This window comes from Arachis hypogaea, chromosome 5, assembly GCF_003086295.3.
Source record: "Arachis hypogaea cultivar Tifrunner chromosome 5, arahy.Tifrunner.gnm2.J5K5, whole genome shotgun sequence".
Lineage (NCBI taxonomy): Eukaryota > Viridiplantae > Streptophyta > Magnoliopsida > Fabales > Fabaceae > Arachis > Arachis hypogaea.
The window spans coordinates 45,738,485-45,810,371 of NC_092040.1; the positions used below are offsets into that span (position 1 = coordinate 45,738,485).

General features: G+C 35.6%; 3 protein-coding genes and 1 pseudogene across 6 annotated transcripts; 3 read left to right on the plus strand and 1 right to left on the minus strand.

Moving 5' to 3' along the window:
• The first annotated feature begins 5,884 nt into the window (after window positions 1-5,884).
• Window positions 5,885-12,164, plus strand: LOC112801539 (replication protein A 70 kDa DNA-binding subunit C). 3 transcript variants are annotated; one of them, XM_025844331.3, is made up of 13 exons: window positions 5,885-6,016; window positions 6,195-7,584; window positions 7,746-7,823; window positions 8,460-8,530; window positions 9,468-9,564; window positions 9,663-9,784; window positions 9,879-9,963; window positions 10,065-10,197; window positions 10,332-10,486; window positions 10,607-10,736; window positions 10,832-11,032; window positions 11,166-11,471; window positions 11,578-12,164. In XM_025844331.3, the coding sequence occupies exons 4-13, from the start codon at window positions 8,503-8,505 to the stop codon at window positions 11,746-11,748; spliced, it is 1,428 nt and encodes a 475-aa protein (XP_025700116.1). In that variant the 5' UTR covers window positions 5,885-6,016; window positions 6,195-7,584; window positions 7,746-7,823; window positions 8,460-8,502; the 3' UTR covers window positions 11,749-12,164. The 3 variants fall into 3 exon arrangements, with proteins under 3 accessions (XP_025700116.1, XP_029154190.1, XP_025700113.1); XM_029298357.2 differs by lacking the exons at window positions 5,885-6,016; window positions 7,746-7,823 and having other exon boundaries at window positions 7,511-7,584; XM_025844328.3 differs by lacking the exons at window positions 5,885-6,016; window positions 6,195-7,584; window positions 7,746-7,823; window positions 8,460-8,530 and adding an exon at window positions 9,143-9,381.
• A 1,942-nt stretch (window positions 12,165-14,106) lies between these two features.
• Window positions 14,107-19,202, plus strand: LOC112803526 (uncharacterized). Its single transcript, XM_025847012.1, has 5 exons — window positions 14,107-14,212; window positions 14,513-14,951; window positions 15,197-16,116; window positions 16,211-17,428; window positions 17,542-19,202. The coding sequence occupies exons 1-5, from the start codon at window positions 14,107-14,109 to the stop codon at window positions 19,200-19,202; spliced, it is 4,344 nt and encodes a 1,447-aa protein (XP_025702797.1).
• A 4,489-nt stretch (window positions 19,203-23,691) lies between these two features.
• On the plus strand, window positions 23,692-28,482 carry LOC112801541 (uncharacterized). 2 transcript variants are annotated; one of them, XM_025844335.3, is made up of 15 exons: window positions 23,693-24,779; window positions 25,084-25,150; window positions 25,227-25,351; window positions 25,455-25,551; window positions 25,691-25,812; window positions 25,925-26,009; window positions 26,119-26,251; window positions 26,351-26,505; window positions 26,657-26,807; window positions 26,897-27,064; window positions 27,159-27,332; window positions 27,483-27,637; window positions 27,728-27,857; window positions 27,989-28,177; window positions 28,261-28,482. In XM_025844335.3, the coding sequence occupies exons 3-15, from the start codon at window positions 25,324-25,326 to the stop codon at window positions 28,354-28,356; spliced, it is 1,683 nt and encodes a 560-aa protein (XP_025700120.1). In that variant the 5' UTR covers window positions 23,693-24,779; window positions 25,084-25,150; window positions 25,227-25,323; the 3' UTR covers window positions 28,357-28,482. The 2 variants fall into 2 exon arrangements, with proteins under 2 accessions (XP_025700118.1, XP_025700120.1); XM_025844333.3 differs by having other exon boundaries at window positions 23,692-24,779; window positions 25,084-25,351.
• Window positions 28,483-44,648: 16,166 nt separating this feature from the next.
• On the minus strand, window positions 44,649-49,082 carry LOC112801543 (uncharacterized; annotated as a pseudogene).
• Between the last annotated feature and the right edge of the window lie 22,805 nt (window positions 49,083-71,887).

Sequence of the window (71,887 nt, forward strand, 5' to 3'; positions counted from 1 at the left end):
AGGAGTGGGATTGTAGTGGCCATTAAGAGTCTTAAGCCAGAAAGCTTCCAACGTCACAAGGAATGGCTTGTATGTACAATAAAGACCTTAAATTATAGCTTATATTTTCCTTTTAACTCATTGATCTTGCTTAGGATTCGATTTCATTGATTTGCATCCTTTTGTTGACAGGTAGAAGTCAATTATCTCTAGCAACTTCACCATGAAAATCTGGTGAAACTTATTGGTTATTGCTTGGAGGGTAAAAACAGACTTCTTGTTTATACATTGATAGAATAGCTATTAGGCATATTAATACGTAGTCTAGTTAAAGTAAATTGTTAAAAATTAGTTATATGTTATTTAATTTGTCTTTCACACCTTATATTAAGGCTTTTAAAATTATTCGAGCATGTGAAATCCACCCATGTAACTATTTTAAATGGAGTAGGTATTTTATTTTACAACTTGGAATGCTGAATTTAATCAATCATTTTGAATAGCAATTTGAGTGAAACTATGGTTGTGACTTTTGTCTTGTCAATTATAGTGAAAACCATAAGACATTACTATTGAGTAGATGTGCTTGCTTACTTAAAGAAATCTTTTAATGGTTCTTGTTTCTATAAATGTAATGTATTTCCCCTCATCAATTTGATAGAAAAACAGGTAGGGAATCATCTTGAAAAGGTTCCATACTATGGTCCACGAAGTGATTTTTCTAGTATCGAGATAAGCAATAGATCAGTGGAAAACAAGAAAAGCAATTTTGATTCTACTTTTATGGGTTCTAAAAAAAACTAGGCATAATGCAGTTATTTTTGAATCAAATGTAGTAGATGATTTAGTATAGAATAAGTTGAGCAAGTTTCCTAAATCAACAAATTGTATTCACTTATGGATGGTATTTTCTCATTTACTATTGTTGGCAGCTAAGAAGTTTGGGATTAATGAATTTGTGAACCCGAAAGATCATAACAAACCTATACAAGAGGTTAGTTCATTCTAAGTTTTTCTGTTTAATTATTTATATTTTCAGGAAAGAAAGACTAAGATGTTAATATTGTTCAATAGATAATTGCTGAAATGACCAATGGAGAAGTGGATCGTTCTATTGAATGTACTGGCAGCATCTAGGCTATGATCTCAGCATTTCTAGTTCTGTTCTAATCCTGCCACTTTCATTCCCTGGATTCCATTCGCAAGGTTGGCGCCATTCCTTCCCTTTCTTTCTTTTTTTTTTTCGTTTCATCTGTTGTTGTTGTTGTTGTTTTTGTTTTCTGAAGTGATTTTAAATTTTTTATATACTTGCTGCTTTGGTTCCAAAGAAAACCGTAGCTATTTTGAGGAGTATTTTTTACTTTGAATATTTAATTAAGTAGATGACAATTTTATTCTATTCTTCGACCTTGTTGTCATAGGATGACAATTTTGAGTCGTTGGCTACTCAATATCGATTAAGTAGATGCTTTTGAAAAATTTTAGTGTTTAAGATCTCATTTTGAATTGGTGCAGATTCTACAAAAAATAGACTATTTGAAGTCTGAAGATGAATTTGTGATCCAAATAAAGTGCCCAATGGTAATGAGACATTTCAGGGATTATCTAAGACTGGTTTAGCACCATTAGAGAGAGTAATGAGAGAAGAATTTGGTGAATAAGAGCTAGCAATGACCTTATCAGAATATTTAGCACTAAAACATGTCTTGAAAGAGAAGTTAGTCTCATCAAATTAAAGAAAATGTATGCTGAGTATCGTTTTTCTAGCTGTAGTAAAACACTTGTATCCCTTGTGTTGAGGCCATAGGCCATAGCCAAGAAACACACAAGATTCACTCCTATCATCTATCTTATATATGAATTATATGGTCTAGTATAAGGGAAGCAAAGGCAACCGAAAGTCTTATTTAATTACTTTACTTTGAATATTTTGTATTTATTATTAGTGGATTGCAATTTAAACGAATATAAGTCTAAGTTTAGTTATTTATCTTATCTTGAGTCTTTATGTTAGAGGATTATTTATTATTTTGATAAGTTTGTAAATTCATTATATAATATTTAATATAAATTTTATTTTTATATTTAAAAGTTTATTTGTCTTGTTATCTAATATTTTGTATAAATTTTATTTATATATTTAAAAGTTTATTTGCATTAATTGTTTACTATTTTTCAAATAAAAAAAATAATTAAAACATATAACTATTAAAATCGACGGAAAAGTTGTCGCTTTTTAAATTTAAAATAGACAAAAAAAACAAAATACAGACAAAGAATTTGTCGGTATCTAAATTAATAAATCGACGGCAACTGTGTCAATTTTATTGAATCACATATCGATGGCAATATTGTCGATTTTATTAAGCATATTACAGACGAAACTGTTGTCGATTTTAATTGAATCAAATATCGACAGAAATGGCGTCGATTTTATATAATAATATTGACGACAACATTGACGATTTTAGAAAGAATGTAGAATTTTCAAACTCATATTATAGACAAAAACGCTGTCGATTTTATTACATTATTATCGATGGTAAGGCAAGCCGTCTATTTTATTAGAATTTTGAAAAATCGACAAGCTTAATAGTGACTACCTCTGCCGTCAAAATTTAATATTATCGATGGCTTAGCCGTCGATTTGGCCATCGATTTTAACGATGTTTCTTGTAGTGTATCCTGGTTCAGCTACTCAGAACAATGTAGCCTACATTTAGTTTCCATCACAACAGTGACAAAATTTCACTATATTTCAACAGAATTACATTCACCAATTCTTCTTAGGATGCTAACCAATCCTATCTAGGACAAATCCAGTTTCTAACCCAAACTAGACTTGACTAGGAACTCACTCTAACTTTTCAACAGCAAAGTGCTAACCCAACTTGTAAGAGAATCCCTTCAAGATCATGACAACAAAACATAAATACTTACAAAGAATTTTTGGAATAATTATTCCTTTTTTTCCAAGTCTAACTCTCTGCTTTTTTACACTCAATGGCTTTTACTTACACATCTCACCATTTTGCATTTTACTATTGAAACACTGAAAGAATAAACTAAAAAAAAGAGATACTCAATGAAAACCATGAAGAAGAAGAAGAAGAATAGACAGCTCAAAGAGCTATGAAAAACCAAACGTTGTACTCTCACTCTTTACCTCAATCATTAGCCGTTCACTCCTTTAATAGAGGAGTGAAGCTTCTAGGGTTTGAAACCTTGTTTCAGCACTTGTTGGTTTTCTTTTCCCAAAAATCAGACATAGCAGTGGTGTGACAGAGGAGAGAAAGGATAGAAGCAGTGACTGAATCAAACATGCAATCATACATTCAATCTTCTCTTTCAACCTTTTTCATCTTGATTCTTAAGTCTGTACCGTGCATTCTTTCTTTGACCCCAAGTCAAATTCTTGAGCGTTGATTCACAATAGAACACCATTATCTTTACTTTCTCCATTTTTTTAGATCGGTACTTGTAATACAGAGGATTTCTTCAACAATCTTCAATGAAATACAAATGTAAAAATCTCTTTTTTTGTGATTTGTCCTTAGATGTGGTTTTGGTTTTTTGCTCTAGCCTTTTTGACCTTCTCTTCTTTGCTTAAAAATTGGAAGTTTTACCTTTTGTTCTTCAATTTGTCCTAATTTCAAAATTTTCTCATTCTTCTTTTTTGTTTCGAAAATTCACATAGGTGATATGAAAGAAAAGAGAAGAGAGAGAAGAGAGAATCTGGCTTTCGATTATATGAAGTTTAGTTCAAATAAAATGGGATTCATTTCTTAGTTAGAAACTAAGTTGAATCCATGGTTTAGGCTTAGATTTGATCTTGAGCCAAATTTCTTGTTTTTCTTCCATATGATTCAGCATCTTAATTTTGGATTAAGAGTAATAATGAGTGTTGTGTTCAACATGAACTAATGTTAGACTTGTACGTATACGTGCTTCTTAGACCAGTTTTATTTCAATTTATTTTTTTCACATTAAATAAAATGAATCATATATACAAATAATTTGATTTTAACTAAATAATATTTAGTCATCATCTTAAATTGTTTTAGTTTTTCAAATTCAATAATAATAATAATAATAATAATAATAATAATAATAATAATAATAATAATAATAATAATAATAATAATACAATATATATTATTTTAATCTTATAAAAAAGATAAATGTATATTTTATGAATAAAAATATTATTTAAATATCTAGTAGAGAAGAGAAGTATCATTTTTCCTAAAATAAAACGTAGAGAAACTACTGGAATATTCAATGTATGGACACAATCATTAAACACTAGATACGCGTGGTTTCGTTTCCGAGTTGGAGAGCTCCCCGCGACTCACGCCGGTTCCACTCCGAGGTGGACGGTCCCTTCCACCGTGGCACCTCCTCCACCTGGCCCCGTTTTTCCGACGGTGCATGTGCTGCTTCCACCGTGGCACCTCCTCCACCTGGCCCCGTTTTTCCGACGGTGCATGTGCTGCTCTGACACCAGTCGTCACGTATCCATTTGTGCTCTTCTCTCACGCAACCTCCCATACTTTTCACCGAATCGCTGAGGCAACCTTCGTTCTTGATGGATCTGTTTCGGTAGGTAATGATTTCTTTCAACCCTAGGAGCTTTGCTCTCATCTCCAAGTTTCGTTTCGTGTTCCGTACCATACGGTTTCTAGGAGCCGTGTTCTCCTGGGAGTTTGTTCCTCGCCATTCATCCGGTTTCCGGATTTCCCAATTTTCCGCTCAGATTCAATATCTCAGATCCCTGTGATGGATTTTGGTATCTGTTCCGCGATTGAACCAGGTTTTATTGTCTATTGTTTCTGAAATCTCTAATTGTGCAAATTTTGATCTTTTCCGGTTTCTGTTCAATGGCTAAGCGAGATTTTATTTTTTAGGGTTTGTGAAATTCCTAATCTTTGAGATTTTGTTCCGCGATTTACACTGATTTTATTGTATATGGTATCTGAAATCCCTAATTTTGCAAATATTGATGATTTTGTGAATGGTTTCTTAAATCCCTAATTTTGCAAATTCTCTTTCAAATTTTGATCCGCGATTTACACTGGTTTTATTGTCTATGGTATCTGAAATCCCTAATTTTGCAAATTCTGATGATTTTGTCTATGGTTTCTGAAATCCCTAATTTTGCAAATTCTGATGATTACTGGTATCTGTTATATGGGTAAGGGACATTTTCTTATCTAGGGTTTGTGAAATTCCTAATGTTCCAATTTGTGATTGGGTATCTGTTCCATGTTTTAGGCACATGTTGTGTGTAGGGTTTGTGAAATTTCTAATTTCAAATTCTGTTTCTGATATTGTTTTCTTTTTGTGGGTTCATGTACTTGGTTACATTTTTTGGGATTTGCTGTTAACTTTCATTTTGAATTCATTATCAGATGTTCTTTTGTTACCTGTTCATTTCTTTGTAGCATGGCTGTTCTGTTTTTATTAATATATTTTTAATTTTTTAGTTTCTGTACATTCAATCTCATAGTTTTCTTGCATGTTGATGTCATTGATAGATTTTAACTCATGTTTCTATATACTTTTTTTTTTCAACCCATCTGCTGTTTTCAATATATCTTTACCTAACATATTTGCCAACTGTTATAGTCATCAGTAGAATGATTGTTTGGGTACTTGATTAATGGGTTCCCTGTGGCGTGTAGATGTATTGTAGTTGGTATGCTCTCATATGTCAGTTTCTGGTCCGTATTTTTTTATTTATTGAAAGTTTCACTTGTTTTCTATGCTTTTGTGTTGGTTCATGTTTTGCTCCTATTATTAGTTGTCTCTATGCCATTGAATAGAGATGATAATGTGGGAGTGCCTATCAAGTTATGGGCTTTCTATTTAACCCATATGGTGACTATTGATGTGATTGATATGAATTGATTTTCTTCATTTATTGAAAGTTTCACTTGTTTTCAGTTTCTTTGTGTTGGTTCTTGTTTTGATCCTATTATTAGTTGTCTGTGTGTCATTTCAAGGATATCAGAATGTGGGAATGCCGCCTATCAAGGTATGGGCTTTCTATTTAACCCATTTGGTGACTATTGATGTGATTGATATGAATTGATTCATAGCATCTTCCTCATTGAAAGAAAGATTATTTATCTCAAGTCAACTGCATTGTCAGTTTTTTTTTTATTATTTATGTAAAAATTCTGTTGATTGTGTTAAATCTGTTTATATTTCAGCTGTTGGATGGATATACACATCCTTGGCCCCAAGTTAAGAGGTTAATTCAGAAAAGAATGCCCTTGTGTCAGTAAAATGGCTTCATGGTGTTCTTTTTCTAACTAGCACATGTGTTTAGCCAAAGAAGAAAGTATCCAGCAGTTCGTCTTCCCATGAAACTGTGTTCTCTACACCTAATAAGGTTCTGTTATATATTTTTTATTGGAAATTGGAAATTTTGGAATCATTATCAAGGTATGAGGTTTCAGTCTCATCCTTTTCATGAATGTTGATGTGATTGACTGATTTTTATTCATGTTGCTCTATGCTTTTGTTCCGTTTTGTCTGCTGCTTTGAATGTATCCCTACCTAATAGATTTACCAACTCTTATTGCTATCGCTAGAATTATTGTTTGGGGTAGTTGGTGAGTGCCTTCCATGTGGTCTAGTGACATGTAGCTGGATTGTAGTACCTGAGGTGTAATATGTCATTTTTTCCCCTATTTTTAGATTTCTCCAAAGGTTTAGTTATTTTTCCTGTTTTTGTGTTGGTTCAGCTTTTGCTCCTATCATTAGTTGTCTATGTGCTATTGAATGTTCATGAGAATGTGGGAAAGGTTAACAGGGTATGGGCTTTCTGTTTGACCTATTTGGTGACACGTGATGTGATTGAATTGAATTGGTTCATAGCTTCTTTCTCATTAAATGAAAGATTTGGTTATTCAATTCTTTTGTGGGTTTATCTTGTTGGTTACAATTTTTGGGAGTTCGTGTTAGGTTTCATTTTTATCTCATTATCAGATCTTTATTTTGTTACCTGTTATATTGTTTGTTGCAGGTGTTTTGTTTTTTTCATGAATATGTTTTTAAATTTTTTAGTTCCTGTTTGTTGAACAAATCCCTTTTGTTTTTAAACTGTTTTTTGTATATAGAAACATGTCCCATTATGTATGTTTGATGTAGTATTCGCGTGAAAATGTGGTATGGATACATAATAAGGTTGTGGTGTATATTCTTCATTTGATAATTCGAAATTTGTGAATCATTATCAAGGTATGAGGTTTCAATTTCATCCCTTGCATGAATGTTTATGTCATTGACCGATTTTTACTCATGTTTCTGTATAGTGTTTTGAAAGTATCCTTATCTAACCAATTTATACCAATTCTGATTGTCATTAGTGGAATCATTGTTTCTGGTATATGATTACTGCCTTCCCTATGGTGTTATGAGCTGTATGTTTACTGTAGTAGTTGTGGTCTCATATCTCAATTTGTCAACCCTATTTCTTGATTTCTTGAAAGGTTGGTTTTTTTTTTACTGTTTTTTTTGTTGGTTCAGGTTTTGCTCCTATGATTAATTGTCTCAATGCCATTGAATGGAGATGATAATGTGGGAGTGCCTATCAAGGTATGGGCTTTCTATCTAACCTATTTGGTGAGTGGTGATGTGATAGATATGAATTGATTAATAGCTTTTTCCTGATTGAATGAAAGATTTGGAACTTCAATTCAAATTCATTGTATATTTTTTTAATTATTTATTTATATAAAAATTGTTTTGTGTTTCAGCTCTTGAAAAGACATGCAATCTTTCTGCTGAATTTGAGATGTGATTCACAGAGGAAGTGGCTTTCTTAGACTAAGATGGTATCACCTTAGTATTTGTGTTACTAGAACTGCCCCAAAGTTTAACTGATTTTCACAATTTTTTTTATGCTTATTTTCTACTGATAATTACAGAAAAAAATATGGGATACTCTGCTATTTGTGTTACTGGTTGCATGTGGATTGTCTCCATGATTATGAAAGAATGGGTTTCGTAACTAATCTATTCTATTAGTGGTGATGTGAATCACAAATATTGATGTTTATCCTGTTGTTTTTTTATTTCTTTTTAAGTTCAAATGAATTTGATTACATTTTTCTGTTGATTGTGTTAAATGTGTTTCATATCTCAGCTGTTGGATACCTCCTTGTGCTGAAGTTAAGAGGTTCATTAAGAAAAGAATGCTCTTGTGCAAGTAGAATTGGTTCATGTTATTGTGGATCTAACTACCGCGTGTCATTACACAGAGAAAAAAGTTGATGTGATTGACAGATTTTTATTCATGTTTGTTTATACTTTTGTTCCCATTTAGCTACTTTTTCCAATGTATCCCTACCTAAGACATTTACCAACTCTAATTGCCATCATTAGAGTCATTGTTGATTGTAGTTGGTGACTGCCTATTTTATTGTTTCTCGAAATTATCACTACTTTTTCCTGTTTTTGTGTTGTTTCAGCTTTTGGTGCTATCATTAGTTGTCTATCTTCCATTAAACGGGGATGAGAATGTGGGAATGCCTACAACATGGTATGTGCTTTCTATGTAACCTATTTGGTTAGTGGTGATGTGATTGATATCAATTCATTCATTTCTTCTTTCTCATTAAATGAAAATTTTGGTTATTCAACTCCACTACCCTGCATTTCCCTCCTCAATTTGATTTGAATTCAAAAAGGTGAGATTGTATCCTGGATTTTTTCTATAAAAGGATGGTTGGTGAAGCACATTGAATGCACAAACATTCTGATTTGTTGTGTTTGCTCCTAACCTGAAATTAATTCAGATTTGAAGTGTTTACATTTACATATATTTCATCAAGTCTCTTTATCTCCTTTCTTTTTACTGCAATGCCTCCACCATTTGATATGATTTCTAAGATGCATCCTCCTAGAGAGGCTTGGAGGCTGAAAGTTAGGGTTCTAAGGCTTTGGGTTGTACCCTCTTTTGGTAACCATGAGGTTCCTAACTCAATGGAGATGATTCTCCTTGATGAACATGTTAGCCCCTATTAGTTTCTCTTTTAAATACGGTCTTACTTGCTGTTTTTTAAGTTTTCAAATTAAAATTATGTGTTTCATTAATCTGATTTGTTGTTTTGTTCCATTTATAGTGTGAAAAAATTCAAGCTACTGTCAAGAAACCACTCCTTAATAGGTTTAGGGATCATATAGTTGAAGGACAAGTTTATAGAATGGCATATTTTAGTGTTGTGTCAAATCATGGTAGTTATAGAGCAACTTCCCATGAATTCAAATTGGTTTTCCTTCACCGAACCACTGTTGTAGCTGTTGATGAAGATGTTATCCCTAAGACTTGTTTCAACATGTTTCCTTTTTCTGAGCTGCTGAACATGACCCAAGATTATGATTTTTTAGTTGGTGTGTATATCTTGCTGCTGTTCTGTTATTTAAGTTTTTTAAACAAATCCTTTTAATAGTTAATAGGTTGTGTTTATTTGGAATAGATGTCATTGGACTTTTAACTTCAGTTGGAGAAGAGAAAGAATATGCAAGAGAGGGAAAAATTGTGAAAATGATTGCATTGGAATTAACTTCAAAAGAGTATGTTTCTTAAGTCATTTCTGCTGCTTTCTCTTTATCTTTTAAATATCTTTTTTGCTTGTTTTCTGTTTGATTCTTTGTGATCTTTTGAGTTTCAGTCTTACAGTGAGATGTGCATTGTTTGGGGATTATGTTAATCAAGTAAATCATTTCCTTGCCTCTGGGTATGTGGAGCAGCCTGTTGTAGTTATTCAACTTGCAAAAGTCAAGTTCTTTCGGGGTATGTTGCTTTTTTTTTTTCTGCACATCTCATGGCTGCTGTAGGTGTTTTCTCCAAGAAAGTTTTGCTATACTCTTTCTTTGTTTCTTTGTAGGTCAAGTTGGTCTTCAAAATGTCATGTATGCGACACAAATGTTATTTAATCCTGATATTCCTGAAGTTGTTGACTTCAGGCAGAGGTTAGCATGCTTTCTTTTGTTGATGTTTATGTTTATTGTATTTTTTTTTTACTAGGAATCTGGAGTAACAATTACAAATATTTGCATTAATTTTCTTTTAGTATGATTGAGCAAGGTGGCAGTGGTACCCAGCCACTGTTTATTGCAAATGAGGGTAAGGTTCTCTCCTTGGAAGATGACTTCATGCGTCTAACTAGAAAGTGCACTATTGAAGAGCTTCAAGATAACAATCAGGTTGTCTTCTTTTGAGTTAGTTGTGTTTTTGTTTGTTTTATACACAAGTGAGCGAAAAAGAAAATGAAACAAGGATTTCCAGATCTGTTTTTCCATTCCTGTTGTTAATTAACTTTGAAATGCCTAAAAAATAGGAGGGTTCTTTTATCATCTTTGGAGCAATCCAAGGTATTGTTGAGGATGGAGGTTGGTGGTATTCTGCTTGTGTGTGTGGAAAGGGTATCCATCCTCAAAATGGTGCCTATTACTGTGATTTTTGTTTGAAGCACATCACTAATGTTACTCCAAGGTCAGAATTTTTATTGAAAAATGTGTTCTCATTTTGTAGAGTGGACTGTTTATAAAAATAAGGTTTCTTGGTATTATGTATTTGAATGATTGTCTTCCCCCTTTGTTCTTCTCTCTCCAGATTTAAAATTAAAGTGACAGTTGAAGATCATACTGGGGAGGGTATTTTCCTTCTCTTTGATCGTGAGGCTTCCTATTTGCTTAAGAAATCATGTGCTGATTTGTTTACTGAAGTTCAAAGAGATGCAAGTGTATGTTGTTAGTTTTTTTCCATGTGTTTTCAATTTATGGGATGGCATGTTCCTTATTCAAACAATATTTCTTATATGTGTTACTTTCAAAATAGGTTATATGTGGGGATACTTATCCTCCCATATTCCAAGGGCTGATTGGAAAGAAGTTGCTGCTCAAGGTTGATACCAAAGGTGTCCCACATGATACATTTTATGGGACTTTCCGAGTTACGAGAATTTGTGATGATTCCACCATCATTGCGATGTTTGAACTTCCCAATTATGATGCTGATGATGAGTCTTCTCCCAAAAAGGTTAGATATACATGCAAATGTTTTTAGATCCTGTTAATTCATCATTAATTTCATATTTTTTGTTTCTTTATTGTGCTGTTGTCAATTTCTGTTATGATCGTTACGTATTTAAACTCTTATTGCATATGAATAGGAGCATGGCTTACACAAATCTGTTCCTGCTGGAAAAGCTGATGTTGGTATTAAGAAGGAGTCTTCTGATAGTTTTATCAAAACTGAGAAAGATGCTGGTGATTGTGCTGGGATGTTGTGTAAATCCCCAGTTCTTATAGATTTTTTGGCTGAAAAACAGCCTGTTATTTCTGTGGGGAGTGAATTTGTTGGGTTAATTGATGGTGAGCATGGAAAGGAAGAGAAAACTCCCAGCAATGATACTCTTAGTGATGATTTTTCTGCTGAAATCGATATATTGCTTAGCTCAACGGAAAAAGAAACTCAGGTGCTGATGTATAATATTTTATTCCTCATTCTTATGTGTGTTGTTTCTAATTGTATTTTGCATTCTTCAGTGAGATTCATATGTTTTTTCAATTTCTTTCTCATAGGAGCTGTTGTCCCATGTTCTTGAAGCACCTTCCCAAAATGGAGAGAAGCTTACCCATGAAAATCATGTTGTCACCTCCAAGAGTAAGAGAAATTTGAATCCTCAGTTTGAAGAGGTTGCTGTTGATGCAGATGGGCGTGGGTTGAAGGTTGCTAAGGTTAATGGAGTTTGATTGAAGGTGTGGAATTGAGCTGCTGTGTGTAGGTGTAGGTGTCTTATATAGTTTATCTATAAGTATTTAGGAAGGCTTGTGGTTCCAAATAGATGGACATGTAATCATGCTGGCTTGATGGTATTTTGATTTGACTTTTTTGGATTGTGTCCAACAAATAGCATTGTTAGATATAGGGGTTTTGCTTTTGTGATTGCTCGTGTAATGTGCCAAGTATGTCTATTCTGAACTCCTCCTTTTTGTAATAGTGACTTTGCTAGGGATTGGACACATTTTCAATGTTGATGACTCTTTAGGTTACATACTATAATATGTAGCCAGATGTTGGAATCCTCCTTATCATAGGGGAGACAGCCATATGTATTTGTTTTGATCACTATCAGTGAAATTTTAATGAAATGCAGCAGTTCTTCTTTTGTATTTGTTTATTTGTTTATCGTTGTACAATTTTTGCTTTTCATGTTAATGTTGATGCCCCTTAGTTATTAGTGTTAGTTATAAAGGTTTATTTTCCTTCATTTTGTCTCTTATCAAAGGTGTGCATGGTTGTATCAGTTTTTTGTTGGTGTGTTTCAAATATTTTGCCCCGATTCATTCCCCTACTCCTTCCCCTTTTTTTTGGTTATTTTTTTTCCATTTGTTGCTTATAGAAACTTAAGTGTGTGCATCTCTCTTTTCAATGAATTAGGTTTACTCCTTGCTTTTCAGATTTCAACCTTTTTTTCTGTTTAGTTTGAGTAACAAAGATGTCTCATAACTCAGTTCGTGCTAGAGAGTATAGGCGAAATTGTTTAAAAAGAAAGCGAACACAAACTCATCATCGAAATGCGAGAGGTTAGTTTTGGATTGAGATTCATGATAATTTTTAGTGGTTTATACTCCAATTTTTACTGATTTGATATATATGCGATTGTTTGTAATTTTTTTGTTTTCTTTTGTAATGCTTTAGAGGTCCTTGATTCCTCGGTGCCTGTTTTCTCTTTGAATGATTATATGGATAATTTTTATTGCTCTCTTTATATTTTTGTATTTAATCTTTTTGTTTCTAATAATCTATTTTTTTATATGTTTTCAATGTCTTTATTTCTTCTTATGTTTTAGAAAATTTATTTGACGTGTCCCAGAATGTTAATCAGAGTTCACATTTGACTTTGTCAGGTATAATAATATATTTAAGTATCTTATCCCATTTTGATTCTTTTATGTTAAATTATGTTTTAAGTTTCTTTGGTTTATATGTAATAGCAAATGTATTTAAGTCATTTATTATTGTTTTTTTATGCTTTTAAACCCAAAAGGGTTATTTTAACTATTAGTAGGCCAGAGAGTTACTAATTAAACATATGTCTAGACTTTTGTACTGAGTCTCTTTTTAATTTGACAACTCAATTAATATTTTGTATAATTAATCGTGATGTAAGGTAATTTTAATAACCGTAAATTGTGATAAGTTTTTATTAAATTAGGTAATGTAATCGTGAAATTGTTTAGTTCTTGTTTACATGGTTGAAAGTTATTGAAGTACCTAATAGTTGATTCAAAGCTCACAGTCATTGAAGGTAATTAGATTAGCTACTGTAAGGCTGACCATCTGTTGTATGTAGTAAATATAATTAATATCATTGTAAAATTCTTTATTGAATTGTTTAGATCAGTAGATATGTTTAATTTATATAGTTCTTTCAAACATACATAAGGACTACTTCCTTTTTGGTTATTGAAGGTTTTAGTTGGTTTTGTTCGCTTTTTGGAAAACTGGCCGGTTTTAAGCGGTTCACATCCTTTTTCGGTTCAAACCTAAACTTGATCTGGTTATACTATCGGTTCGAATGGTTCGTCGGTTTAATAGGCTGAACCGACAGGTCTGGTCTGATTCTTATAGCTATAGTTTTATGTCATAATTAGTAGTTTTACATTAAAAAAAATGTTTAATTAATTTGTCCATTCTTTTAATTTTTGCAAATCTTCTCTCTGTTCCATATAATTATTTTTTTTAGTTCTTTTTGTCAAAATTTGTTTTTTTTTTCAGCTTCTTCAATTATCCCTTTGTTGATAGTGATTTGGTCAATTGTATCGCGATCTATTTACAATAAATACTGTCATGCATGGATTGAAGTCAGAAAAAAAGAAAGGCTTGGTAGCGAATTAAGAGAAAAAATTGTGCAATGACTGAATTCAAGTTAAAAACAATATATGGGAAATTGTTTTGTTCATTTTCATACTTTATTATATTTGTAATGTTTACCTTACATGTTCATTCTTAAATAATTAATTGAATTTTTATTACATGAATATTTTCTTTTCTATATTTGGTTGTTGAATATATCTTTGCATAACTTTGTCTTATTTTAAATCAAAATGGATGATATAGACCAATCAGAAATATATGATCCTTCGATAAATTCATTCAGTCAAGTTGGTTCTGTTATTGATCATCCTCTGTTCTTGCAAAGTGAGATACAAGGTATGCTCTCTTTCTTAAATCATATATTATTGAAGAATAGTAAAATAGACTGTTTATTTATTTATTGTTAAAATATCTGACTGTGATTATGTCGTGAGATGTTATTCAGTAACTGTAAAATAAAAATAGTGTTTTGTGATATATTGTCCTCACAAGATTCAAATGAGTCAAGTATTTAGTCTATATAATATCTTTATACTAATGGTTTATTCATGTTGTGTTGAATCTATTTCGTGTCATATAATTCAGATGAGGTTCTTTTATTGTTGTGTATATTTTTCTCAATTTTATATGTACCAGGTTGCCTTGATGTTGGTGACCCTAACTATGAATGTTCAATTTGTGGCGCGTGTTTCTGGTTATTAGAACGTGTTGAAAGAGAGTCTACAGTTAATCGTCCTGTTTTTACTGTTTGTTGCTCAAAGGGAAAAATCCAGTTACCTTATCTTCAAACGCCCCCAGATCTGTTATATGATTTGATCAATGGACATGATAGGAAGAGTTTGTATTTCCAAAAAAATATTCGATCTTATAACAGTATGTTTGCCTTCACGTCTCTTGGCGGTAAGGTAATGGATTCTGTGAATGATGGGAGGGGTCCACCACAGTTTATAATAAGTGGTCAAAATTATCATCGGATTGGAAGTTTGCTCCCAGTTGCTGGTGAGAAGCCCAAATTTGCACAGTTATACGTATACGACACTCAGCATGAGATAATGCATAGGCAGCGAATTTTTGGGTATGTGTGTTTGAAACTTTGTTGTTTAGTGTTTTTGTTGTGTTTTACTGGTGTTTTATTGTTATCTGTATTGTGAATTAGGTTTATAGCTGTGACTTCATATATATACTGTGTTTTGTTCCTGTTATAATATGCTATTAGTTATTTTTTGCTAATAAAAGATTTTTAATATCAAAGTATGTTACAATGGTATTTCTGTGTGGTTTTTAAATATATTTTTTCTGGTTAATATATTTTTGTTTTAGGCAAACATCTGAGATAGATAAAGAGTTGATAACTGAGTTGTTGCAAATGATCGATACTCATAATGTCATAGCACAGTCTTTTCGAAGAGTTAGAGAATTATATGAGTGTCATCCATCTGAGATTTTCTCATTGAAGTTGTATTCGCAACGGAACGTTGATCGAAGAATGTACAGTGCTCCCTCTTGCGATGAAGTTGCTGCTTTGATTATTGGAGATTTTGATTCGTCGGACCATGGTCGTGACATTATTGTTCGATCTACTGGTGGTCGGTTGCAACGTATATATGAAACTCATGCTCTGTATTGGCCCTTACAGTATCCTCTGTTGTTTCCGTATGGCGAGGATGGTTATCAGCCTAACATTGGTTATCGTGGTCAACCGCTCGAATATGTTCCTGGAAGGAGAACAAGAGTTTCCCTCAGGGAATTCATATGTTTTTGTCTCCAGATTAGGGAGCACGAAGATGGAATTATTCACAAGTCTAGGCGGTTGTTTCAACAATTTGTTGTTGATTGTTTCACGATGATTGAGTCGCAGAGGTTGTATGAGATTAGAATGAAGCAAAGTACAATTAGAGGAGAAGTCCTTCAAGGAATAGAGGAGGCTATGCGTCGTGGCGATGATGAGGCTTCTTCAATTGGGACACGAATCATTTTGCCTTCCTCATTCACTGGTAGTAGACGTTACATGTTTAACCGTTGTCAGGATGCCATGGCGATTTGCAAACATTTTGGGTATCCAGATTTGTTCCTCACTATTACGTGTAATCCAAATTGGCCTGAGTTTCAGCGGTTCACGGAGCGGGAGCGAATTCCGATTGCTGATCGTCCTGATATCTCTTGTCGTGTCTTTCATGCCAAGTTGAAGTGCCTCCTTAATGATCTCAAGGAAGGTGTGTTTTTTGGTCCACTTAATGCAGGTAAGTTCTTTTCTTGGTTAGGATTTCAATTTCTGTTAGTCGTGTTTGGGATGTAGTTGTTTGGCTTATTCAGAATGTTTTTTGTATATTTTAGGTATGTATACTATTGAGTTTCAAAAAAGGGGTCTACCGCATGCACACATGCTACTGTGGCTTAATGCGGAAAGCAACTTACAAAGTGTTGAAATTGTTGATGAATTCATCTGTGCCGAGCTACCCAATCCCCAGAAATTTCCATCTCTTTATAATGTTGTCACCAAGTACATGATCCATGGTCCCTGTGGTCCACTTAGACCGAGTTCTCCTTGCATGAAAGATGGTAAGTGCTCAAAATTTTATCCGAAAAAATTTGTTGACCAAACGAGCTTTGATGAAGATGGGTATCCAATATATAGACGTCGTAATATGGGTGTCACAGTGAAGATCAATGATGTCGATATCGACAATAGATTTGTTGTGCCCTATAATCCACTGTTGTTAATGAAATACCAAGCTCACATAAATCTCGAGTTCTGTAACAAGTCAAACGTTATCAAGTATCTATTTAAATATGTTAACAAGGGTCCAGATCGGGTGACCGCAACTGTTGGAGAGAGATATGATGTTGGTCAATCTTCTCAAGTGGTTGATGAGATCAAACAGTATTATGATTGTCGTTATTTGTCACCGTCTGAATCCATGTGGAGAATTTTTGCTTATGATATTCATCAAAGATGGCCGTCGGTACAGAGGTTGACTTTTCATTTGCCCAACCAGCAACATGTTGTATTCGATGATGCTGACATCACTACTCATGTTTATTTGCGCAACAAAGATTTGTTGACGATGTTTACGGGTTGGATGATGGCCAACAGGCGGTTCTCGGAGGGGCGGTCTCTAACATATGTTGAATATCCAGGCAAATTTGTCTATTGTTTGAGGAGTAGGGAGTGGAAGCCAAGACAAAGGGGATTTTCAATTGGAAGATTGAGTTTTGCTCATCCTTCATCTGGTGAACTTTTCTACATGCGGATGCTTTTGAATGTCCAGAGAGGTTGTACTAGCTTTCGAAGTATAAGAACCGTGAATGGTGTTACATATGATACATTTCAAGAGGCATGTTCCGCCATGGGATTCTTGATAGATGATAATGAGTATGTTTCTGCTATTAAGGAAGTTGCTGAGTTAGCATCGGCTGCGCATCTAAGGAGGCTTTTTGTGATGTTGCTGTTATCTGGTTCCATGGGAAGACCTCTGTTAGTTTGGGAGCAAACTTGGACTTATTTGTCTGATGATATTCTTTACCGTAGAAGACACGAGCTGCGATATCCTGGTAAGATTTTTGTTTGTTGTGAATTTATTACAAGATAGGTAGGCACACACGCATCCACACAGTAGAGAAGTTATATTATGGTGCTAATATTTATTAATTATTGTTGAACGTAGATCTTACTATGAGTCAAGACGAGTTACAGACATTTTGTTTGTTGGAAGTTGAGAGACTATTGCAGAGTAATGGAAAATCATTGAGAAATTATGCTGGCATGCCCGTTCCTAATAACTCTTTAGTCTCTCAATTTAGCAATTTGATGCTGTTGCGTGAGTTGCAGTATGATACTGTTTCTTTGTCTCGTGAGCATGATGCAGATCTCTTAAAGTTAAATGAAGAACAGAGGGTGGTCTACGATAAAATTATTGACTGTGTTTCGAATAAGAAGGATGGGTTCTTTTTTGTGTACGGGTTTGGTGGCACTGGAAAAACTTTTTTATACAGAGTTTTGTCAGCTAGATTGCGATCTGAGAAAAAGATTGTTATCAATGTTGCTTCTAGTGGTATTGCTTCTCTGTTGTTACCTGGTGGTAAGACGGCTCATTCTATGTTCAATATTCCTGTTGATCTGACTGAAGATACTGTTTGCCGGATTAAGAAAGATAGTCCAAAAGCTGAGGTATTTCGGTTGGCCGATTTGATTATTTGGGATGAGGCACCGATGACTAACAAATTAGCATTTGAAGCGCTTGACAGGACGTTGCGTGATATAATGGTTTCAGTCTCTGATAGGAATAAAGATTTACCTTTTGGTGGCAAGGTGGTTGTTCTGGGTGGTGATTTCAGGCAGGTGTTGCCAGTTATTCCAAAAGGTTCGCGTGCTGAGATTGTCATGGCTTCCATAAATTCTTCTATCATTTGGAAATACTGCGAAGTTTTGCGATTGACAACAAATATGAGGTTAGCAACCGGATCGGAACAATCAACTGCTCAGGAGTTAAGGTCGTTTTCAGATTGGATACTTCAAATCGGTGAAGGTCGATGTGGAGCAGTGGTCAATGATAAACTTTTTGTTGATATTCCTTCTGATCTAATCATTCCTGTCTTGGAAAATCCAGTGGAAGATATTGTAAATACAATTTATCCAAATTTGGTTCAGAATTTTTGTGATCCAAGTTTTTTCCAAGATAGGGCAATACTTGCTCCGACTGTCGAAAATGTTGAAGAGATAAACAATTATATAGTTGACCTGTTGCCCGGTAAGGAGAAAAGTTACCTCAGTGCTGATTCGATATGTGGTAGCGATGCTTATTCTGATGTTGATGTTGATTGGATAACTGTTGAATTCTTGAATCAGATTAGGTGTTCTGGTCTACCTAATCATTTGTTGAAGTTGAAAATAGGCGTGCCTATTATTTTGTTGAGGAATATTGATCCGGCTGGGGGTTTGTGTAATGGGACTCGACTTGTCGTGCGAGATCTAGGGACAAATGTGATTGGTGCCGATATTGTTTCTGGTAGCAATGTTGGGGATAAAGTTTTTATCACTAGAATGAATATGATTCCTAGTGATACGGTTATACCGTTTAAATTCCAACGTCGTCAATTTCTGGTTTCTTTGTCGTTTGCAATGACAATCAACAAAAGTCAGGGTCAGACATTATCAACAGTCGGTTTGTTCTTGCGTCGTCCTGTGTTTTCTCACGGTCAGCTTTATGTAGCTCTTTCCCGAGTTAGGAATAGAAATGGTCTTAAGATTTTACTTTGTGATGAGGGATTAGTTGATGCTGCCAAGACTGAAAACGTTGTATTTAAGGAAGTTTTTGATAAGATATAATGTATTTTTTTGTTATATGATTCAGTTTTAACTGTGTAATTTATAGTTTTGATTTTGTGTATATGTTCTTTGTAGAGGGACATCTTCTTTGGGGTATTTTTAAAATTGTCTCAAGCATTTCGTGTGCACTAGATGCATTATTGTTTATGAACCATTAGTTTCTATTAAAAAAAAGTTAAATGATGTTGTGAAGGAAAAGTATTCATACCTTTTATAAATATAGAATATATTAGTTGGAGAAAAAGAAGTATACGTTACCAATAAATATATAAATAAATAAATTGCATAATATATACTGTATTTAAAAGAAAAAAAAAGAAAGAGTACTCTGAATCAATAAATTTCACGCGATTAATCATTAGTATCGGAATAACTGGTTTAAATTGCATAATATATATTGTATTTATAATTATGTGATACTGTATAAGTAGATAATTGTGCTTTTTTGGATAAATTTGATGATTTATATGTTCATATTTCGTTTTTTTTATTTGAAAAAGCTATTTTTTAAATACAGTTATTTTATTTGATATGAAAAAGATATGAAAAATGTATTTCATTATGTGGTTTTGAAAATATTCAATTATAATCTAATTATATATTTTGTTAGGAAAAAATTTCTTTGTGCTTTCTCTCTTCTATTTTTTTTATTATTATTTTCGTTTTAATAATTAGGTCAAATTCTAATTTCATTTTTAATATTTTAAATCTTTTATTTTAGTGCAAAATAATTTTACACCATTTTAGTATTATTTCAATGTTAAAATTGGTACAAATTTTATATATTAGGAAATATTTTGTATTGGAATATTCAGATTTAAAGTATTTAATTATGTAATAAAATGTTATGCATTTATTATGGTTCATCTGTGTTCTTTTTTTATATTATCCTTTGATTTCTATATAATGTAATCAAATGGTCTATATAAATGCGGGATATTGTATAAATAGATAATTGTTCTGCTCATTTAAAATAGGTTTAATTACTCTGTTAGTCCCTATAGTTTTATGAAATTTTCAATTAAGTCCCTATACTTTTTTTTCTTTTAATTGGATCCCTACACAAATATTTTTTTTTCAATTAGGTCCCTACCGTGACCAAACAGTTAGATTTAACGGAATATTCCCTTCCTAAATTAAATATTTTCCAACGTTTTCCTAAATCTCTAATTCTCTCTCACTCTTATTTTTTAAAATACCAAAATACCCCCCCCCAAAAACTTCCAGGGTTAGCATCCCCAAGTGACCTTCGGTCCTGCCTTCTTTGAACGAGGAAGCTCATCTACGGCGGCGGCAGCGGCGCCAGCCACTTCGGTTTTGTCGGCTTCTTTGGCGTCCAAAGACTCCAGCGAGGCCATGACCATGAAACTCCAACGGGACGCGACATTTTCACGATGAGAGAGATTGGTGTCAAGAGCACTGACGGAATCTCTAGGAAGGCGGAGAGGTCGCTTTGACTTCATTTTCTTAGGTGAGGGCTCACTGGAGAGGTGGCCGTTTCCGGCGGAGTTCGCCGCGGAGGTCAGCCGCACGCTAAAACCAGAAGGGTTCGCGGTGTTCCATTTGGTAAACCCTAATGACACTTACAGCTTCAATTCGTTCCTTGATTTGTTTGATTCTTGCTTCGTATTAGTGAAATCGCGTTATATCAAAGGGTTTGATTCTTCAATGCCTCAAATACGGGAAATTGCTTTGAAGAAAGAGTTTTATGATGTTGATGCTGTTCATAAATTAGTAAAAGTTGATTATTTTGGGGGTGGTGAAGATGATTCAAGTGACAAGTATTCTGTTCCAGAGTATAAGCATGATTTAGTTAAAAATGCTGAGCCTTTGATTCCTATGGAGCCACTGAAACCTTGGATAACTTTGAAGATAAAAGGTTTTGATTTTGCTGTTTGGTTGAAAAATACTGTTTCAAAGAATGATTTTGTGGTGGTGAAGATGGATGTGGAGGGCACTGAATTTGATTTGATTCCAAGGCTGTTTGAAACTGGGGCTATATGTTTGGTAGACGAGATTTTCCTAGAATGTCATTATAATAGGAAAACCATATATTTTTTCTGTAACATTCTTGTCTTCCCTTTATCCTGTTTACAATTTTCATCTTCAGAGTTGATTTTACTTTAAAACCCCAGCCAATCGAGATGATTGCATTCCAAATTTATTCCCATGTAACAATTTCAATTGAAACTGAGTTAATTCCCTTAAGTCATCGAAACTTTGTTGGATAAATCTCCTTTACCCCCATATAGATACATATAGATATGAATAGTTGGATACTGTAATCTTAGTTTTATCTCAGAAGAGAATTTGATTCTTTTTTGTTAGTACTAAAAATTTCACTTCATTGTCTAAAAGACTAAAACATAAAATTGTTGGGCTCTTTCATCTAAAGTTATTGAACAAACTTTCATGTTCATGATAGTTCTGTTCACTGACAGAAATAGGATGATAGGGGTTAGCTCTTGACACTATAAGTCAATGTACATTGAAAATATTAACCATGCTGTTGAACCCAGGTATTTTCATTTCAGTAATCTGGAGGTAAACATGATGAATGGCTATCCAAGATTTCTTTTATTTATCATTCTGGGTTTGTAGTTTTGTACCAAGTTAATTAATTTCTTGATCCTTATATTGTTTATGATTTAAAGGTTCAATTTGTATATAAATAAGCAAAAGAATGATAGTGACAAAATAAAAGAGATTATAGGAATATTTTTCATGTCTTAGAATCATTGAATAGGAATACAGGAATATCTTTTATTGAATATTTATAATTTCACCGAATTTTCAATTAAGTCCCTATAGTTTTTTTTTTCAATTAGGTCCCTAAGGGTATAAAAGTAATTTCACAATTGACTAACATTTTTTTGACGTTTAACGTTAATAGGGACCAAATTGAAAAAAAAAATAATGTATAAGGACCCAATTAAAAGGAAAAAAAATATAGGGACCTAATTGAAATTTTCGCGAAACTATAGGGACCAACAGAGTAATTAAACCTTTAAAATGTACTATCTTTTTTAGTGGATAACTTTGATGATTGATATCTTCATATTTTATTTTGATTTTTTTTTAGTTTAAAAAGCGATTTTTTCAAATGGTGTTATTTTTTTCATATGAAAAAGTTATTTTATTTCATGCTTTTGAAAATATTCAATTTTATTAAAAAAATTACTTAATTACTTTTTTTATTTTGATATTTTTTTTCGGAAGAGAAGGATAAGCAAAGTGTATTCTTAATATATTAATAAGAATAAGATATGAGCGTTTTATTAATAAAAATAATTATTTATCTTTTCTTATAGGGAAAAGTCAAATCATATCAATATAAATTTGATTTTAAATTTGTCAATAAAATTTGATTTTAATGTAGATTATATCTTTTGTTAGAATAAAAATTCTTTGGTGGTTTCTCTCTTCTATTTTTTTTATTATTTTGTTTCTAATATTTAGGTCAAGTTGTATTTTGATGTTTGATATTTTAAATCTTTTATTTTAGTGCAGAATAATTTTTCTTGCGTTTAATATTATTTCACTGTTAAATTTGATACAAATTATTTATATTAGGAAATATTTTGTATTAGGCTATCGAAATTTAAAGTAGTAAGTCTTGCACTAAAATGTTATAAATTTATTAGAGTTTATGAATGTTCTTCTTTTATATTAAAGTTTGATTTCTATACAATATAATAAAATGGTCTATATAAATATGAGATATTCTATTAGCACATAATTGTCGTGCTGATTTAAAAAATATCCTCATCTCAATTTATTACGTGGATTTGATGGTATTAAAATTTATTGAAAAATTTGATTATTTATTTTTTTAAATCTAATATTGTCTTTTCCAAATAAATTGAAAGAAACTATATTGTTAATATATCAATTATTTTACTTAATCATTTTTGTTGAAAAAAAAATATTTTATAATAGTTAATACCAGATTTGAAATGTGAAAAGAAAGCAAAAAAAAATTTCTTTAAAATAAATATAAAAAAAATAACTTCATGAAGTAAATTGATCATAACATTTATGTGACAATGGGATCTAACCAAACAAAATTGTTTTATGATGAGAATGGTGTATATTCTCTAACACTAAACAATTTTGATGGACTATATGACTACTTAGACATAAGAACATTAGATAAAATTTAATCAATTTATTTTTTATCAAGATCTAAAAATCAATAATTTTTTTATATTTCTAACATATATATTTAAGTAATAAATATATTATTTTAATTTTGATGTTTCTAACAAATATATTTAAGTAATAAATATATTATTAGTAATGAAATTTTTATAATGTCATATGTGAATTTTTTCTTAGTGCCTCTTAACATACTTGGTTTGAGGATTATGTTTTTATTAATACAATCCTCTCAATTTAGCCATAACCCTAAGTAAAGTTAGATAATGTGACTTTGGTTAATTTTTTTTTTCCCCAAATTCATCACTTTCTCGCTAAAAGGCCTTGGAGCTCAACGCATTGTCTTCATCCCTAAGCTGAGTGCATCCGTGGGATCATTTCACTGTGGGTTCCGTCGCTTAGGTTTCTTCTTCTCTCGTGGGTTTTGGCGACATGCAGGGAAGGTATGGATATCTCTGCGATTCCATTCGATTCTACCATGAAGGTGTTCTTGTGTCGGTTGCGTGTCTTCTCTCTCCCCAAGGTTCCTCTTTCTGTCTCTGTCTTGGTCATACGGCATTTCTCCTTCTCCATTTCTGTGATTTACATAGCAGATGTCGGCACCGGGATTCAAGAGGTATATGTTGTCTAGATTCTATTCTCCTCCTTTTGAAGCGTTAGGGTTTCCTTCTCCAGTTTCAATTCCTTTTTTCCTGATAATTGTTACTGTTTTTCTTATGCATCGTTTAGTTTTTTAGTTGTTTGGTTTCTGATCTAATCATGGTGATTGTTACTTTTTTTTTTCAAATCAACGGTTCTGTCATATGTTTGTGGGTTTCGTGTTTCGGGAAAATAAATTTTTTCTTGGGGGTTTTGCTGAGTATAATTTATATGATGTTCTTACTTCTATTGGACTGAAGTTTACTGTAGTGTTAGGTATACTTGACTCCTGAAATTCTGTTCTTGCTTTATTGTGAATTGTCAAATCAGCAATATGTGGTAGGTACTTGCTAATTTGTAACATGTCTCTTCCCACATTGTTTTTGCTCTTTTCCTATCAGTATTTGGTTACTTGTGATATCGTCCTAAATGATGTGTGTAGGGATATCAATCTATATATGCCTATTAGTCTATCTCTGTCCCATATGTGAAGCTTTCATTGTAAGCTTTAGTGTTTGTTAACTTTGGGAGTTTATAACTCCAACTCCTGTGTTTATCTTCTCTTATTGGTTCTGAAAACCTCTCTTTATATTTTCTTCTTTTGGTGTTGTTGTTCTATATATGTTGGGAATGAATAATCCTGTTGATTTGGTGGAGAAAATCACTCCTTGGAGGGAATCATGGAAGGTGCATGTTAAAGTTGTGAAGTTGTGGTACCAGAAGAATACTGCTTTGGATCCTTCTCAAAATCTGTTGCATATGGTCTTAATGGATGAGAAGGTCAGTTTTATTTTATTTTAGGGTTTTCTTAAGTTGTTGCCAGTTTTCATTTTTTTTAAATATGCTGAAGGGAATTTTTATTCTTTGTTGCAAACTGATATGTTTTTGTTGTTTTAAATTTTTTATGAATTGTTACTATGCTCTTTTCATTTTTTTTTTAGTTATGTTGAAGGGAATTTTTATTCTTTGTTGCAAACTGATATGTTTTTCTTGTTTTAATTTTTTTATGAATTGTTAGTATGCTGTTCGTATACTGAAATTTGTTAATAAATTCAAAATAATAACCATTTTTTTTTAATTGCAGTTACACAAGATCCAAGCTACCATTAGAGATGAGCTTATATCAAAGTTTGCTGTGTCTCTAAATGAAGGTGATCTGTATTTGATAACCAATTTTACAGTTTTGCCAAACAGTGGTTTGAACAGAGTTACCAAACATCGGTTCAGGCTTTTGTTCCAATACAAGACCTCTGTTGTTTCTGTGGTGTCTCCAAGGATAACTCATTCCGGGTTGTGTTTTACATCAATAGATGAAATTGATCAAATGACAAAGGACCACAATTTCCTTATTGGTTTGTACAAGTTTCTTGCTCTACTCTTTTAGTATCATAGTATTCTGTTTTAGCAAGTGTGCTTTCTGATTCAAAATTGTATATATTTCAATTTAATTATTAGACTTTGTTGGGATCATTACTGGTGTTCGAAAGGAAAGAGATGTAGCATCATATGGGAAGCTCATCAAAGCAGTTGTGCTAGAAGTTTTTAGTCATGGGTAATATGTCTTTGAGTTTCTTCTATATCAGTAGTTATGTTCTATGCATTCAATTTTTTTTTTTGTGTTCCAGGCTTTATGTTTATAACAATAAATATATAGTTACATCCTTTTGATCTTTTGAGAGTTATTTCTCTAGGAAAAAGGTCCAATGCAATGTGTTTGGAAATGCTTGTGATCTCTTGGAATATGAAAACTTACAAAAATATCCAAGATCTCCACTGATTGTCCTTGAGTCCTTTAAAATCAAAGCAATTGAAGGTTAGTTTCAGGCATATTCAGGGAATTTTTACTCTAATATTTACTTTTCTGAAATCTGATGTTTTCAGCTTAATATGGTTTGAGGCTAATAGAGTAGTATTCTTTAATGCAGGTGGAGTAATTCTACAGAATGTGATCAATATCTCTAGATTATTCATTAATCCAGACATTCCTGAGTCTGTTGAGTTCCTAAGCAGGTTAGTTTTGATAAGAGTTTTGTAGATCTACAAGCTGCTTTGGTTATTTAGTTGGTATTCATGTATATGTTTTGTGTTATGAATATTAGTTATTGTGTCTTTTATGTAGATTTAGTGTAGCCAGTTATGGATTCTCAAGACTTGTGACCAATGACCTTGGATACTTAACTTCTAAAGTTGATGGTGATTATTTCAATCCCAAAGAGATCAGTAGTATTCAAGATCTTGATGTAGATAACAGGGTACTGTTTTAGATTGGCAAACTCTGCATTTAATACTTAAACTTCAATTTCTTAAAGATGTGTGTTTGTGTTTATATAATTGTTTTTTTAATTTTACAGGATGCTCATTACTTTGTAATGGGGACAATTAAGGAAGTTATGGATGAACCAGATTGGTGGTACTACTCATGTGTATGTGGTCATCCTGTTGTTGACCATGAGGATCTCTACCTTTGTGATGCTTGTTGTTCATGTGTTGAACATGTTATGCTCAAGTAAGGTTCATATGTAACTCTACTATTCAATGCATTAATTCTGAATCTTTTGGATTTTTGGTTGGTTTTCTCTTATGTGTCATTCTATGTGTTGTTAAGAAGCTTTAATTTATTGGTTTTAGTTATCATTCTTGGTTGTTAATTGTGTTAGGTATAGGATTCGGGTAAAGATTCACCATGCTGGGTGTGATGTTTTGTTTGTTCTGCTTGATAATGCGGCAACAAAACTATTTGGAAAAACCTGTTCTGAAGCATTTCTCAGGATAGACGAAGAATTCCCTCTTGATCCTAGTGTGCTTGCAGTATCAACTCCTTCATATTGAACCTCATTTAATACTTATTATATATTTTTTTTTCAAGTTTATTGACTCTTTTATACTGAACTCTCAAGGTCTGTCGGTCATATTCTCCACAAATGTTTGGTGATGTTGTTGGAGAGCATAAAGTTTTCAAGGTTGAAATTCTTCCTGTGGTTGATCCAGATTACTCCGGGTCCTTTAAAATTGTAAATGTGTTTAGTGATAATTCTGAACCAGCTACAAGTGATGATTATATGAATGTATGATTTCTCACTCTATGTTACAACATGTTCATTCATTTTTCTTTTTTCTGAATCAATGGATTCGATGCTTATTCTAACCAAATTATCCCAGGCAAGGCTTCATGATCCGATTTTTCCACCAATCTACGATGCCTGTTTGCAGTATGGAATTGGGGAAGATTACAAGACTCAAGTAGTTTGTGATAATTCTATTCAATCAGAAACTATTGAAGATATTATTACTGATCTTATTTCACCTAATCGCTGTTATTCTGATGTTGAGAATGTATGTTTTTTTTGCCTCATTTCTTATAAAATCTGTTGGTTATTTCTTTTTGTTATTCTTCTTACATTTTTTGCTAAAAAGTCAGTAATTGATAGTTTTGTAAATTATTTGAAATTTGAAATGCTGTATTAATTTTTTCTTTGCTGGCAGGGTGGTTTTGTTTTCATTCTTGGAACTATATCATCTGTTTTCAAGAATCATAAGTGGTGGTTCTCAACTTGTTTATGTGGTTCTCTTGTGTCAACTAATAAACAAATTTTATCATGTGATCTATGTCAGCTTCAATGTATTGATGCTGTTCCAAGGTGTTTTGTTCTTTAGTTTTGTTCTGTTTTGCTAACTGATTATCATTTCATGTTAACTCAAATTTTCCTTGTTTTTTCTTGGTTTTCAAGATTCTGCTTGAAGATTGTAGCTTCTCATGCAAATGGCAACAATATATTTGTTCTCAAAGATCGTGAGGTTGTGCAACTGATAAAGACAAGATGCTCCACCTTTTTGGATAGACACCCAGAGTTGAATCAGGTTGTTATCTAGCTGTGGTTTTAATTAGTATATAGATATAGATATAGATACAGTTAGTTTGTATTTATTGGCATTCTTAAAGAAAGCCTCAATTATTATTATCCTATTTTTTATTTTTTTTTTGTTTTTAGGAATCTTATTGCAAAGTTGTTCCATTGAAACTCATTTCAAGTCTTTTGCACAAAAAAGTTGTGTTCATGGTTGATGCTAGGCCTGTGGGTTATGAGATGAATCGATCTGTGTATATTGTTCAACAAATCTGGGATGATGCCTCTGTTATTAATGTTTTTGAGTCCGCTGCTGAGATGAATGAGCATAAGGTTTGGTTGCATAGTTTTTGTAATTTGTTCAATTATTAGTATTTAAAAATATCAATAACTTAGAGGTTTTCAATTTTTTTCAGATTCATGTTCTGGTTGATTCTATCGCTGAGGTTGAAGATGCTTTTAGCCAATGTGGAAGTGATCATGAGGCTGTTGAAGATCTAGATGCATTTTAGTTTAATATGTTAAGATAGTAGTTTGAGTTGTTGTTATGCATGATCTTGATGCTTTTTAGTGTATTATGCTCAGATACTACTTTAAATTGTTGTTTAATTTGTAATATAATGGTAGTCTTTTCTCAATTCCAATATGGATATATCTGTGATATTTATATATTTAATGAAATTCATTTTTTAATTACAGCAGAAAAAATGTGTTTTTTTTATGAGTTTCAAATAATCTGGTGAAATAATTAATCAATTATTAATCAGTATTAAAAAAGAAATGATAATTGTGAAAAAAAAATAGATAGTTTTTAATACATTGCTTTTCATTACAATTTAAATTTATTCTAGCTAAAGTTGAATTTAATTGTTATTAAAAAATATATCTCTCTTTATTTTTTTTTGTATTCAATCAAATTCCTTTTTAATTTCAAAAAAAATAATATGCGTTTATTTTACCAGTTTCAAATAAACGGATGAAATAATAAAATTATTATTAATCAATATTAAAAGAAATGATAAATAGAAAAATATACTGGTCAATAAAGTTGTTTTCATGACTATTATTAAGTATATATAACCTAACATTCAATTTAATTGTTATTAAAAGATATATATCTTATCAATATTTTTAATTTTCTTTTTTGGCAAAAAAATGTCAATTCAACGGTGCCATACTCCCATTAACACATAACTCATGTTGTCCCTTTTCTTAATTTTGTTCATTTACGGGTTCTTTCTTCTCCTTTTCTTTCTCGCTATGAAACCGGAATTCCTTTCCGTCAGCTGATCAATCGCTCCTCTTGCTCGCCGTTTCCAGAATCAGAAAGCGAACTACCCAGAGCTCGGAACGCTAGTGATTTAGTTCAACCCTAGGATCTTTGCTTTCTTCTCCGAGTTTCGTTTCGTGTTCCCTACCAAACTGTTTCTACGAGCCGTATTCTCCTGGGAGTTTGTTCCTCGCCGTTCATCTTATTTATGGATTTCTCAATTTTCTGCTCAGATTCATCATCTCAGATTCTTGTGATGAATTTTGGCATCTGTTCCGCGATTGAACCAGGTTTTATTGTCTATTGTTTCTGAAATCCTTAATTGAACAAATTCTGAGGTTTTTTGGTTTCTCTTCTGTCGTTAAGCGACATTTTATTCTCTAGGCTTTGTGAAATTCTTAATCTTTCAAATTTTGTTCCACTTTAGGCATGGGTTTTATTGTTTATGGTTTCTGAAATCCCTAATTTTTCAAATTCTGATGATTTTGTCTATGGTTTCTGAAATCCCTAATTTTTCAAATTCTGATGATTTTGTCTATGGTTTCTGAAATCCCTAATTTTTCAAATTCTGATGATTACTGGTATCTGTTATATGGTTAATGCACATTTTATTCTCTAGGGTTTGTGAAATTCCTAATGTTCCAATTAATTATGGTTGTACGTCGGACCTATTAGTTAATTTTGTAGATTCTCTAATTCAGTGCTAATTTGGTGTCATTTTGTAGGTTTAATTATTTGGTTTGGAAAAAATATTTTACTTTTGTTCTTTATCTGAGCTAATCTTCTTAGTTTGTTATTGTGTTCTTCTTGATTTAATGATTCGGCTCAACGGTTGATTATCAATTTTCAGTTTCAATTATGGAATCTATGTTTCTGATGGGAATAAGTATACATGTCTTCTATTTTAGCAGTCATACTTATTGGGAATAGTATTATTATATAGTCAAAGATAGGATCAATCAGTAGGTATGGTTTCTTTATAGATTTATAGATATATAGATAGATAGGTAGATCGATGTATATAGATTCATAGATAAGTTGATATGAGATATCTATCTATATTATATAGAGGTATGGGTAAATCTAATTTAATTACCTATGGACACATTGAATGTCATATGTCAATCAATCAATCAATGTAGCCAAGGAGTGTAAGAGAAACGTATTCTACAAGCTTTGCCTTGGAAACTTGGTCATTCCTCTTGTATAAGTAGTAATGAGGTGATGGAGTATGGTGTTGATTTTTCAAGGGCTATCACTTGTTCCTTACTTGTCTTTTTTCTCTTGCATTCCTTTCTCTTGAGATAAATCTGAGATCCCACACAGTTTTCTGTTGCTGCTATTTTGTTCTTTAATTTCTTTTTTTTCATCCACATTCTTTGATCTTTAGTATTTATTTATTTATTTGATAAGATAAGATGAATCTTCCTATTGATCCTGTTCAGAAAATCTCTCCATGGAAGGAAACTTGGAGTATTGAGGCTAAGATCTTGACCATTTGGGAAGATGCTAGCATTGTTAAGGAAAATATGCAGAAAATGTTACATATGGTGTTGATGGATAAGCAGGTCAGTATTGTATTTTAAATATCCTGTGTATGTGTGTTTGTGTGTCCCGATGTTGTATCAAAAAATCAGTTTTTACTTAAGTAAATCGTGTATCTGATCAGTTTTAGGATGTAACATGTCATGCTATGATATTTAGAAATGGTGATGTGATCTTTTTCCTCTTTTTTAATTTGCAGCACCACAAGGTTCAAGCAACTGTTGACCATGATTTGATCACAACTTTTATTCATCAGTTAAAAGAAGGACATGTATTCATTATTTCTGATTTCAAAGTGATACCTAATAGTGGATTGGTTAGGGTTACAAGACATCGATTCCGGATCCTTTTCAAGTGTAGTACCTCTGTTGTTGCAGCTGAAGATAGAGACATACCTAATCCTGGTTTATGTTTAACCTCTGTGGACGAGATTCTTCAAAAGCGCTCTGATTATGAGTACCTAATAGGTAAGTTTCCCTTTTTGAGATTTGACCTGGAATAAAGGTGTTTTAAAGTGAGATTAATAACAGCTGAATAAAATGTCTTGTGTTATTGTATCCTGTGGTTGAATCCTTTCTGCTATATTATGACTAAACAGATTTTGTTGGTGTTCTGTGCGGATTGAAAAGGAAAAGTGATGTTGAGTTTAATGGAAAGATATTCAGAGTTATTGTCCTTGCAGTTTTTGCAGATGGGTATCGCTTCCCTTTCTTTTTTTTATTCTATTCTATTTTTAAATCATGTTATGCCTGTTTTTCATATCTTTTATTATTGTTGGATTATTCTATTGTTGTTGCTCATTTTTTATAATGATTACACAGGAAGAAAATCCCCTGTATTCTTGTTGGTGAGTGTTCTGCTCTTTTGGATATCAATAGTTTGAAAAAGTATCAGAGAGCACCAGTTCTTATTCTGGAATCTTTCAAGATCCAAGTCAATGGAGGTGAAAAGTTGTCCATGTTGCACATATGTCTGAGTTTGATTTCTTGATATATTTTTGTTTACCAATTAATTGTTTCTTTCTCACTTAGTTTCTTCTTATTGTGTTTCATGATTTTTTAGATAAAGTTAGTCTTCAAAATGTCATCAATGTTTCTCGGGTTTCAATCAACCGTGATATGCAGGAAACAGTGGATTTTCTGAATGGGTTAGTTCCATTCAAACTCGTGAAATTTTGTCCCAATCAACTGACAATTTCTGTCTTTGTCTCTATCCCTCAGTCGCTTACTCTGTCTCTCTATTTCTCAGTTTCTTATTCTCGCTCTTTCTCTGTATTTCTCACTCACTCTGTTCCTCTCTCTCTTTTTCTCTTTCTCTCTGTCTTTCTCACTCTCTCTGTCTCTCTCTCTGTCTCTATATGTGTTTTTCTGAAATTGTTTTACTGTAATATTTTTTTTTCATAGATACCATATCGCAAGCCATGATTTCAGTAGACTGTGTAGTGATGAGAATGGGGATTTAGTATGTGTAATCGATGATGAATCTTTTGACTGGAAGCTAATGCGGACTATTGCTAATCTTAAAGGAAACAATGAGGTGTGTACTATTAGGTTTTTACATGTTCTAGGGCTATGTAAGAAGTACTCATGTTAATTGATTTTTCGATGTTGTAGACAGGGCTTGTGCATTCGATTCTGAAATTTTTTATTTTAATAGGATGGACAATTCTTTGTGGTTGGAAAAATTAAAGAGATTGTTGAAGATCCAGAGTGGTGGGTCTTTTGTTGTGTTTGTGGTCATCCAATTGTTGGTGATGATAATGTGTTTCATTGTCAGCTGTGCGGGAAAGAGGTCCAGCATTTTATGACCAGGTAAATCCAGTTTATGATTTAGAAAACTTTTTTCAATCTGTTATGATTCAATAATATAAGTTAGCTTCACTTATCACCTTCTTGTGACTCTCACAAATAGATTAATCTGATGTTTAGTTTCTTGGTTATAGTTACAGGATTAAGATACTTGTTGAAGATGGTACTTCTTGTGGAATGTTTGTGTTGTTAGACAGTGCGGCGACTAAGCTATTAGGGAGAACCTGTTCTGATGTGTTTTTGTTGTTAGAAGATGAAATGGAGGTATGGTTAATGTTCTTAAGTTTTATTTCTGTATACTTTATCAATAAGTATTTCTTATTCTTCAATTTCATTCATTAATTAGTGATCATTTTTGAATATCTATGTCAGAAAATTGAGCACCCATACTGTCCAAAAATTTTTCATCAACTCATTGGGAAAGAGATTGTTTTCAAAGTTCAGGCAAAGCGGATTAACAGTCCCGGTTATTGTGGTACCTTTAAAATCATCAATGTCATTAGTGATGCACGTTTTTTCAGGAAAGTTCAGTCTGATCATTGCATCAAGGTTAGTGCGGTCTCTTTAAGTTAGATACTAGTGAATTAGAGGAGTTGTTTTTAGATATAGTTTCCTGATCGCCAGTTTCTAATTCTTTGGCTGTTCCTTTGAATGCTATCCTTTACATGCCAATATGATTTTGCCGCATACTTTACAAAGTTGGCTTCCATTTGTGATTCATGTTTTTGTTTCCAAACTTTAAGGATGTTACTTCTGATTCGGGCTTTAGCCCAATACTTGAAGACTTCTCTCAGTGTGGACAGCTTAGAAGTTATCACAACCAAGTTGTTTCTGGTGTTCCAATAGAACTGCATAGTGTTAAAGAGATGCTTGCTGACATTCTTTGTGCTAAAATATATTCTTCTGCATCAAGAAATGTTAGTATTTATGTTTATGTTTTCAACCGTCTCAAATGTATTTCAACATGTGTAGTATGATAGAAACATGTATCATAATATGCCAATTACTGTTTCTCTACAGGATCAGATTTGTATTTTGATCGGTGAAATTATTGATGTGCCAAAACATCAGATGTGGTGGTACTATTGCTGTTTGTGTAATGCACCTGTTTCTCATGTTGGAAATTTATTTTATTGTTATCTGTGTAAAGTTGGGTGTTTTGATGTCATAAGAAGGTATCTATTTTATCCCTTGGAGTTCTTGGTACCAGTTTTTCTTTTTGTTTAATTTCATCTTCTACAACTGTCTCTTAGTGTATATTTTTTCTTTTGTTTACATTATTTAGGTATCGCATCAAAATTATTATTTCCCATTCAAATGGGAGCAATATTTTCATACTTGAAGATGATGAGGTGATGCAAATACTGAAAAAGAGTTGCATAGATTTTTTGATGGACCAAATAAATTCGTCCCAAGTAATCATTTTGTTTTTAATTTAATTTAATTGTCCTTGTTTTCAGTTGACTGTTTATGGTTCAGGTATGTGAATTTTGCTAATGTACCTATTTTTTTTTCCTTTTTCTTAGTCAACGGATGATTACACTATTCCGAATACCATGATTTCTCAGTTGATGAACAAGAAAATTGTCTTCATAGTGGATCCTAGACCCATTGGATATGATTTGAATAAATCTCTTCATGTTGTTCGTGCAATATGTGATGATGTTGATATTGTGAGCTTTTTGGAGGACTCCATCCATGATAATCAACAGCAGGTGGTACCATTGTTATGTCAATCTGATGTTGCGTTAGTCCAGTCTCTTTTTTTTTTTATCAAGTTAGCCTCAATTGCCTATATTGTTATGTGTTTTTTCATGGGCGATGTATTAAGTGTTACTGATGTTATTCCTCTCTTGTTCCATTTAGAAATTTCCTCTGGATCCCTTTGTTCCTCATTTTCCTTTTGAATTTAAGAATCCTGTTGAGTTTCACTCCAATGCAACCGTTCAATGTTCCTCGAGCTCAGGTGCTCCAGTGCATCATGCTTCACCAATTTCTGTTCTGAACTGGAATTGTTGGGTATTTCTTTATCTAATGGGCTTTGATTCTTTATCTATTAGTAAACTATGTTTACACTAATACATATATGGATACATGTATGTTGGTTACCTTTGGTTTCTTTATTTGTTTAATATCTCTGTTATTACTTTCCAAATTTTTATCATACCTGATTTCTTTATTATCTCAATTTGTTTTATTTATTTATTTATTTATTTATTTTTTTATTTTTTTTTTCTTCTGTGTTATTATTGTTCTTATATTTTGCTGTGTTCTCTGTAGACTGTTAACCATGCTTTTCATGCAAGAATCTGCTCCTCACAAGGTTCCAATTTAGTTGGCAATCATCAGCCTCTCACTATTAGGGAGGAGCTTCGGAGGGCGTTTGGAGATTGTGAAAATACTAGCGATGCTGTGGAAAGGATGGATGAGTGTAGTGGCTAATTGTTTCTTACATTACAATATATAATTATATAGATATCTATAATATCATTGCAAGACTCTGAAGAATTGTTAGAATTTTGCTTAGTTGTGTTAAGTACTTGGGAAATTGGTAAACTATATTGTCAATGGATCTATTTTGGTATGTAATTATCAACTCATTCTTTGGAGTTGTGATATTTATAAAAGGTATTGTTCTCTTTCTTGTGCTTAAATTTGTATGTATCGTTATTGTATATAGATGTGGGGTTTGTTTGGTATATATATATATATATATATATATATATATATATATATATATATATATATATATATATATATATGTTGTTACAACTTATTAAAATGTATTCCATAATTTAGATAATGAATTCCAAAATCATTTAAAAATGTATTTTTTTAAATTGTGTTATAATTTTATATTTAGATTTAGATATCTCATGTAAAAGGATATTTTTTAGTGAAATTGGTTATGTGTATTTCTTATTTATTTATCATGTGAAAATATATATTTCAAACAAAATTTTAAAACATAAATTTCAATCATTAAAAAAAAAATCTAATGAATTCTTTAGTAATTTTACTTTTATTATTAAAAATATATCAACTCTACTAAAAAGTAAATAAAAATATGTTATTCATCCTTTTTTATTTTTTCGATTTAGTAGTGATCCAATACTCAAATACTTAGTTGGTTTTATTAATTTTTTATTGATATATCTAAATTATCTATGTTAGTACTTTAATAGTGTATATTTAGATATTTTTTTCATAAAAAAAAAGGATAAAACTTTCTAGGCAGCAAAACGCTGCGGTTCTACTCAATGAGACAAGTAGCAAGCCCTAACTTCATGCTCCCGTCCCAGACCTAGCATTCCAGAGTCCAGGGCGCCGTTTCAATCTCATCGAGCTCCAGAGAGCCCCTCAGCTTCGTTCAGCAACCACCTCCTTCCGCCGCCATTGTTCGTTCGAACAGCTACCGTCTGCGCGCTCACTTCCCCTCGATCGCGAAGCAGCCATCGCAACCTTGGAAGCCTCGATCGCGCGGTAGCCATCGTAAGTTTCGAAGCCATCGTCTACTCGAGCACTCTTGCATGCTCTGTCTCCCTCGGTGTTTCTGTCTCCCTTGGTCACTCGGTGTCTCTGTCTCTGTCTCTCGGTGTCTCTCTCTCTCTCCGCGACCACAGTCTCTTGCATGTTCTCTAGGTAACCTTTTTTTGTTAACTATCAATTTATGATTGAAGTCTGGTATAGTGAAACTCTGTTAACTCTTATATAGTGAAACTGTGTTACTGAAATAGTGAACCTCTGTGAACACTGATTCAACTGATCTGAATCTTTATTTGAAAATTATTTTTTGGTTCTTTGATTTTTAGGGTGCTTGCCACTTCAATTTGAGGAGATTCTGAATTTTGGTTTAAACTGTGATTGAATGTTCTTTGGTTTGGGTTTTTTTCATTTTCCTGAAACCTTATCTTTTAATTCGTTGATATCAAATTATTGTTTTCAGCCTTGGTGATTTTTAGATATTCTTTTTGGTTGTTTTCTTTTTAAATGTTTCAATTGGTGTTATTGTGTTGTTGGTGTGATTTAAATGTTCTTTTTGATTCTTTCTTTTGCTCGAATGCCCAGACAATGCTTGATTGCTTGGATTTAACTGTTCAATGGATAAATTTAATCATGCTGGTTCAGATGCTTTTTGAACTTTGCTTAAATTAAAAGTTTTATATGATGTTGACTAGAAACATAAATTGAGTTTAGTAATTCGCATGTCCTGAGTGTTAGTGTTGCTATTTTCTTATCTTATTTGTTATCAGTTTTAATGTTTTATTGTGGCTTTTGTTTCTATGTGAAAATTCTTAAATATCTTCACTTTCCTACATGATTTAAGGTGCTACAAATGACATGCTTTGTGTTTTGTTCTTTAAGTTTCTTTATTCAATTTTATCGCTTGTTTTTCTTGAATTTGTTGAAATTTTCTGTTAGGGTTTACTTTATTATAATGCTCTCTTTTGTAGTACGAGACAGGGTCCTTTATTTCTTCTTAAATCTTTATATCAAGCCTCTCTATTTGACAAGTCTGAATGGCCATAGATGCTAATAGAGAAGATCCAAACAGGTATGGTGCTGAGCATTAGAGAAGATGTTCTCTTTGCTGCATTTTCAATTCAATTGAACTCTCATTTGTTTTTCCATTAAATATATTTCATATTAAGTTATGAAAATTTTAATGTGAATTCAATATCGATGTAATGCAATCTATAGTGTTTTTTTTTTTAAATTGTTATTCAGATATTTTTCATGTTTTAATTTAATTTTATTGGCCTCTCATTTGTATGTAGGCTAGATTTCAGAAGTTGTTGTAATTTATACAATATCTTTGTTAGTTTTCTAATGTGGTCTCTTGGGTATTTTTCATTATTGTGCTTTTAGTTTGTTACAATTTTTTTCTATACTTAGTTAGTTGTTTTCTTGGTTATAAGTCTCAGTCTTAAATTCTAATCGTGCCTTTATATGTTAATAGGAGGTTTTTAGCAACCCAGGTATATTGGCCTAGCGAAAAAGAACTGGTTTTCAGATTTTGCGATCTCAATCAGCAGGTAATGAGATATAATGGCCAATGTGCAGTTTTGTAGAGTAGTGTCAATCTCAATTAATTAGATTACTGATTTGGCTTTATGTTCTTTAATTTGTTATTTTCTATTATTTTCTTCATTTGTGAGACTGATTGCTTTGCCCCTTTGTCGTTTTTCTATGTATTTTTTTTTAAATTCATTGAGATATTTACTGAACTAGAATTTACTCAATTATTTATTCTAAAGTTTTCTTCTCATTATAATGTTAGTTCATTTACTGAACTAGAATTTGATTTTTTCTGAACCTCAACAGGTTGGTTTTAATTTATTGTTAAAATCATAAACGATAATTAATCAACATTTTCATGTGTCTCTCCAATTTCATGCATTTTTTTTGCTCTTTTGGGTGAGAATTATAGTTTTTAGTACTTTATGCATGTGTGTATATCAATTAAGTGCTTCCCATACTTGCCACTCTTGAAATTCCAAATGCCACTCTTGTGTTGCTCAGTTGGTAATAATAGTAGATTTAAAATACCTCTATTTGCTAAATAATTAGGTAAGATTATGTGAAGCTTTTTTAGCATGTTTAGTTACAAGAGTTAACTTTGTTAACAAATTTGAATATAGGGTGATAGAGCTCTTCCCTCAAATTTTGTTTCAACTCATGGGGAAGGATTCGGGCCAATATTCTATGTGGTTGACGAGTTAGATAATTGTTTGTCCTTGGAGGTGATCAAAAAGAATGATCAGTTGCTGATAACTGAGTACTCATTTGAAATGATTAGAACTTTCTATCTTAGCGATAAACCGGCATGTGTTCAATTTAGGTACGTTGGTTTTGGAATTTTTTTTTATTTCATTGTTTGATAAAGACAACCAACCCATCCAAGTTCACCTTGATCCTGATTGCTATGTTCCTGAGCTAATGGACCCTGAGACACTTGATAATGTGTCAAGAGTCTTCCACATAAAGTATACCAGGATGGAAGAAGACTCATCAGCTGATGTCATTGTTCTGTCTGGGTCTGAACCATCGGATGAACGGTTTTCATCGGATGGTGATGAAGACAATGATCAACATGGGTCACTGGTTGGGGATAATCCAGATAATCCCATAAATTTGTCTAGTGGCAGCAGTTTATCATTGCAAGTTGATGAACACATTAATGTGTCAAACCAATTGCCTGATCCTAGGTAATGGTACATGTAACTATTTTCCTTTCTTTTGTATTTTAATATCATTTGATAGCTTTTTATTTTTTACTCTCATGATTAAGTTCATATTATCTTGAATTAGATATGCTCCAGAGATTTCTTATGAAAAGAAGATCACAGCTTGGGATGTTGGACAGTCTAGATTGGTAAGTTGATCTTAAATAGTGTTTTCTTTTTTTTTTCTACAAACTTATTGGATGTTCTTCCTAAATCTGTTATTCATTGTGTATAAAAATATTATGTTTATGTTAACTATGAATTATTTGTTGCAGTATTTGGCTTCAAAATTTGCTGTGTATCTTAAACCATATGGAGATGGTTCGATTTGGACGATCATTGGTCCAGATTCCAATGTTGAGAAGAATGAGTTTTTTTTCACTTACTGAAGAGTCGAGGAAGACGTACAGAATGAAAATTTGGGGTCGGGTGGAGTGAATGTTGTAGAACATATAATTTAAAGGAGGGTGATACCATTACTTTGAAACTTAGCTCGATAGCTAACCGCCAGATAGAGTTATCGATTCAGCGTTGTTAGGCCTCCTATGTATAAGTCTATTTGATGGATATTGTAAATTATATGTTAAGTTGTCTTGAAGATATTTTATTTTTTGTTTAATGAACAAATTTATATATGTTATATATATTTTGTTTTGGTAATAGTAAGTATCCTAATGTTATTTGTTCTTAAGATAATATGTAATAGTAAACTACATCTCTATTGTACTTTTTTTTTTCTGTTCTGTTTTTTAGTGTTTAGAAATTGTTTGAATATTTTATTAACTTTTATTATCTTACAAAATATGTTATATATTTATTGACATATTGAATAATTGTTGTAATCTATTTTTTATTTTAGTCTAATAATAATTTTGTAATTATTCAAACTTAATACAACATATCTATTTGTATAGAATATATTTTAATTATATTCTTAGTATTTCTTTTTAAAAAAGTTTAAATTTCGTGTATCCCGTGCATTGCACGGGTTATCACGCTAGTAATATATAATAGCAAATCAGGATGGCCGTTATAAATAGTAGACTCTACAGTCATATCACCGTTGGCAGAGTCTTCTCTTTTCTGAATTTCTCTCCCTTTGTATTTCATATTAAAGTCTTAATTAATTAATTAAAATAAAGCTATTTTGTCCTTAATATATTGAAAAAAAAAATCTTCTTCTGTATACTTATCGAAAATCATCATTAAAACATGTATATGCTTCTTAAATGGTTGGCAGCAACCAGTTAGAAAGGGTAACAAATTGTATAATAGTGGAAAATTTTTGAATCATTTATAGAATTTAAATGAAATTTAAAGTTTTAACATGAAGTTGATAGAGAAGCTAGCATGAAAGTTTGCTAAATGTGTAAACGATAAATAGTCTTAATTATAACTTTTTTATACACCCTAACTTTTATGCTGAATAAATCACTCGAGTTTATTTTATTTGTTTGGCATACATGTGATTTTCATTAACAAATAAGTATATGATGCTTTCATTTAAGAATAAGAGAATTTAGGGTTAGAATAAGCTAAGATGCAATAGTAAAATTATATTGTTGTATCAAATAAAACTTCAATATCATGACTATAGTAGATAACACTTGTTTTGGTTTATGATATCCATTATTATTTAAAAAATACTCTTGTATACTTTTAGTTTTTTGGACTGGTCTATCTGTTTAGTTTTGTTTTTTTTTTCGGACGTAAACACTGTTGAGTATCAAAATGAATTATTTTATTGTGTAATTAATAAGCCAATAAAATTTACGTTAAACTTGAATTCGTAGTTAGGTTAGTTTAAAGGGGGACAATAAAACTTTCGATAATCCTATAAATCTTTAACGAAGATCCAAGAGATATAAAAATTAGAATAAAATAATATATTTTATGTGTATATTTTGTCTTTTATTTATAATATTTGGAGAAAAATCTAAAAATAATTTAAATAAAAATATTATTCAAATTATTTTTTTTGAACCAACATATTTTGAGAAAAATTATTTTTGGACCAACCATTATTTTAGACCAAATTTAAAATCTAGACAATAATATTTTTTCATACCTTATTACTTAACCAAATAATCTAAGATTTGACGCGTACTTAGGAAAAATAGAACATGTTTTACGAGTGATCTTTGTGAGGAGAGAATTAGCCACTTACTATAAAAGTGAAAAAATATGATATTAATTGAAATAATTAAATAAAGCCTAAAATAAAAGCTTATTGGTGGCTTTTGGTATTGATATGTTCATTAACAGCGTGGTTAAACCTATGTCAGTGTGGCAGATAACTGATCTAGAAAGATTTGGCAATGATTTGACGTTGATTGCTCACCAATAATTTACGCCTGTTTTCCTTTCTGCATTCTCAAATGTGTGTGAAAACCGTATGTCCTAAGAACACTGCCACATCCCCAAAGCTTTTATTTTTATTTTAAATTAAATAATATATTAGATGGGTCCCACAGACTGCATTATTTTTCAAACTAGTTGCATGACACGTGATTGACTCTTCATGATTTCGTTGTCGTCACATGTGGGGTCCTCAGACCGCCACCTGTACATGATGGGAATGGTCACTCACTAACTTGCATCGTTAGTGGTATATATATATACACATTAAATTTATTTTTTAATATATATTTTAAATTTTAATATATATTTTTGATAATAACTAATTTAATGGATAATTTTTATATATACATAATATAATTATTTTTATATATAATAACTTAATTAAAAATTTTTAAAAATATTTGATAATAATGCTAAAATTAATATATATATATATATATGAAAATATTAAAAAAATCTCTAAAATTTCTCCTTATATACAAGTTTTTTTGTATTTTTTATTAATTTTGTTTCTTAACAAAACAATTAAATTATATGAATTTTTTTAGTGAAGAGTGAAATTATATAGAATTAAAACGTGAAGATTGGCTTAATTTTTTAGGTGAGTATACATTGTGTCTTTATTTTTTTTATTTTTTTTATAAAAAATAATTGTCTCACTTCATCCAACTTTACTCTTCACCGTAGCATTATTCATAAATTTTTAAGAAAATCTTTAAGTATACTTGAAACATCAGTATTTTAATATATATTATATTTTTTATAATTGAAATCAATGATTAAAATTATTGAAATACCGGTATACTTGATATACTTAAAATTCTTCCAAATTTTTATACTACTAATAATATGTAAATATAATTAATTACATATAATACATATTGATGTGTGAGCATCTTTTCTATCTTTTTCTAGTGAATTTGTATCTAATTTGTTGAGTTTAATTAAGAATTAATTATATTTTAGCCACTATAGATGCTATTTTGAGTTTTGCGCAATATTGTTTATTTTAGGTAGCATTCGACTGGATTTGATGGAGTTTTTGCAGCTCAAGAATTAAAGGAGATAGCAGCGAGGAGCGACGCGTACGCGTGATTTGGAGCTTTCCATGGCGACACGTGCGCGTGACTGACGCGTACGCGTTATTTGAAGATTTGCTCCACAACGCGTGCGCGTGACCGACGCGTCCGCGTGACTCCCGAAGAAGACCAGCGAGACGTACGCGTGACATGCGCCCCGTGCAGAAACGCAGAAACGCTAAGGGGTGATTTTTGGGCCCCATTTTAGCACCCAAGTTAGGCGCGGATCCAGTGAAGCCAAGTGGTCCCCACGTTACAAGACGCAGAGTAGTTAGTAAATTCTGATTTAAATTCAAATTTGATTTTTAAATAGGAAAAGATATTATCTTAATTTAAAATATTAGATTTTAAATTAATAAGGATTAGTTATAAAAAGAGGAGACTTCACTTCTATTAGGTAGATTCCATTATGGGGATTCCATTAGGAAATTCTATAGAAATTTACATTCCGCATTCCATGATCAACTAATCCTTCATTGTTAAGGTTAGGAGCTCTGTCTATTTGTATGGATTGATTATATTGCTCTTTCTATTTTAATTTATGCATGGATTTATAATTTAAGAATTGTTTTCGCTCTTTATTTTATGAATTTGGGTGGAATGGAAGTATGACCCTCTTTCTACTTGAGTTCTTGTAAAACTTAGAAAAGCTCTTTACTTGAACAACAGCTTGAAAACAAATTTCTCCTAAATTTTAATTATCTGAATTTAACAGGATACGTGACATATAATCTTTTTTATTTTTTGGGTAATTAGAGTTTTTGTGACATATAAACTAGAAATTGATTATCACCCTCTAATTGAAATTAATTGACCAAGAAATTGGCAGTTAATGAATTTTAGAGGAGACTATGAAGGTCTAAGGAATTAGGGTCTAGTCACATACAGTTTGTCATAAATTAAATCCTACATAATTAAAATAGTTAGTAAGAAAAGTAAATCCAGAAAAATAGATAATTCTAAAGTCTTAACTGTTTCCCCATATTTGGTTCTCAACTTATTTACATACATGTCTTCCAATTTTCTTAATTACTATTGAATGCGATTAAACTCTCAAACATTATTTTCTGCTTGCCTAACTAAGCCTATCAAACACTATTGTTGCTTAATCCATCAATTCTCGTGGAATCGACCCCTTACTCACATAAGGTATTACTTGGTACAACCCAGTGCACTTGTCGATTAATTTGTGGGTTGTAAAATACCGCATCATATATCCCATATAAAATGTACACACTACGTCAATTAGATAAACATTGAGACTTAGGAGCACTTTTTTTTTTTTTCCAGAGAGACTCAAGAGTTAAGGGTGTTTTTTATTTTATCTTTTTTGGTGAAGTGATATTAGATAAGGCTCGATCCCAAAACCTCTAGACAGAGAGGAAACATATGCTATTTTAACTTCGGCTCATTAGCAAGAGTCAAGAGTTCAAACGGATAAAATTTCAATGGAAAAAAGATGGCTGGAAACCAAGACATTATTGGGTTCTAATTGGGCCAGATTTAGGGTCTTTGCCGTGCCTTCATGGGAGGTTTTCAACCCTTCGTTTTATTAAATATAGCTTTCAGTGGAGAAAATGGCACTGAACCTTGCATTTCTATCATTGATCTGCCGTATTTGAGAGAAAGATAGGTACAATGAGTCTACGTTCTATCCATTACAGTGAACATACATGATTGACAAATGGAAGAGACAAACAACGCCTTATACTATGAAAAATAGAAACTGATCATTCACCCAATTATCAGAAGATGGAGGTTAAACACTTGAAATAAGACAAGGTTCAAGTTGAAAATGAAAATCAAAGGCATAGTGTGGTCATTTCACATGCCAATTATTACCCTTGTATTAGATATTGGGGGCTACAAGTACACAATCTTACTATAAGTACACAAATTAACTGATTAAATTTTCTGAATTACCTATTCGTATCAATAACTTCCATTGTGTGCAAATCCAACCAAATAATCTAGATCTAGTTAACATTTCACTTTCTCCCGTTAAATGATATAAAATTTTTTAATGGAAAAAAAAGTACATTTCTAATTATAAGTGACCATACAGCTTTAGACATGATAATTCTTGGCTTTCAATGTCAGTGCCCCCACCAAAATGAATTTATCATATGAGCACTTTATTTTTGTTTGTGTATAACAACTTTGTCAACCAAAACTCAAATAATACAAAACCCTACCATGTTCAAGATGGTGTGACCTTGCCCCTTGGTGCTGCAATCAGAGGAAGCACGTTGCTTCTGTCCCAATATGTTGGCCATAAAGCAGCAAAAAGAAATGCGAACCACCAATCTGAATAATAAAGATGTTAAGTAAACTCATCCTTTGATCAATGGTATCATATTTTGAGCCATTAAAATAAAAATAAAAATAAAATAAAAAATACTACAAGATTGAATTAATTTTAAAATAATAAAATCTAGACGTCCGTGCTCCAATTGCACTAAAAAAAGAGTGAATTATGAACCTTGAGAATTAAAAAAAGAGTACATCAGAATCTATCACATCCAAAAACTGAAAAAGTCACTGACATTTCTAACCAAAATATTATTCTCTCCAGGTACTAGTTACCTGCAATCCATCCCATCAAGTTCATGATAACAAGATAGAATATAACTAAATACCAAAAGAAAAACAACTAAAGTAGTTCTGGCATAATAGAAGCAAACCCTATAAGGAATATACACAATGATCTAAATTGTGAATAGCAACTACTATTTTCAAACTAATGGCTGAAGTCCCACTCCAGATAATACTCCAGATAATAGAGGAGTCTCAACTTGCTGCACCAAAAAGACGCCAGTCATAAACCTTGAAGCTTGTTACAGCTAGTCTGAATACCTCGTCCATGGGGAGACATCCAGCTTGTTCAGCCGAAACAGCCGACCTGGTGCCAACTGTGCCTGCGCTTTCACTAAATGGGCTGCAAGCATAAAATAGAAGTAAATAAGTGTCTTGCATATTCATAGTTTCCACAAAATCTATGCAATACAAAATGCATATGTTAATCATTTTCTAATTTGGATTATAGTCTTAGGTCTAACATTACTAAATTCAAAATGATTAAATTTCAGTTTAACTGGCCTTTAAGTTCTAACCAGATATAGAGCTAAAATCTTAAAATGCAGTAGAATTTTCCTAAGTGATTATTGCTGTCAAAAACATTCTACATACTTTATAACAACGAGCTCATATGCAGTGACTAGTGCATCAGTATCAACTCCTTTAAGACACATATTTGCCAAATAAACCTGGGAAAAAAGAAAAGAAAAGGGATGATCCCAAGACCTATCAATGTAACAACAATGTCAAGCTAGTGCGTGAACAAAGTTAAAAGAGTTTGCCATGCAAACATAACTTACTTTAATGATATTTTGTGCTTCCCTTCCTTCATCCCTTAGAAATTGCCTATCATTAATTTTAGTGAAAGTAAGTAAGCGGTAAAAATGAATGCGATGGAGTACATTGATAGGTACAGGGCCTCTGATCAATGGGCCTTGCATAAGATTAGAGTTGGTCAGTAGAAGAGCATAAAAGCCCATTGTGGAGAGCAAGGTATCTCTTGAATATCCATAACCATTGCGTGATAAGAACAGTTTCAGAATATTATAATACTAAAGAAAACTTCTATTATTCCTAAATATAAGAATACAATGGTTAGGAATATCCAAGAGATCCTTTGCTTTGATCTCCCAAATTCTCATTTTTTTTACATTTCAGCTCTCATATTTTATCTCTCAAATGCTCTCTCTTTTATACTCTACTAACTGACTGACTCTGTAATGTGTATCCGAGGCCCATTAGTTAGAGGTTGAACACTTGGTAGAACCTAATAAGGTATCTAACATTCACGTATAAAAATCAACAAAGACAGAGACCAACCAATCAGCAATTGTCATTCCCACAAAAAGAAGCCCAACGTCTTGACAATACATGAATCCATAAAACAAATTTACAAGCTTAGATTTTAAGAGTATTCGGTAACAACAAAGTGATTAACATAAATTCAAATAACTAAAGCATGCTTCAGCTGTAAATCAGTCCTCATAGGTCATAACATCAACATATAGGACATGATATCACAACTAATTTTAAAGAAATAGGCAGGGAAACATGCTCATAATACCGCAAAACTTTAAAAGTGTGTTTGACTGTTTGCGGGGGTTGAATAATTGAAGGGTTGGATTGCCAGCAAGAAGCCAAAGTTTAAATGGGAGACACAATTTACCTCAAAATGGAAATAGAACAAGGCTTGAGCCAACAACTACTCGGGTAATCAGATAATATCTTGATTACAAAATACTAAACAGGTGGTTAGTTCAATAAAATTTTGCATCTATAACCTATATTTGCTCTTCAATATTTGAGAATGCCTAATACTAGTGTGCATCAGAAGGCACTTATCTGGATTATTGTGTATATATAACGTGGAAGCCAGAGAAGTCTAATAGTAATGCGAATATATAACGTGCATTAATCCTTAGGTAATATGACCAGGAAATGATGGAGTAAACACAATGGTAATGTAAAAACAAGTATAGAAACTTTACCATTTGACCTACTGCAGTTGTTACAACAGCAGGTGTGTTAATGTACATCAAATCTGGCATTTCAAGAACTCCAGACTGTTCAATAACCTGAAATAATTTCAGGAGAAGTATGATCAAAGCATACAACAAACTTCTGCAACAAATATTCCATTTAATGAACTAAAATAAAGGGAAGTCATTTTGTCTGATTGTGTTGAAAGATAATACTTGCCAACACACACAGTGATTGAAGTAGAGGCAGAGTTATAGCTCCATTAAATCATACGAATCACCCATTGAAAGAATAAAAAGAGAATATGCAATGTTATACTAAGTAGAAATAAGCAATAGAATCTGCTAATCAGTGACAGTTAAATCTAGGAGTGTACACGGAAAGTTGGACTGGGTGAAACCATGTTTGTCTTAACCCAAACCCGGCCCTAAATATTTACTGGTCTATTTTTTATACCCTAACCTGGCCCTAGACCCGATGAATCTCATCACTTTTGGGCCACAACTAGGGTCTAAACCGGATGAAAACCAGGTTTCTAATGACTACGTGAAGCCAAATAGATATTTTAATACTTGTGATAGGCATGGTAGCCTTGAGTCCTTGACCCAGTCATCAACCATAACTTTCCAGCCACAACGTTAAACCAATATTTTCATAATTTTCACAATGTTGAATCCCTTTCCTGATTTCATAATTTTCATTAAATGACATTTCATCAAGTATAACAAACTCAGCAACCAATTTCTTACAATCTTCCAAGCTATACCCTTTAAAGACTTTGTCAGCTTCCCCTTCTTCAACATTTTAGGCATATAACCATAAAGTGTCCCTTTTTCCTTACTTTTGTAAATATCCACTTATGATCAGCTTTCAAGTGCTTATTTAGAGAATTTGTACCATGTTTAGTTGGATGACAACTATATATTTTACAACAATGATTACATTTAGTCTTGTGTTGTCCCTTAGTCTCAGCCAATGGAAGCCCAGTAAAATGTTGCCAAATATAAGATTTTTTCCCCTTATGAAGAAACTCTTGACCCTCGTTGTCTTCATCGTTGTTTTCTTCATCAACTTGGGGTGCAGCAGGAGGAGCTGTGGCAGCAACAGTGGCAGGAGATGTGGCAGGGACAGCGACATGTTCAGGGTCCACTTCCATTGCTTTGTTTTCCTCCTTGATTTGTGGAGCAATCCAATTAACTTCTCCTCCTCCCATTAATCTTTATCTAATGGTAAGCAAAACAAAAACAAGGAATAACCAGACCAATTAACTACTGAGAAGTTAACATAATTATGCTAATAACAACAATTAATCAGACCAAATAACAACTGAATAATCCAGCATCAAGCATAATAATGCTAATATCAACAATCAACACTTCAAACAAATAACTCTAAAATTAACATATAAATCAGAATAGACCATATTTTAAAAATTTAACATATTAATCAACGTTTCAAATCAACATTGACATTTTAAAAATTACAACAAATTAAAATTTATAATCAAGCCAGACCTTAATTTAAATTTTCAAACAATTTTTTGAAAAAGGCACTGAAGAAGGCCAAAATGGTGAAATGGTTGGGATTGGCACACTGTTGAATGTAGCGTAACCTAGGTTGGAAAAGAGGGATTTCAGAATACTCAAAATCTGACAATCCATGTCAATGTAAATACTTAGAGTGGAAGTTATGCAACGAAGCCAGCTAAGCACTCTCTTATGAGTTAGGACTCCAATAATATGGCAAAACAATTAAGAAAAAATTCACAATGCATTCAAACTCCCAGCACCATCCACACACTAGAATAATGCACTTTACTTAAATGCATAGGATGAACATAACAGAATCCAATTTCCACAAACCAATTACATTTTCCCACTCCATTAATCCTATACCATAAAAGACAGAATGAAATAATGGCTTACCACACTTCCTTCAGCATCGTGCCCGTTAGCAAGGTCTTGGAAAAGCCAAACAGAACTTCTAAAAGCTCAAAGATCAAGCTCTCCTAACGAGTAGGGTCAGCAAAAACCTAAAATCCAAGGTGCATAAACAAATTAGTAAAGAACTAGAATACTAGAATAGACAGCGTAATCAAAAGAGAAAGCAAGACAGACCAGGAAACCCCTGCAAAACGCCGTTCTCGGCCACACAATACGCCGGGGACGAATTGATTCATGGGTCACACGTGTTGCCTGGAGTTAAGGCCCGTGACCGCTTCTCTCCTCCTTTTTAACCGATCTAGACTCTTCTCCTCCACATTTCTCTTCATTTGCTCCCTTCTCCTTTTGATTTCTCTTCGTTTCCAGATGGGTTGTAACGGTGAGTTCAAGTTTATAAATGCATATATTATTAATAAGATTATGCTACAAGTATGAGCGTTCCAGTAGCCAAGTCTACTTACGGTATAATTCTAACAACAAAAGTGTTACGGCCCGGCCCAAAGACCCGACGGGTCGGCCCTGGCCCGAGCTCCACCCGACCCGGCTCCGCGCCCTTCCAACGACCCGGACACGCGTCTTGTACGACCCACACGCGGCTGCAGGACACTGTCCTTGGGAATATGGGCCTGTCTTCACAAGGGGCCCACAGCTGACATGTATATAAGGGGAAGATTGGCTCTTCCCCCGAGGTACGTCACCTTTCTACATCATTTTCCTCCGCCTGCACACTAGCTGACTTGAGCGTCGGAGTGTCTTTGCAGGTGGCCCTCCCCCTCATCCTCTCACCAGGACAAGTGCTCGGCTGCTCGTGAAGTCTGCAACCAGCGCGATCAAGGTCAGGGCATTCTCACTCTTTCACCCGCGAACCCTACCTCTCCGGAACCCGACAACCGAACATTGGCGCCGTCTGTGGGGACCCTCCTGCCTAAATGGAAGTCGTGCTGGGTCCCGGTGACCAAGCTCGAGCAGCCGGAGCGGAGGGGGTAGCCTCCGTCGCCTCACTGAGGGGGCGGCGGAGGTCCCCCCAACAACACACGAGAACACGACCCTTCGGGGGAACGGGTGGCGATAGCGCCATAATAATGCAGGAGCTACGCCACAGAGTCTACCGATCCCAGCTTTACCCCATCTCCCGGGAGCGAGGAGGATAACTCTCACCGAAGCCGCCAGCGGCGTACATCCGCTTCCCGGACGGAAGCGGAGAGCACGCGGGAGGAGTCACCCATAATAAGAAGGCGAAACGACAGGATCATCTACTCTCGAGGCGGACCAACCCGCCGAGCGGCAAGAGGCCACGAGGACGGGGAAGGGAGATCCGAGAGAACACGGCAACCCGTCATAATGGGTGTCACCCCGTTCCACCGATCCATCCTCGAAGTCCGGTTGCCGAAACACTTCGACAAACCAACGGACATGAGGTATGACGGAACTCAAGACCCTCTAGAACACCTCACGGCCTTCGAGGCCAGGATGAATCTAGAGGGAGTAGGGGACGAAGTAAGATGCCGCGCCTTCCCGGTAACTCTAGCAGGACCAGCGATCAGATGGTTTAACGGCCTCCCTCAAGGCTCCATCTACAATTTCTCAGACATCAGCCGTGCATTCCTGGCCCAATTTACAACGCGAATAGCAAAGGCCAAGCATCCTATCAACCTTCTAGGGGTAACCCAAAGACAAGGAGAGCCGACCAGGAGGTACTTGGATCGGTTCAACGACGAATGCTTGGAAATCGACGGCTTAACCGACTCGGTGGCCAGTCTCTGCCTGACAAACGGCCTCCTCAACGAGAACTTCCGAAAACACCTTACCACGAAACCGGTTTGGACAATGCATGAAATCCAGACGGTGGCCAAAGAGTACATAAACGACGAGGAAGTCAGCCGGGTCGTGGCCGCCAATAAGCGGCAATCCGGTTACAACCAGGCTCGGCAGCCAGGCGACGGCGAAAGAGCAAAAGAAAAAGCCAGGGACGAGGCATCAAACAAGGCACCTAGACCGTTCCCTCGGGTCGGAAAATTTACTAACTACACTCCACTCACTCTCCCCATCGTGGAAGTTTATCAGCAAATAGCTGAGAAGGGAATCCTTCCGAAGCCCCGACCACTCAAGGACCGTACGGGAGAAAACAAGAACCTTTATTGCGATTACCACAAGGGTTACGGCCATCAAACGCAGGACTGTTTCGACCTAAAAGATGCATTGGAACAGGCAATAAGGGAAGGAAAGCTAGCTGCGTTCTCCCATCTCATCAGGGAGCCGAGGAGACGTTATCGCGATCAAGACGAGGAAGGCAAGACCCGTTCGGCCAAGCGGCGACAAGAACCCGAGGACAGAGACCACGGCCTCACTGTGATAAACGTGGTAACGGCAAAAAACGCTGCGCCAAAATCCAGGTCGGCACACAAGAAAGACGCTAAGGTCCTGACGATCTCGTCCCCGCCGGCGCAGGGCTCTAAAAAACCTCCATCCATTTCTTTCGGCCCCGAAGACCAATGGTTCAGCGACGCCCCGGAAAACCCCCCCATGGTCATAACGGCCAGAGTGGGAACCGGCCTCGTCAAACGGATCCTTGTCGACACGGGAGCTGATTCAAATATCATGTTCCGCAACGTGTTCGACGCACTAGGGCTAAAGGATGCCGACCTGACGACTCACCAGCACGGGGTTATCGGGTTAGGCGACCACTTCATCAAACCTGACGGAGTCATATCCCTACCAATCTCGGTGGGGCAAGCCCAAGGCCGAAGATCGGCGATGGCCGAGTTCGTAATCCTCCGAGATTCCACAGCCTACAACATCATCTTGGGAAGAAAAACAATCAACGATTTTGAAGCCATAATCAACACCAAGCTGCTAGTTATGAAGTTCGTTACCGATGACGGATCCATAGGCACCATAAAGGGAGACCTCGAGACGGCGGTCGCTTGTGACAACGCCAGCCTTTCCCTTCGAAAGAAGTCCAAGGAAGCATCCGGCGTGTTCCTAGCCGACCTTGATGCCAGAGTAGAGGACAAGCCGAGGCCAGAACCGGAAGGGGACCTGGAGAAGTTTAGAATCGGTGACGAAGAGGAAAAGTTCACATTCGTTAACAAGAACCTCCCACATGAGCTGAAGGAACCTTTGATTGAAATGATAAGGGCCAATAGGGACTTGTTCGCCTGGACACCAGCCGACATGCCGGGCATAGATCCAAAAATCATCTCACATCATCTAGCCGTCAAGGCGGAAGCACGCCCAGTGGCTCAACGAAGGAGAAAGATGTCGGCGGAGAGAGCAGAGGAGGTAGCCAAGCAAACGGCCAGCCTCCTAGGAGCAGGCTTCATACGGGAAGTGGACTACTCGACATGGCTCTCGAATGTGGTATTGGTGAGAAAACACAACGGCAGGTGGAGAATGTGCGTGGACTACTCTGACCTTAACAAAGCATGCCCCAAAGATTGCTTCCCCCTCCCCAACATAGATGCACTCGTCGACGCCGCGGCGGGATATCGGTATCTAAGTTTCATGGACGCCTACTCCGGTTACAATCAGATACCGATGCACCGTCCCGACGAAGACAAGACGGCGTTCATAACGCCAGGAGGAACTTTCTGCTATAAGGTAATGCCATTCGGCTTAAAAAATGCGGGGGCAACATATCAAAGGCTGATGAACAGGATATTCCACGACCTCATAGGGAAAATAGTTGAAGTTTACGTGGACGACATCCTGGCAAAAACAACACGACCTGACGACCTCTTGAACGACCTGGCAAGCGTATTCGCGTCCCTCCGTCAACACGGTATGAGGCTGAACCCCCTCAAGTGCGCCTTCGCCATGGAAGCCGGCAAGTTCCTGGGATTTATGATAACTCAGAGAGGGGTAGAAGCTAACCCGGAGAAATGCCAGGCAATACTCCAGATGAAGAGCCCGGGTTGCATCAAGGACGTCCAGAGGTTGGCAGGACGGTTGACCTCATTATCCCGGTTTCTCGGAGCTTCGGCGACAAAAGCCCTACCATTCTTTAACCTCATGAAGAAAGGGATGGCGTTTGAGTGGACACCCGCGTGTGAAGAAGCCTTTCAGCACTTCAAGGAAATTCTGGCGGCACCCCCCGTTCTCGGGAAGCCAAAGGACGGGGAACCACTATACCTATACCTCGCTATAACAAGCGAAGCCCTGGCCGCAGTTCTGGTACGGGAGGACGGGAGAGCTCAACAGCCAGTCTATTTCATAAGCAGGGCCCTGCAAGGGGCAGAATTAAGATATAGCAAATTGGAAAAGCTAGCCTTGGCACTCCTAACTTCCTCGAGAAGGTTAAAACAGTACTTCCAGAGTCACCAAGTTGTCGTCAGAACGGACCAAGGGATCCGGCAAGTTCTCCAAAAACCCGATCTGGCGGGAAGAATGATGACTTGGTCCATCGAACTCTCCCAATACGACATACGGTACGAACCCCGGCAAGCCATCAAGGCGCAGGCCATGGCGGATTTCTTAGTTGAAGTAACGGGAGACCCAAGCGAAGAGGTGGGTACACGGTGGAAGCTCCATGTGGACGGAGCCTCCAACAGACCTTCGGAGGTGCCGGGGTCATCCTGGAAAGCCCGATTGGGGTTGTATACGAACAGTCGATCAGATTCGAGTTTCCCATCTCGAACAACCAGGCAGAATATGAAGCCCTTATAGGAGGCTTAACCCTAGCGGCAGAAGTCGGCGCAAGAAGACTGGAAATATGCAGCGATTCCCAAGTCGTCACTTCCCAAGTAAACGGCAGCTACCAAGCCAAAGACCCCTTGCTACAGAAGTACTTGGAAAAGGTTAAAAGCTTGAGCCAAAAGTTCGAAGAGGTCACGGTCCACCACGTACCTAGAGAAAGGAACACACGGGCAGACCTCCTATCAAAGTTGGCCAGCATAAAGCCAGGGGAAGGGAACCGGTCTCTCATCCAAGGCATGGCAAGAGAACCGGCAATCACATTGCACATGACAACCCTAGGTCTTTCCTGGCTAGACCCCATCACCAACTTCCTAGAACACGGCAAACTCCCTAGCGATGAAAAGGATGCGGCAAAACTAAGGAGGGAAGCGGCCAAATACGCCGTCATCCAAGGACAGCTGTTCAGGAAGGGGCTCAACCAGCCCCTACTGAAGTGCCTACGCCCCAACCAGATGGACTACGTCCTCAGAGAAGTCCATGAGGGCTGCTGTGGGCACCACATCGGAGGTAAGGCCTTAGCAAGGAAGCTAATCCGAGCCGGATATTACTGGCCGTCGATGATGACGGATTCCAAGGAGTTTGTCAAAAAATGCGTAAAGTGCCAACAGAATGCCAACTTTGCCAGGGCGCCGGCCTCCGAGTTAAGCTTGCTAACGACCTCCCGACCATTTTCTCAATGGGGAGTCGACCTCCTAGGGCCCTTCCCAGTCGGCCCCGGGCAAGTCAAGTACCTCGTAGTCGCCATTGACTACTTCACCAAATGGATAGAAGCCGAACCACTAGCTAGCATATCCTCATCCAATTGCAGGAAATTCATGTGGAGGCAGGTGATAACGCGATTCGGGATACCAGAAGTCGTCATCTCAGACAACGGCACGCAGTTTACTGACAAGAAGTTCACAGAATTTCTCAACGGCCTGGGTATAAGGCAAAGGTTCTCTTCGGTAGAACACCCTCAGACAAACGGACAAGTAGAGTCCGCCAACAAGGTCATCCTTTCGGGGCTAAAAAAGAGGTTGGACAATAAAAAGGGTGCTTGGGCCGACGAACTCGCAGCGGTCCTCTGGTCCTACCGAACAACCGAACAATCCTCCACTAAGGAAACTCCTTTTCGACTAACGTACGGGGTAGACGCAGTGATACCCGTAGAAATCGGCGAGCCGAGCCCGCGGCTGCTTTTGAAAGGAGTGGAGGAAGCCATAGAAAAAGATCTGATAGATGAAACCAGGGAAATGGCCCATCTGACAGAAACGGCGCTAAAACAAAGAATGGCTCTGCGCTACAACACTAAAGTGATCAAGAGGGAGTTTGAGCCAAACGACCTCGTCTTGAGGCAAAATGATATCGGCCTACCGACCCCCGGAGAAGGCAAGCTGGCGGCGAACTGGGAAGGCCCCTACAGAATCAAAAAAGTGCTGGGAAAAGGAGCATTCAAGTTGGAAAGGCTTGACGGCAAGGAAGTCCCAAGAACATGGAACGCAGACAACCTAAGAAGATTCTACTCCTAGAGAATGGACCGACGAGCCGACCAGGCTAGCTAAGTAGTTAATTTACAAATTTAACTTTTGAACTTCTCATATCGACTTACAAGTCCTTTACATGATTACCGAATAAGATACACTTGTGCAAATTTTCTCTCCTGTTTTGTCACTCAATTTTCCAGATAGACCACCCCATCACGACCAACGACGACACACGTTCCCGGGACTGATCACCCCGGGAACCCGTCAACCACCATCATAACGACTACGCGAAATACCGTGGGCCATCGATATAAGTCACGACAATAAACCAAAGACGGTTAATAGAAACGGAAACACGACCAGACAAATAAGGAAAAGTTTATCACGACAACACGAGCAAACGATTAAAACGGTCATTGATCACAAGCCAAAATAAAACGGCTAAAATCAAATTGTTCACAAGCCAAAACGGCAGAAACTAAAATTGTTCACAAGTCAAAACAAAACGGCTAGACAAAAACTCTAAACAGAAGATTCATTTCTTGGGGGCGTCGACGACTTTGCCATCCTGAATAACTTTGAGAACTCCAATCGCCGACGTATCAAACTCGGGAGCAATGACCTTGACCTGAGCTTTAAGAGCCTCCTCGGTCGCCAAAATTGCACCCTTCCCCTGCTTCACGACATCTTTGTACTTAGCCTTCCACGTTGCTAATTCGGCCTCCACGGCCTTCTTTTCCTTTTCTACCTCGGCCACCCATTTCTGCGCCGCGCCGACCTGGCCCTCCAAAGCCATCTCACGTTCGACAAGACGAGAAACCGTGGCGACCGAATCCTCTAACTTCTTCTCAACAGTAGCAGTCTTTTTCTCGGCAGCAGTGGCCTTCTTCTCGGCGGCGTCAAGTTTTTCATTTGACTGAGTCAGCTGCTCCCGGAGAGTCTCGACTTCAGTTTTTAGCTCATTATTAGCCTTCCCACTAGCTTCCAACCTCCTGCGGAGGGACTCCATCCCGGACAGCTCAAACTCGGCCTTCCGGGCTATCACGGCACCCCGCAGAAGGGTTCGGTACATCCACCTCGCCTGCCCGGCAAGGGAAGACTCATGGAAGTACTCCTCAGTACCAGGGATCAGCTGGGAATCTATGAAGTTCCCAGCATCAAAATTCCTCTCCATGACGGTAAGGACCCCCTCGGGACTGGAGGACATCTTCCTCTTCCTCTTGGGGTTAGGAACCTCCTCCACGCCATCATCGGTTTCAGGGGCAGACGTCGAACCCCCGGTGCCTACCACTTCACGGAAGGGAGAGGCATGAACCGTTTTCTCGCCCTCGACCTGGGCGGCTTGGGTCGAGGTCCCGGTTCCGTCATCCGCGGCCTCCTGCCCTGAAGTAGTTTTGTCCTCCGGAGGAATTGCAGACTTCTCAGTGGCAGATTTTTCATTATCCCCTTCGTCATCACTGGCGCAGAGGAAAGTTTGGAACAAGTTGGGAAGACCAGTCACCGACACAGACATCTCCACTGCAGAAAAGTAAAGAAGGTCGGTTAATCGCCGCAGAATATCAATAAAAGACAAAAAGGTAAAGGGTGAAGTACAAGTTTCTCACAAATATAATTACGACCGGACTCCCGGTCACCCATAAGGAGGTGGGGATTCACTAGGTTCTTCCCAAAGACTGCCACCAACACTTCGGCAATCTGCTTATCCACCGCCGACATGCCGTTATAGGTTACCTTAATGAAGGTATTGGACCCTGCCCCGAAACTCCAATAGGTCGGGATGAGCCGTACTCCCTCCAATGACAACCAAAAGGGGTGACGACCTTTAACAGGGCGGACCTTGAAATATTTGTCCTTAAACCCGTGGTAGGAATCTTCAAACAAACCAAAAATCCTCCGACCTTGGGCAGACCGGAAGGACATGAACCCCTTTTTGTGTTTCCCCTCCTTGGAAGGGTTTGTGAGGGTGAAAAAGAAGAGGAAAACATCTACAGACACCGGCAGTTCGAGGTATTCACAAACCATCTCGAAACAGCGGATCGAGGCCCAACTGTTCGGATGCAACTGCGACGGCGACACGGAAATTCGACTTAAAAGCGCCATTTGAAAGGCTGAGAACGGGATACGAACGCCGACTTGGGTGAACATGGACTTGTAGAACCAAATCCAGTCGGTGACTCGGGGGTGGTGGAAGTTGATCTCATACAATCGCTCGTGAGGAGCCAGGACAAAAACGTCGTAATTGGCTTCCTCGTCGGTCCCTCCGCACAAGTACCCGGCTTGTCGGAACTCGGTAAGCTCCTCCTCGCCCATCTGGTTAGGCGAATCCTTCAAATCGGAAACGACCCAAGCATAGGGATCGTACGCCGCAGGGTTAACGGAAGCCCGGGAAACCGTGCGAGCCATACCTACATGGGGGGACCATCCAGTCAGTCTAAGAGATCGGTTGCTCAGGCCGAACACAAACACTACCCCCCACGACTTCCCGACTAAGGCTAATCGAGACTAAACCACGAAAAGAACATGAAAAGCCTACCCTGGAATGGTACTTCCCCCCTAACACATCTAGTCGCAATTAAAAAGCTACACAATAACAGCAGAAAACCAAACAACAGACATGCAAAATAATGCATAAAAGAGGGTGCGATTTGAAAGTTACCTGAATTAGGGGAAGGACGGCGGAGCAGCGTTAAAGAAAGATATGAAGGGAGAGGCGCACAAACAGCACAGCAAAGAAATGATGAAATTTGGGAGCAAGAAGATGGCAGAGAAGAGAAGATGCAAAAGAAAGAAAGGGTTGCTTAAACTGGCCCGTTTAAAAACCACCCCAGGAAGCGCGAAACGTCTGGGGGCAGAACAGTCTTTTCAACCAGGGTTTTCCACCCCATTATGAGCATTAAATGCTCAGCACGGGAAACGATGCGACGAAACGGTTGCTGGCACAACCAAAGGACACGCGCGTAAGGGGCACGTCCTTATCACGAACAACCGACCAGACGACCCCAAGTGAGAAACGAGACAACACGCCATTGATAGCTCCCACGGCTACCATTGGCGCGTGGGGGCACTGTTACGGCCCGGCCCAAAGACCCGACGGGTCGGCCCTGGCCCGAGCTCCACCCGACCCGGCTCCGCGCCCTTCCAACGACCCGGACACGCGTCTTGTACGACCCACACGCGGCTGCAGGACACTGTCCTTGGGAGTATGGGCCTGTCCTCACAAGGGGCGCACAGCTGACATGTATATAAGGGGAAGATTGGCTCTTCCCCCGAGGTACGTCACCTTTCTACATCATTTTCCTCCGCCTGCACACTAGCTGACGTGAGCGTCGGAGTGTCTTTGCAGGTGGCCCTCCCCCTCATCCTCTCACCAGAACAAGTGCTCGGCTGCTCGTGAAGTCTGCAACCAGCGCAATCAAGGTCAGGGCATTCTCACTCTTTCACCCGCGAACCCTACCTCTCCGGAACCCGACAACCGAACAAAAAGTCATGCGTGTGTCATTGCTTCTTCATTCTGCGATCTTTCCAAGCACATAAATTTTTACATATAATTACATATAGTAAAAATCTTATTGATATAATATAGAAATTTGTGTACATAACATCAAAATTTTTATCTATTGCATAAAATTTTTTACACATTACAAATATATTTTATTAGTTAGATAAGTTAATGGTAATTTTTTAAAAATTTTTATATTGTATATTAAAATTTTTGTACTGCAAATTAAAATTTTTGTGTTTTAATTTTTTAAATATATACAAAAAAAATGAAGAAGACATTGACGAAAATAATGATAACGAGAAAAAATGAGGAGGAAAAGAAATCAAATAAAAAGAAGATTAGAAGACATTCAAAAAAAAGAAAAAAAAAAAGAGAAAAAAATGCGCATATCTAATTTAATTAAAACTTAACTGATAAAATTATTTAACAACATAACTTTATTGAATATCGTTGTTAGTTAGTTGTATAATTTGTTTTAACTTTTTATTTTAATCTGAGCTTAAAATAATGCATATGAACTTATGAAGCCGTTGCTTGCAGCAGTCATTGATTTAGTAGGGGGTGTGAGTTGTATAGTATTCGTGGGTTATTGAAGATGCATATTATTATGAGAAATATTAGGTAACTAATTTTTAATTAATATTAATTAATTTTTTAAAATTATTTTATTTATTTTAAATTCTAGATTTTATGTCATAAATTGTTAATTTTATATTCAATACAAGAGGTCATTAGAGAGGTGGTAGGATGGATCGGGGACTCATTGGTCGAGGTAATGATACTGTTGGATCTTCGGAGCGGTGAAGGGTGGTATCTGCAAAGACAATTTGATACTCAAGTTAGAATGGATCTAAGAGATATAGGTGAGGGTTAGAAATGTGTGACGTAATTAAGGGAGCCCTCAGCTCCTTTATATAAGGGATAAGTATGATTTTGGTTCCTAACGTAGAGGCCGAAAATTTATTTTGTTTCCAACCTTTTTTTCGCTACAAAATGGTCCCCAAGGTTTAAATTTGTTTTAAAACCGTCATTCGAACTAAAATGCCCATATCCCTTCTTCCCCAAAATCATGCAAAGCACCAGCAGAAACACAAGTATAAGCACCACCACTACTACCACACCCACCACCACCCACCACCTACCACCACCACCACCACCATCATCATCATCATCATCATCATCATCATGGATAATGGAATCATAAGAACTCAGAACCAGAACCAGAACCACCACCACCCCCACCCACTACCACTCCATCACCATCTGCATCACACCAACCAAAACTCAGAAAATCAACATCATCATCGTCATCCTCATCAGAACCCAGAACTTATATCCAGAATTCAAACTCAGAAAAACAAGAACTCAACTTAGAAAATCATCATCATCATCAAGAACCCAAAACTCAAACTCAAAAAAACAAGAACTCTACTAAAAAAATCATCATCATCATCAGAACCTATAACTCAGAATCTAGAACTCAAACTCAGAAAAAGAAACCCATAACTCAAACTCAAAAAACAAGAACCCAAAACTCATAAAATAATCATCATCGTCATCATCATCGTCATCATCATTAGAGTTCTGGAGGAGGCAAGGGCGACGATGAGGTCACGGCGGCGACGACGAGGGCGAGGCGACGACGTCGGCGAGGGCGAGGAGGAGGAGCCGAAACGGCTTGACCCTTGCGGTGAAATCCAGCAGCGAAGACCGAACGACAAGGAGCAGGAGCGACGGCGCGAGGGCGAGGGCGAGGCGGCGGCGCAAGGCCGAGGCGGCTACGACGAGGGCGAGGAGCGGCGTCGGCAAGGACCCCTTCTCTCCCCCTCCTCCCCGTTTCTCGCACCCCCTTTCTTTCTCTCCCCACCCCCGCTTCTCTATATCCCTTTCTTTCCTCTTTTTTTATTTATTTTATATTTATTTTGTTTTATAATTTTTTAATGAGGAGTAATTTGGTAATGAAAAAAATAAAATTAGTAAAAATGACGATTTTAAAACAAACTGAAACCTTTGGGACCATTTTATAGCCAAAAAAAGGTCGAGGACGAAATAAATTTTCAGCCTCTACGTTGGGGACCAAAATCATACTTATCCCTTTATATAATTTAGGGTTGTTATCTTATCTTATCTAGTTGACTAAGAAAAAGGAAGTGCTTGAATTTGAATGTTAGTTAGAAGATTGGTTTAATTTCTCTGTTGGTCTTTATAGTTTCACCAAATTTTTAATTAAGTCCCTATATTTTTTTTCCTTTCAATTGGATCCCTACAGTGCTTTTAATTTTGTAATTACGTCCTTTTCATGTTAAAAATATTAAGATTAACATAATATTTTTACCAAAATATATGCAGTCAAAGATTAAATTAAATTTTTAATTATAAATACCTTCAATTTGTGAAGAAATATTCAGTTAACTCTGATATTTTTTACACTATGAAGGACTTAATTACAAAACTAAATTAGTGTAGGGACCCAATTGAAAGGAAAAAATATAGGGATCTAATTAAAAATTTGGTGAAACTATAGGGATCAATAGAATAATTAAACCTATGGGATTATGGTTAGCAGGTTGGTTTGGGCCAAGGTGGTAGCTTGGGCCCGGGTAATTGGACTGCAATTACTTTTGATGGGGGGACTCGAGGACTGGATCTGGAACAGTTGCCCCCAAAACGAGAGAGCGAGCGTACTCGATCTCATTGCTTGAAAGGATTTGCCTTGCCGTGTGGCCGTGAGCCCGGGGGTCATAAGCCTGGCGCGGGTAATTGGGTATCGTTCACGTTCTATGATATAGGAGAACCCGAGCCGTGTATTTAACCGTTGTTAGGTCCAGAAGTTTTCTTCTGGAAATGAGGTAATGAAGTATTGTGATTTTTGGCCAAGATCGGGGTCCGCATGCATTCAGGTTGCTGGGTCGTCGCGTTTTTCTAAAAGTGGGTTTCGTCTGTTGCGGTTCCAAAGGCATCATAATGACACTTAGTGGGAGGAGAGAGGTTGCATTTGCTTTTTCCCTTTTGCCCTCCATCCATTCGTGTTTCCTTTTTGAAACATTGAGAGGGGGTTTATTTATTCTCATTTCAACCGCTTATTTTCCTTCTTTGCTCCCTCACTTTCTCATAAAACGCTTTCTACAAATTTTATGGCATTGTGCTCTGTTTAGGTTTGCTGGCCATTTGTGGTGCTGTGTCTCCCTGCGATTTTGTTGCTGCATTTCTATTGCTTGCTCTCAAAGAACCAAGTTGGTTTTTGTCACTATGATCGTTTATTTTTTGTTTCTAATTTCTATTTTGTTCACTGTTTCCATAGTTTTTCATAATTTTGTATTTAGTGATGGGAAAATGTTGATTGTGGTATTGCGTTTGGTGTAGTTTTAAGGGTTTTGGTAGGATGTATCCTTTCGTTTGCAGATTTAGTATAAGTAGGAATTCCCTGTATGTTTGTGTTTTTTGGTACGACGGAGGAGAGTTCAGGGGAATCCGCATCCTATCTTCCCGGCTAGGGGCATGCCAAATCATTACCATTGGATAATGATAAGTCCATATTTGATGAGATATTTTGGCTCGATTTTTGAGTGGATTTCATCGCAAAAACCTACACTTAAGCACCAAAATAGCATACTTTTGTATTTTCTCTATAAATTGAGCTTAAATGTGAAAACATACGTTTTTGTGCTTAAATTGAGCAATTTAATTCCACTTTTATTCCATTTGATGTCGTGACATGTTTGTTGAGTGATTTCATATCAAAGAGACAAGAATGGATATGCAAAAGTGGAAGAAAGCATATACAAAGGGAGAAAACATGAAGAAAATAAGGAGGAAGCACTAAACCATGCGTGCGTGCGCACATGCAAGCGTCCGTACGCACAAGAAGGAAATTGGCATGTATGCGTGTGCACAAGTACCTGTGCATACGCACAGGTCCCTATACATGGATTCATTAATGAAACACGTGCTGCGCGATTTTGGGGGCCTTTGACTCAGTTTTGGAAGACTTGATGCTGAATAGGAAGTGTTATATCAAGGGGAATTGATGCCATATGAAGGGAACTAACTTAGAATAGGAAAATACATAGTAAGAGTAGGAGTAGTGTAGATTAGGAAATTCTCTCTTAGGGTTTTTAATTAGGGTTTGTAAAATTTTATACTTCAAGTTTGATTTTGAATTCTTTTCATTGTAAGTATTTCTTTAATTGTCTCTTTTATTACACTACTTGTTCTACATTTTCTTTTATTTTTCCCTTATCAATATATACATAGTTTTACAATTTTGAGTTTCTAGTTGGTTAATTTGATGTTTGATGAATTTTATATGCTTATTGGATTGCTTTTGTTCATTTTGATCATTTGGTTGTTTATAGCTTTCATTAATTTACCAATTTTGCCATGTTTTATGTTCATGCCCTCTATGTGTTTGATGAAATGCCAATCTTAGTTATGGGGTAGATTTTCACCCCTTGACTTGGAAAAATGAGTGTATGGATTGCTAGAGCTATAATGTCCAACATTTAGTGATCATTCTTGGGTTGTTAGTTGTTATTATTTCTGCTAACGCTAGCTTCTTACCAATTAATTTGGTAAGTTAGCTAGGATTTGTGGATTAATAACAATTATGCTCACTTGACTTATCCTTCGATGTTAAGGGTTGATTTAGTGAGATTAATCCATTATAATTATCATAGTTGTGTTTATGGCAAGGAAGGGATTCTATAACTCATCCTAAGTCACAGTTTCGTTTATGTTTTGAACCACTTTTTCATCACTTTATAGCTTTACTTGTTTATATTACATATATAGTTCTTTTATTCCTTCATTACTTTATTAATTGCAATTTTGTCTCGTTCTTTTATCTCTTTATTTGTTTATTTCAATCATTGAAAAACCCCGTTGCTTTCTCACAACTAAAATTGCATGCACTTGTTGCATTAGTTCTTAGGGAGAACGACCCGGGAGTCTAAATACTCTCGGTAAATTTTGTGCATTGATTGTGACATCTTTAGGATTATAATTTGATTGATGACCAATGGTTGGGTTTGGACTATACTTGTGATGAGCGGATAATTTATACGCTTTTTGGCATTGTTTTTAGGTAGTTTTTAGTGTATTTTAGTTACTTTTTATTATATTTTTATTAGTTTTTATGCAAAAATCACATTTCTGGACTTTACTATGAGTTTTGTGTGTTTTTCTGTATTTTCAGGTATTTTCTGGCTGAAATTGAGGGACTTGAGCAAAAATCTGATTTAGAGGTTGAGAAAGGACTACAGATGCTATTAGATTCTGACCCTCCTACACTGGAAGTAGATTTTCTGGAGCTACAGAAGCCCATTTGGTGCGCTCCCAATTACGTTGAAAAATAGACATCTTGGGCTTTCCAGCAATGTATAATAGTTCATACTTTGCCCGAGATTTGATGGCCCAAACTGGCGTTACACGCCAGCCAGAGACCCTTTTCTGGCGTAAAACGCTAGAACTGGCACCAAAACTGGAGTTAAGCATCCAAACTGGCACCCAAGCCGGCGTTTAACTCCAAGAATGGCCTATGCACGTGAAAGCTTCAAAGCTCAGCCCAAACACTCACCAAGTGGACCCTAGAAGTGGATTTCTGCACTATCTGCACTTAGTTACTCATTTTCTGTAAACCTAGGTTACTAGTTTATTATAAAAACTACTTTTAGAGATTCATTTTATAACTTATGACATTTTACATCTCATATTGTATCTTCTACGGCATGAGTCTCTAAATCCCATAGGTGGGGGTAAGGAGCTCTGTTGTGTCTCAATGGATTAATGCAATTACTATTGTTTTCTATTCAATCACGCTTGATTCTATTCTAAGATACTCACTCGTACTTCAAAATAGAGAATATGATGATCCGTGATACTCATCATTATCCTCAACTTTATGAACGTGTGCCTGACAACCACTCCCGTTCTATCTGAGCTTAACGTAGTCATTGTGCGACAGCTTGAATGCGTATCTCTTGGGTCTCTGATCCATGGACCGAGTCCGTGAGATTAGAACCTTCATGGTAGAGGCTAGAACCAACTGGCAGCATTCCTGAGATCCGAAAAGTTTAAACCTTGTATGTGGTATTCCGAGTAGGATCTAGAAGGGGATAACTGTGATGAGCTTCAAACTCACGAATGTTGGGCGCAGTGACAGTGTACAAAAGGATAGAGAAATCCTATTCCGACACAAGTGAAAACCGACAGATGATTAGCCGTGCGGTAGCTGTGCATGATATTTTTCATCCGAGACGAGAAATCCGACAGTTGATTAGCCGTGCAGAAACCGTACTTGGACCATTTTAAATGAGAGGATCATATACAGCCTGCCATGGAAGGAAGCCATGCGTGTTTGGAGAAGAAGACAGTAGGAAAGCAGAGATTCAGACGACAGAGCATCTCCAGAACCTCAACCTATTCCTCATTACTAAATCACAAGTATCATTTATTTCATGTTATTTACTTTTCATAAACAAAATCATTTTTATCACTAATCTCCTGACTAAGATTTACAAGATAACCATAGCTTGCTTCAAGCCAACAATCTCCGTGGAATCGACCCTTACTAACGTAAGGTATTACTTGGACGACCTAGTGCACTTGCTGGTTAGTTGTGTGGAGTTGTGAAAAGTGTGATCACAATTTTGTGCATCAAGTTTTTGGCGCCGTTGCCGGGAATTGTTCGAGTTTGGACAACTGACGGTTCATCTTGTTGCTTAGATTAGGAAGAATTTATCTTTTTGGTTTAGAGTCACTAACTTTGAGTCCTTTATTTTCTTTTCAAAAAAAAAAATTTGTGTTTCTTGTTTGAGTCTTGTGTCAATTGCATGTTTTAATTTTTCTTAAAAAATTTTCGAAAATATATGCATTGTGTTCTTTCTTGATCTTCAAGTTGTTCTTTTTTATTTTCCTTGTTTGATCTTTAGTTTTTCTTGTTTGGTGTCTTTCCTTGTTTTTCTTGTGCATTTTCGAATTATTAGTGTCCAAAGTATAATTTTTTTTAAGTTTGGTGTTTTTTTTGTGTCCTTATTTCCTTAAAAATTTTCAAAATTTGTTCTTGGTGTTCATCTTGATCTTCAAAGTATTTTAAATCATATCTTTTCCGAATCTTTTCTTTTATTTATTTTCTTACAAGTATTAATTTTCAAGTATTTTTAATTTTAGGACATATCTTTTTCAAAACTTCCTAACCACTTTCTCTCTACTCATTTTTTTCGAAAATCCACACAAAAAAAAAAATTTCAAATCTTTTTAATTAATTAATTAATTTAGTTTTCTAATTTCTTTTATTTTTTTTCCTTTCTTAATTTTCAAAACTTATATTCAATTTTTTATTTATTTTATTTTTTTAAATTCAGTTTTCAAAAAAAAGAGAGAAAATTGTTTATTTGCAATTCACATCATCTCTCTTTCTCAATCATGGACGTAAGTGAAAATGAATAGTCCAGAAGGACTCTGGGGTCATATGCTAACCCCATTATTGCTTCATATGGAAGTAATATCTGTATACACCCCCCATCAAAGCCAGTAATTTTGAGTTTGATGAGTTTGGAAAACTCTAATTTAATTTTGATGATGAACAAACATTATTAAAATAATTAATTACAAAATTATTAATTTAATTTTCATTTAACATATGTTAATTAATAATTTTGTGTTGTAGGTTTTTAAAATGGGCCGAAAATAAAAGGAAAATAGCAAGCCCAATGGAGAAATAAAATTCAGCCTTGTGCAAAAATATATTTAAGAATATGTGGCTGAATTTTTTATTGTGATAGTTGGGTCAGATTTAATGGTGTAGGCCTAAATCAATTGTTGATGCAAGACCAAATAGGTTGGTCCAAAATTAAAAAGGAAATGGGCCCAACGGTTAAGCTATTCTTTTATCATCATGGTGAAATCCAATCTTTGTTATATAGATGCATGTTTCCACGGACACCAATCTCCCACTAAGGAATGGATTTCAAATTTATTCAATTGTGTTTAATGCCTCGGTAAACTGAAAGAGAAAAATCTGAAAATTGATTTGATGGCATTTATTGAGATATGCACGTTACAAGGCAAAAGCATGGGAAGTGGGATTAATTGATTTTAATTGATTATAATTTATATCACACATTACTTCCATTGCTTTTCTTCTTTCTACTCTCTCTTCTCTCTCTTTGTATTTGATCACCTTACTGTCAGAGAAGAAAATGGTAGAAGCAAGTAAAGGAAGCAGAGACTAGGCATGAGTAAGTAAACTTAACTCATTTTCATTTTCTTCCTTAGTTACATAGAAAGCTTTTCTCTATTCTCTCTCCTCTCTCTTTCGGTCTTGTCTCGCAGGAAAGGAGGAATGAAGCAAGCTATCAGTAAAAATCACAGAGAAGCTAGGACCAAGAAAAAGAGCCATTGTGATGATGGCATCAAGAAAAAGAAAACATAAAGTATGTAGTGGCTGAGATTCTTATCACTTTTGGTAAGATTTTGTGATGAGATCTTGGCTTCTTCATACTCAAAAAGAAAGAAGGAGATTCGGCCAGCAAGGAGGAGCTTCTTGGAGGCATGGCTTGTCTTTGATTCTGCTCAACCACCATAGGAAGTAGCTAAAGTGGCGAAGTGATGGAAGAGGCAGAGATTGGAGCAGATGAAGCCATCATCATCATGAAGCATCAAGGGCCAGAAATCCATCTTAGAGAGGAAGCCAAGGAAGGACTAGAGGTATTTGCATGTTAGTTTTTGCATGAGTTTCCTCTTCTCTCTCTGTGGCCAAACCGGTTTGTTTTGAAGGAAAAGAAGCTAAGCTCGGTTTTGTGTTTCAACTGTGAAGGCTTCACTTCTCTATAAAAGGGGTGAACAGTCATGGTTTGATTCAAGGAGTTAGAAGTAAGCATTGAGAGTGCAAGGCACAGGATTCTCAGAGCTACCTAAGCTTACAAATTTTCTTCTCCTTCAATGTATTCTGTTTTGTATTTTTCTGTTTAATTTTGTCATGTCTTGAGTCTCATGGAAAAAAGGCAAACAGTGAGGTTTGTATGAAAAAGCCATAGAGCGGAAAAAGGCAGAGAGCGCAAAATTAAAAAAAAAAGCCATAGATGTCCTTAGAGTTCCTTTGTACATCTATGTTGTGTTTCATGATTCTGTGGGAATCCCCTTGTAAGTTGGGTTAGCACTTTACAATTTGTAATCTGGATGATTATAGTGAAAAATGTCTCGTGCCAAGTGATGAGATAATAGTAAAATATCTCGTGGCTAGGGACGAGAGAAAAATAGAAAAGTCTCCTCAAAGACCAGAAAGTGTATTCAAGCAAAAAGGGGGCTAAGATTCAACCTCTCCTTCTCTTAGCCACTGAAACCATCAGTTGGTATCAGAGCTTGATCTCAAAAGAGATCAAGCTTTGTAGCTTGGAGAAAAGATCCTCATGGCAGAAAGCAGAGGCTTAAATCTGGTGTCCTACAATCTCACAGAAGGACAGTTAAGCAACAGACCGCCTCTTTTCAATGGAAAAAACTATACCTATTGGAAGGAGAGAATGAAGATCTTTGTGCAAGTAGTAGACTACAGATTATGGAAGATCATCCTAGAAGGCCCTCAATTTCCAACTAACACAAGTGCTGAAGGAGTAGTCACCCTTAAACCAGAAGTAAGCTGGACCGAGGAAGATAGAAAGAAGGTAGAGTTAAATGCCAAAGCTGTTAATCTACTCAATTGTGCTATTAGCTTCGAGGAATACCAACGGGTATCACGTTGCACAACAGCAAAAGAAATCTAGGACAAACTACAAATCACTCATGAAGGAACCACCATTGTAAAGAAGACTCGGACAGATATGTTGAACAGAGAGTATGAAATGTTTGCAATGAAGGAAGGAGAATCCATTGATGAAATGTTTGAAAGATTCAACAACATCATTGTTGGCTTAGATGCTCTGGGAATAACATATTCTGACTCTGTACTAGTGAGAAGAGTGTTGAGATGTCTCACAAAAGAGTGGGAAACAAAAGCTTTAATTATTTCTGAGAGCAGCAGTCTTGATTCCATGACTTGTGATGATTTGAGAGGAAACCTTCTTGCTTTTGAAAACACCTATTTGAAAAAAGATTCAAAAAAGAAAGGAATTACTTTTTCATCTGTGACTAACCCTCTGGATGAAGAATCCAGTGATAACTCCTCTGAAAATGAGTTTGTTTTGTTTGCCAAAAAATTCAGGAAAATGGTGAAGTTCAAAGGCAAAGGCAGCAGCTCAAGAAAAATGAAGAAAGACCTTAGCAAAGTAACCTGTTACAATTGCAAGAAAATGGGACATTTCAAATCTGATTGTCCCAAGTTAAAGAAGGAGGAAAAGCCAAAAAGAGGAAAGAAGAAGGGTCTGATGGCATCATGGGAAGATTTAGAAAATGACTCAGATGATGATGATGAAGAGACCGAAACCAAGTCACAACCATGTCTCATGGCAGATCACATAGATCAGGTAATCTTTCATAACCCTGACACTGAAGACCTTCATCTTATGATAGATCATCTTTCTGAAAAAATAAGATGTTTTTTGCTTGATAACCAAGATCTTGAACAACAAGTTACTATTCTTAAAGCTGAAAATAGTTTTCTCAAAGAAAAGCTAAGGGAGGCCGAAACTGCTTGTGATCTTGTGGAAGAAAAGAAGCAGTTGAAAGCTCAACTTAGAAGTTGTAAAAATGATCATTCGGTAGTTGCATATGTAAACTGTTTTAAAAAAGGTTTAAATCAAATAATGAAGAGTTGCTAAAAAAGGTTAGAAACCTTGAAAATGACTTAGTCAAGTTCACTCAAAGTTCTAAAAATTTAAATCAAATATTGGCTAGTCATAAACCACTCTTTGATAAAGCTAGTTTGGGGTTTTACAAATTGGATGAGAAACCTTCTTTTGAAAATAGAGCTTCATCTTCTAATGACACACGGTTTCAAGATTCCACCTATTTTAGCAAAACAGCAACTCCAAGGTTTTGTAGGTTATGCAACCGAAAATGTCATTTTCCCATTCAATGTTTTTTTGGTGAAAGAATGATTGGTGACAAAGTCTACAAAGTTGTTTTTGATTACAATGATTCGGGACATAGGAGATGGTTTAACGTGAAAGGATCCAAGAAGATTTGGATACCTAAGGTCACTTGAGCTTATTTTGTAGGTATGCCTAGCATCCAAGAAGAAAGAAAATATGTGGTACATGGATAGCGGATGCTCTAGGCATATGACCGGAAAGACAACCTTCTTCATAAAGCTTGATGAATATGATGGAGGACTTGTCACTTTCGGTGATGATGCAAAAGGAAAAATAGTGGCTGTTGGGATAGTGGGTAAAAATTTCTCATCTTGTATAAATGATGTCCTTCTTGTACATGGCTTGAAACATAATTTACTTAGTGTTAGTCAATTATGTGATTTGGTTTTGAACTTATTTTTTAGAAGTTTGTTTGCTTAGTTGTTTGTGAGAAAACTGGGATGTTCTATTTGAAGCTAAAAGATGCAACAATGTGTATGGATTAACTCTTGAGGATTTAAAGGAACAAAATGTAACATGCTTTACCTCTCTTGAATCTGAAAAATGGCTTTGGCATAGAAAGTTGGGTCATGCTAGCATGTACCAAATTTCTAAGCTAGTCAAAAAGAATTTGGTTAGAGGAATTCCAAACATCAAGTTTGATAAGGATCTTACTTGTGATGCTTGCCAATTGGGCAAACAAGTAAAATCCTCTATTAAATCAAAAGATGGAATCTCAACCAAAAGGCCATTGGAGATGTTACATATTGATCTTTTTGGTCCTACTAGAACTCAAAGTTTAGGAGGTAAACACTATGGTCTTGTGGTGGTAGATGATTACTCTAGATTTGGTTGGGTACTTTTCCTTGCTCATAAGAATGATGCATTTTATGCCTTCTCCACCCTTTGCAAGAAAATTCAAAATGAAAAGGATTTGAAAATTGCCCATTTGAGAAGTGATCACGGAAGAGAATTTGAAAATCAAGACTTTGAAAAATTCTGTGATGACTTAGGGATTTCTCATAATTTTTCATGCTCTAGAGCCCCCAACAAAATGGGGTGGTTGAAAGAAGGAATCGAAGCCTTCAAGAAATGACTAGGGCTATGCTATGTGAGAATGAGATTCCTAAATTTTTATGGGTTGAAGCTGTGAACACAGCATGTTATGTTTTGAATAGAATAATCATTAGAAAAGGGTTAAAGAAAACCCCTTATGAGCTATGGAAAGGAACCCCTCCAAATCTTAAGTACTTTCATATTTTTGGATGCAAATGCTTTGTTCTTAACAATAAGGAAAACCTTGGAAAGTTTGATCCAAAATCCTATGAAGGAATGTTTGTTGGATATTCCACCACAAGCAAGGCCTATAGAGTTTATCTCAAAGAATATAGAACCATAGAGGAATCCATACATGTTACTTTTTGTGATTCTAACTTAATTCCCAGTACTGTAAAGGATAATGATTCAGATTGTGAAGAAGATGGAACAAGTAATGAAAATCCCAAATCTGTGCAAAATGAAGAATCTGTCAGCCCAGTTTTCTCTCGTCAGATTGGAGGAGACATTTCCATTTTGTCTCTTGAGCAGGCACGAGCAACTGAAACAGTGAGACCACCAGAAGTTCATCAAAGCTCTACACCTGTCCGAAAGCCTAGAGAATGGAAGTCTATAAAGGGTTATCCTCATGACTTCATCATTGGTGATCCCTCTCAAGGTGTAACAACAAGATCCTCCACCAAAAGGCAAACCGAACCTAGCAACTTTGCTCTCTTGTCACAAATGGAGCCCAACAATGTCAAACAAGCTCTTGAAGATCCATCATGGGTCAAGGCCATGCAAGAGGAGCTTGCTCAATTTGACAAGAATGAGGTTTGGACATTAGTACCTCATCCGGATGGTAAGAAGGTAACGGGTACTAAGTGGGTATTCAAAAATAAACTTGGTGAGGCTGGACAAGTTGTTCGTAACAAGGCTAGATTAGTGGCTCAAGGTTACGATCAAGAAGAGGGAATTGATTTTGATGAGTCTTTTGCTCCGGTAGCTAGAATGGAAGCAATTAGGTTGCTTCTTGCCTATGCTGCCCATAAGGGTTTCAAAATGTTTCAAATAGATGTCAAATGTGATTTCCTTAATGGCTTTATTGATAGAGAAGTGTATGTGGCCCAACCCCCCGGTTTTGAACATAAAGATTTTCCAAATCATGTTTTTAAACTCTCAAAGGCCCTTTATGGCCTTAGGCAAGCTCCAAGAGCTTGGTATGAAAGGCTTAATGCCTTCCTATTAGAAAATCATTTTCAAAGGGGAACTATCGACACTACTTTGTTCATTAAAGTTTCTAATGATGACATCCTTCTTGTTCAAGTTTATGTGGATGATATTGTGTTTGGATCGGCCAATGAGTCCTTGTGTGAAGAGTTTGGAAAACTCATGACTAGTGAGTTTGAAATGAGTTTAATGGGATAGCTAACTTTCTTTCTTAGCCTCCAAATTAAACAAACTCCTAGTGGTACCTTTATTCACCAAGGCAAATATGCAAAAGAATTGATAAAGAAATTTGGCTTAGAAAATTCCAAACCAATGGGAACACCAA

What these genes read in the sequence shown, in the direction of transcription:
- LOC112801539 (XM_025844328.3), top strand. Translation starts at nt 9,195, where the DNA reads ATGGCATATTTTAGTGTTGTGTCAAATCATGGTAGTTATAGAGCAACT. An exon ending in GTTGTTGACTTCAGGCAGAG is followed by an intron (nt 9,964 to 10,064) that starts GTTAGCATGCTT and finishes ATTTTCTTTTAG; the next exon opens with TATGATTGAGCAAGGTGGCA. An exon ending in AGCTTCAAGATAACAATCAG is followed by an intron (nt 10,198 to 10,331) that starts GTTGTCTTCTTT and finishes CCTAAAAAATAG; the next exon opens with GAGGGTTCTTTTATCATCTT.
- LOC112803526 (XM_025847012.1), top strand. Translation starts at nt 14,107, where the DNA reads ATGGATGATATAGACCAATCAGAAATATATGATCCTTCGATAAATTCA. An exon ending in CTTGCAAAGTGAGATACAAG is followed by an intron (nt 14,213 to 14,512) that starts GTATGCTCTCTT and finishes TATATGTACCAG; the next exon opens with GTTGCCTTGATGTTGGTGAC. An exon ending in TTTTGGTCCACTTAATGCAG is followed by an intron (nt 16,117 to 16,210) that starts GTAAGTTCTTTT and finishes TGTATATTTTAG; the next exon opens with GTATGTATACTATTGAGTTT.
- LOC112801541 (XM_025844333.3), top strand. Translation starts at nt 24,621, where the DNA reads ATGTTGGGAATGAATAATCCTGTTGATTTGGTGGAGAAAATCACTCCT. An exon ending in ATCTTGATGTAGATAACAGG is followed by an intron (nt 26,252 to 26,350) that starts GTACTGTTTTAG and finishes TTAATTTTACAG; the next exon opens with GATGCTCATTACTTTGTAAT. An exon ending in CAAGTGATGATTATATGAAT is followed by an intron (nt 27,065 to 27,158) that starts GTATGATTTCTC and finishes AAATTATCCCAG; the next exon opens with GCAAGGCTTCATGATCCGAT.